General features: G+C 37.3%; 2 protein-coding genes and 1 long non-coding RNA gene across 4 annotated transcripts; all 3 read right to left on the reverse strand.

Moving 5' to 3' along the window:
- Positions 1-13,250: 13,250 nt before the first annotated feature.
- On the reverse strand, positions 13,251-29,907 carry LOC121239714 (coiled-coil domain-containing protein R3HCC1L). The gene is made up of 7 exons (XM_041137010.1): positions 29,613-29,907; positions 29,189-29,292; positions 28,935-29,000; positions 23,909-24,151; positions 22,009-22,170; positions 14,703-14,792; positions 13,251-13,597 (listed from the first exon to the last, which is right to left on the reverse strand). Exons 1-7 carry the CDS (start codon positions 29,882-29,884, stop codon positions 13,401-13,403), a joined length of 1,134 nt encoding a protein of 377 aa, XP_040992944.1. The 5' UTR covers positions 29,885-29,907; the 3' UTR covers positions 13,251-13,400.
- Positions 29,908-31,855: 1,948 nt separating this feature from the next.
- On the reverse strand, positions 31,856-32,641 carry LOC121238169. Its single transcript, XM_041135010.1, has 2 exons — positions 32,543-32,641; positions 31,856-32,425 (listed from the first exon to the last, which is right to left on the reverse strand). The coding sequence occupies exons 1-2, from the start codon at positions 32,639-32,641 to the stop codon at positions 31,856-31,858; spliced, it is 669 nt and encodes a 222-aa protein (XP_040990944.1).
- A 6,448-nt stretch (positions 32,642-39,089) lies between these two features.
- On the reverse strand, positions 39,090-41,855 carry LOC121239557. Of its 2 annotated transcripts, XR_005935321.1 has the most exons (4): positions 41,816-41,855; positions 41,645-41,718; positions 40,398-40,442; positions 39,092-39,211 (listed from the first exon to the last, which is right to left on the reverse strand). It is a non-coding gene; the product is annotated as an uncharacterized LOC121239557 (long non-coding RNA). The 2 variants fall into 2 exon arrangements; XR_005935320.1 differs by lacking the exon at positions 41,816-41,855 and having other exon boundaries at positions 39,090-39,211; positions 41,645-41,798.
- Between the last annotated feature and the right edge of the window lie 30,234 nt (positions 41,856-72,089).

The following is a 72,089-nucleotide window of genomic DNA, read 5'->3' on the forward strand; positions in this document are numbered from 1 at the left end:
GAATTTAACTACACCAAAACACAAGCTAAAATAACTTATTTGGCTTCCAAAATCACATTAAAAATAAATAAGTCAAATTATGATTTTTACCTTAAGCTCTTAGATCCTTTCAAAACACAAGTGGAAGACCAAATAGAGATATAACCGTGTGGATGAAGAGCAACACGATATCACTGTTTTAAACCCCAAAACCGAGACATAAAAAATATCAAAAGAAAACCCACTTGATCAACTATGGCTAAATTCAAAATATACAAAGGAGAAGGATTAAGGGTACTCTTACCTTGCTATTTTCCTCTTGAGAAGAAGGAAAAATAGATGCTTGGCTTGAAGGAGATGAGAGGAGTTTGGTTTCTTGAAGAACAAAAGAGAGGAGAAGAAGAGCGGGTCAACTTTAGCTTGGAGAAGAAGATGAAACTTTTTTTTTCTTGCTTTTCCTAGGTGTAGCCGACGGGTTTGAGGGGAAAATGCCTTAGGATTAGTTTTGTTTTGTTTTCTTTCTCCTTTTGTGTTGCTTTGGATGATGGGTACAAGGAAAAGTCAATTCAATAGCTTCCTTAGGAAGCTTATGGGTCAAAAGCTTAATGGCTTGCCTTAGAAGCCTAGTACGGGTGAAAGAGATTTAGTTGCTTTGGTCAAAACTTATCACATAAGCTTGGAAGATGGATGGTGGAGATCTATCCACCTCAAGGATGCTTTTCACCTACCAATCTAATGGTAGAAAATAATTAGACCATTTCTTAATTAAATAAAATTAAAGGGCTTAAGGGAAAATATTTCAAAGTCTAAAAATAATACCCTTGATTTATTTTAATAAATCATATTTAAAAAAAATAAAGTATACTCATCTTAAAATAAAATAATTAAAAGTAATAAAACATTTATCTCAAAATATTTAACTTAAAGAATTAATAATATGACGCAAGAATCTATATAGTAAGACTCGGGTATTACAACTCTAATGAAGTTAGAGGAGTGTATGGATTGGGTTTGTGATCATAAGGATGGGTTGTGGGGAGTTTGTCAAACATATTGAATTTAAGGTAGGGGATGGGACAAGGATACAGTTTTGGCATGATATATGGTATGAGGATTCAGCCCTCAAGAATGTTTTTCCTTCCATTTTTAGGATTGCTAGGGATCAAGATGTTGCAGTGGTTGATTCTCTTTCTTTATTGAATAATAATCCTAAGTGGAATGGTGAATTTGTGAGAGATTTGCATGATTGGGAAGTAAATGTTGTTTCATATTTTTTTGGGAGATTATATGATTTAAAAATTGTCCAATGAAGGGAGGATAGCTTGTTGTGGGTTCATGCAAGAAATTCCAGATTTTCAATTAGTTCCTTTTGTAAGGTACTAACCTACCATTGTGTTAGTGATTACCCCTGAAAATGCATTTGGAAAGTTAAGGTGCCTAGTAAGGTGGCATTTTTCTTTTGGTTGGTATCTCTTGGAAAAATTTTGACCACGGATAACTTAAGAAAGTGTGGATTTTGTGTAGTAGATTGATGCTTTATGTGTAAAAAAGATGGTAAATCTGTTAATCATCTTTTTCTTCATTTTGAGGTGGCAAGGATTTTGTAGAATGAGATTTTTGGTAGGAAGGAAATTGCATGGGTGATGCCTAAGCAAGTGGTGGATTTTTTGGCATGTTGGAAAGGTTTTGAGGGAAGATATCGTGTTGTTGCCATTTGAAAGATGATTCCATTGTGTTTGATGTGGTGCTTATGGTTGGAGAGGAATGAGAGGTGTTTGACGACAAAGAATGCTCGATGGGAGAACATGGAGAGTTTTTCTTTAATACTATGAGTTTGTAGGCTAAGACTCTTGTATTGAATGGAGATCATTTTTTCAATATGTTTTAGTTTTTTTTTTTTAGTTTCTTGAGTGTATGTAGGTATTTTCTCTTGTATACTTCCTATGTATTTGGGTTATGCCTATTCTTGGTAATAAAATCTCCTATTTATTATAAAAAAAAAGAGGTGGAAGTGAAGCATCCTCCTTGCTCTTGTTAATATCCAGCTCCATAACATCTTTAATAAACTCCTCAAATTTTATTTCTTGTATTTCTATTAAAAAAATAGTAACAATAAAGTTTTATATCAAATAAAATTATTATATTGAAAGCATTATAGTCAATTATTTAATAAAATAAAAATAACGTTACCTTGCTCACCATATAACCAATCTCTTGTGCAAACTAATGCTTCAACAATATCTGGTTTTATCATCAAGATTTGTGAACCATTAACAAATATATTAGACAAAATGAAATGAGGATTTGAAGAGTTTAAAACATCTTTTTCCCACAAATAACAGCTCCAGGCTCTCCTTGGATGACCATGTACTTTATGCCTCCGAGGTGTAACCTAGTTGGGGTAAGAGAGTTGGCTTGATCAAAATCTTTCATGATTGCTAATTTCTCTAATCTTGAACTACATATAAATAGGCAAACTAACCTCACTATCACTGGCCCCCATTACATCTTGCATATAAAATAACGAAAAGAAAGTATATCTCAAAGCTTAATACAGAGATACCCAAGTTCAGACAATCTACTCATTTATCGGAAGAATATGAAAAAATAATAAATGATTTATCATAAAACTCTAACAATTTCTTCTCCATCCTAAGTATTCTCCAAAACCAAACAGAGCTCAAATGAGTTTCACGAAAATATCTGAATCCAAAATTGAAAAGTCAACAAGAAGTTATATAATGGCACTCAAATCATGTGAATATCACATTGAACAATGGATCCTCTAAAAAAAAATCAGTAATTGAACGGATCAAACAGCAATTGAAAGGAAAAGAAGAAGAAAAGGAGGAGAAGAGGAGGAGGAGGAGGAGGAGGAGGAAGAAGAAGAAGAAGAAGAAGAGGAGGAGGAGGAGGAGGAGGAGGAGGAGGAGTTGTATTTAGCTTAGTATAGAACAATTCCATGAAGAGAGTTTTCTAGGGAGCGCCAAATGGACTGATCCACCGCACAAATAAATCAGACATGCTAAAGAAAGTAAAAATAATAAAAACAACAACTAGAAAAGTATCTAGCAGAAGAAAATTGAATAACTAAACAACTAGATCTAAGACGGAGTCACAAAGGAGAGAGAACTTGAGTGAAGTTGGAGCTTTGTGCTTAGACACTGCCATCGATCTCGCACATCAGGTGCTCATCAACGTACGTTTGCCACGACATTTTGATCTTCGCTTATTCTAATAAATTTTTTTTCCTGACCATTCCAAACATTCTTCCCAATTCAGATATAATATCCATTCGTTTGTATGAAAAATTCTAGTTCAAAGTAGAAATGTATATATAGTGGCCGAGAGATAGAGAGAGAGATTGGATGAAGATCATTGGAGATTGAGAAATTGAGGCTCATCGCTTGAGAGATGGGGACGTCGTCCGCTTGAGAGAAAGGGAGACCAAGAGAGACAATGAGACCAACGACAATGACCGTGAGATGCTTGTAGTGGGTGATCGTGACCAACGACGGTGAGACAAAGAGATGAGAGAGAGGGAGACCGAGGGAGGTGGGAGAGCTTGAGAGTGTGAGGTGGTGGTGTGAATGGTGAGTGTGAGAAATTATAATATGAGATTGAGGATGAGAATCTTTAGGGTTTTTTTTTTTAGTTTTTAGGTTTATGGATATGAGGGTAAATTTGACTCCCTAAACAGGTCCAAACGAGTTGACTCGTTATCAACCTGTTAAGCAATCATGTCTTAACGGGTTAACTCATTTTGACCTGAATCCGTTAACATCAACTCCAAACCCTCTAATTTGGTATCGTGTTCGTGTCAAGTTCATAAGTCGTATCACATATTGCCACCCTTAATTTTCTCTAGTTTCCATTGGGTCCTTGAACATACCTAGAAAACCCTGTAGTTTATTCCTCCATTTTCTCTATTCCATTTTCACTTTTTATGAACTCCACATTTATATTTCAAGATAACACCAACCAAAATAAAATAGAACTTCAAGCTTAGAATACTAATGAGTGGTTTGACCCTCACACATTTTTACACCTCAAACGAACATTTCAACCTCTCTTTCATCCTAAGTTTTGAACCGTCATCTTAACAATCTCATTCAATACATGGGCCTTTTTATCACTTTTTAAGATTAGACAATAAGAATATAATTTAACCATATCAAAATCTGATTATTTAGAATACACCTTATCCCTATGGACGAACCATGCATAACAAACAATTTGTGATTTTGAACCACTATTGTATGTAATCACACTTAGTCATGCATATCTATTTTAACAAACCCATTAAATTACCAAAATTCCGATTCATGTGCTTAATTAGGTCTAACCCCTTTTACCAATTAAAACATTAAATTGAAAATATCTCTCACCTCGTCCAGAGTTCAAAACACTGTATAAGCAGCATACATTTTCAACTTAGAACTTAACTTTGAGTCTAGTGTCATCCACATGTATTTCATTTACATTCTGGGAAAAGGAACGCATCCATTTTCATTCTCTTTTTAGTCCTTAAGAACATTTCACCCTTTCAACACGCGCACATGCATATCGATCATACAACAAATCTGTCATACCCCTTAATAATTCTAAATAATTTTCAAATAAGAGCCAATAATCTTTGCAGGACATATTTTGACCTCAATAAAAGCCCTTTGACCTCAAACCTCAAACAAGTCACTATCATCAACATCCAACTTCAAACATGCATAGACTCAAGCTTGTGATCATGATCTAACCTTAAACAAGCTAGCTACCTTCTAGCATACAAACAAGCACAGAAGAGATTTGAGAAGAGGGTTTAACTTACACATATGATCTCCTTGGGCAGCACAACACCTAGCCAAGCTTGAAGTGAGGTCAATGTAGTGAGGTTTGTGTGGTGTTTGGTATGCAAAGAAGTGAAGTGAACTTTGAGAGGGGGTTATGGGGTTTCGGTCAACACACTTGATCAGGGAGTGTTTTGAGAGAAAACTTGAAGCAAAATGCAAAGGATACAGGAGTGATCTTGTTTGAAATGAGAAAGAGGAAGAGGGCTTGGTGTTTTAGTGGCCAACTTGGTCTTCTCTTGCTCTTAATGCAAGACACATGGACGAGAGAGAGAGAGAGAGAGAGACAGAGAGGGAGAGAGGGGTTTTGGTGGCTGATTGGTCAGCTTGGGAGGCTACCTTTCAGAGGCTTTGGGTTTGCATGTAGTGGGGCCATGCGAAGGTGTAAGGGACTTTTTGAGGTTGCAAGTTAGGAGTGGTGATCAACTTGGAGGCAATGGTTTCGACACTTTGTGGAGTGCACATTGAATGGTATGATGTGAACCACTTGGACAAGTGTACTAGTCATGTTCTATGGTTGCCAAGTGGCAATTTGGTGCCTGCCACTTCAATCGCATGCTACATGCTGCCATGTTGCAAGCCACATGGCGCTATTTTATCTTACCCTTTTTTAATTTTTTTTTTTTGTTGAAGCCTAAATATTCTAGGTAGGACTAATATTCCACCTTTCTTTTGTCAAAAAAAATTCCTATTGGAAGATATGAATTTTCCAAGTTTTTCTTTGTCTAGCTAATTGATCTCCTATGCAATTCAACTCTATGTTTGCCTCGTTCTCACATTTCCTATCGTAGAAAACACTGCAGATCCTATTTATCTATTAAGTTGACATACAGACTGAAATTAGTATAGCTTGTTTCATTATGTATATATAATTATTTAATGGATATTGATCCCAATGAAAGACATTGCTAGAGTTAATAAGAGGATTTTACAACAATCTCATCGCGAAGATGAGATCCATGATCCAAGAGAATATGATGAGGATGCTAACGAAATATTTCTGTAGCATTAGCTATGTGACGACTACATCACAATACGATCGATAGTCATTTTGTCTGCTATTGACATGTTTTAATTATTATGTATGTGACAACTTTTATTAGATATATTGTACTCTTATTAAGTAGAAGGATTTATTTTGTGAAGAAATTCATAGGCCTAACTTATCTCATAAAACCGGTTCTATAAGAGAGGATTGTTCATTCCTTATAAACATGCTCAAGTTCACTGGCAATGTGAGATTATTTCTCAACACCCTTCTTCACGTGCAAGCTATTATTTTCCTTGGTCATTGTCACGGAATAAATAGTATGGGCCCCCATTTGTCTTGTGGCAGGCTCTGATACCATAAAGAAATTCATGCACCTAACTGATCATCTCATAAAACCGGTTCTGTAAGAGATGATTGCTCATTCCTTATAAATATGCCCAAGACTTTGTCCACATGCAATGTGAGATTATTCTTCAACATTTTGCAATGCTATAACCATTTGGAATAGTAACAATATTTTTCTGTCTCTTTGATGAATTGATATTAATATTTAGAATAATTTTATTTGTGCTCGCAGTTGTTATTATACGATTCTAGAATGGGCAAAAAAGCGATAAAAGATGGTGGAGATCAATCCAAATGAAGTGCAATGGACCAACTTCGTTCTGGACGATGCTGTGGTTGATGCTCGCATTCATGTTATCTTAAGTGGCCCGCGGACATAGGTGGAAGAGTAAATGGAACTTTATCATTAGGGCACATGATGATGATTGTAGTGAAGGAATTGATTGCAAAATCTAATAAAGTGATCATTAAGAAGGGTAAGGTGGAATATCGAGAGAAGACATTAAAAAAAGTTCGGTGGATTTAATTGGAATGATTTTTTAAGCACGTGGCAAACTGAACTTGAAGTTTGGAAAGCATTTATAGGTGACATATATAACCATACTCTGCTTTTTTCTTTGTGGTGACATTGTTATGGTGATCAGTCATAATGAAGTGATCTATTTGGAAAATTTTTAAAGTTGATGTAAGTGTTTAAGATTCACCCGAGAATGATGCTTCTTGTTCTTGAGCACCTTCACATTAGACAAGGTCTTTAATAAGCATTATTAAAGAAAGCATCAGGAGTCATTGAAAAAGATAATACAAAGTGCTCCTTTATTTGATAATATTGCCATGGCTACTGATTGGCCAACTAATATTATGAGTGTTATGGTCACGTCTTTACCGAGAAGATTATGAAGAGTAGGGGCTGAGTAAAAATTCGAAAATCCAATTCCGAATTCGACTCCCATTTCGAATCTACTCCAACTCGGTTCCTACTTTGATAAAATGGAATCGGAGTTAGATTTTTTTTTTAAAAAAATTTTCAGTTGGAGTCGGAGTTGGAGGTGTCACTGGACAGACTCCGACTCTGATCTGATCCGATTGTGACTCTGAATCCGACCGCGATATTGTACATATGTTATAAAAATATGTATTTATCTATATATTTATTATATATATTTATTATATATACTAGTATAGTTATATAATTAAATTCAATAATATACTAGTATGTTCTAAATTATAAAATACTATATTTATACCATAATATAAATAGTTAGTACATTTAAATATTATAGTATTACTACCATACATAATCAAGTATAGAAATAAGTTAGACTCTAGTATTTAAATAAATCTAGTATAATAAGTTAATAACACATATACTAATTTACTAAAATATAGTAACGATGTAATTAAACACTAGAAAGTCTAGTATATAATTAAATTAGTTAGAAAGAAGTTAGAAATTAGTATAATAACATGTAATACTAATATATACTAACATGTAATTAGACACTATAATATAAGTCTCGTATATAAATAAATTAGATACTAGTATAAAAATAACTAATAAGTCTAGTATAATAAGTTAATAACATATAATACTAATTTACTAAAATATAATAACATGTGACTAGGCACTAAAAATAAATCTAGTGTAGAAATAAATTATAAATAAGTTAGACACTAGTATAATGTAATAACATGTAATACTATAGTATAATAACATGTAATTAGAAACTAATAATAATAGGTAATACTATAGTATGATAACATGTAATTAGATACTATAGTATAAGTCTAGTATAAAAATAAGTTAAATATTAGTATAAAAGTAAATTAGCAGTGAAATATTTTAGTTTTAGTTTTAAATTTTTTGGAAAAACTGAAATTTGAAAGTCCACAAAAAATTCTTTTTTAAAATGAGCTAAATATGAATCTGAAAAAAATGCAAAGCTAAAAGCCCAAATCCGGTTTTGACTTTGAGTCAGAGTCGGATCGAAGCCTACACAAGCTGGAGCCAGAATCGGATGTAGAGGATTCCGACTCCGACTAAGTCAGTGCTCGCCCCTAATGAAGAGTAGTGTTATTTGAAAGCTTTTGCATCACATACTATTCACATGACATAATTTAATTTGTAATATTCAGATTTTAAAACTTATCTTCCAAATTGAACTATGCCACGTGAATGGTGTATGATATAAAGACGCTCAAATAGAATTATTCCACTCCTATATTCATTCTATTTTCTTTTGTCCTTTGGATCGTTATAATGAAAAATGCATTTTTTGGATTTAGTGAAAACTAAATAATGATTTATAAAATGTTGTCATTTTTGGTTGGATTTTCTCCTATCCTTTTTTTATAAAATATAAATTTGTTAACAAAAAATAGGGGCACAATTGTATATATTTATACAAGTATTCCTTTCCATTCCATCTAATTATACTCCCAAACAAGGCTCTTTATTTTCCATTCCTTTCCATCATCTTTTTTAAGACAACAAAACATGCAAGATAGATTCCTTCAATTTCATTCCATTCCATTCAACTCTTTAGTACTTTAGTTATTCATTCCTTTTCATTTCATTCATTTTCATTACCAACTAAACTCCCAAATGAAGCGTAAGGCAAAAAATTCAATTTTGTATAATTATCAAGCCTCCCTTGATATGTCACTACAAGAAAAATGTCTTTTTTCAACGAAGTCACCGGAAAAATCCATAAACTCGCAAAAAATACATATTTTCGGCCATTTTTCAATCATCGGAATGGCGCTGCAATATTTAAATCAAGAAAATGAATTTCTGGCGCTTTTATTGAGTTTACTGAGTTTTTTTTATGATTATCTGTCCTCGCAAAAGGCTATATTGTTCGTTGGAAAAATTCTACCAAAAATGGATCTTCCGGAAATTTTACTATTTTTTCCAACTACAATGCTTGCGAAAAATATGGCAAGTCTTATCGAAAATAACATTATATGGCAAAAAAATTATTTTCGGTGAGCTAGTTAACACCCACCAAATCCATTGCATTGCCACTAGCCGTATCTATAGTTCCTTTTCCTGGATGGGCAGTCGGTCTAACATAGCTATCCCTAGCTAGCAGCTATCGTCTAGGGGTCCGCGTATTAGCAAATATGGATTGAGAGTTTAACCTAACTGGTGGATGTGTTCATTTTACCTCTACCCATACCTTTGCTATTTATGCTCCAACCATGATAGCAATTGGATTATGCTATTGGTGCTTCTTTCGGGCAAACCGGTTCAACCAGCCTGGATAAACCACTTCTAGCTTTGGTTTTGCCCCCGCTTTTTTCGTCCTCACCTCCACCTATATAGGATCAACTAGATTAGCTGCTATCTATTATTGCTGAACAAGGAGAATCGGTTGGCTCAAAGCCTGATGGTTGGAACAATGGCATGTGCCATAGGCTATGGATGAGATCTCGGCTTCCACTCCTCAGATCGTGGGGAGAAAGGAGGATCACTCAGTCTCCGCTTGACTAACAATGGAAATTGGTTCAGTTTAAGCTAAGCCACAATTGATGAAGCAACTGACAATCGGGAATTGGCTTTGGAATATTTGCAGTTAGCTTGAGGAGCTGAGGTTAGTGAGTGAGTATCCCAAGATATGCACGAACAGTTGAGCTAGCCTCACATCTCTAGAGCTGTAGAGTATAAGGCTTTCTTGTCTCCTTAAAAAGCAGAGGGGGAGCCGTAATTTGTATGCAGCTCATACAGAGTGAGAAACCTGTTCCTTCTTGGGGGAGGAAGAGTGCAACGAAGGAGGGGAAGCGTGTTTAAGGGACGAGCGCGCGCGACACCATAATTTGAATGCACGGTATTACTCATATTTTTCCTATGAGAAAGACGATTTCTTGTTTACGAAGTGTATTACAAACCGTCTTTCTCAGCCGTCCTGCCATTTAGTATGAATGGAGTAAGGGACGCCCTCTCCTCAATCCAAACCATAAAGCCAAAATCCAAAACCAAAACAACTGAAAGCCTGTTTGAGAACACATTGATTTTCAAAGCACCTCTCATACGTATCCCAAAGGACTTTTGGGTATGGAGGTAGTGTCGAGTATAGTATAGCTGTGAAGGGGTCTCAGGCTTATAGGGGTCACCACTCCTCGTCCCGATTCCAACACGCCCAAAGTCTACACCTGGAAACAGGTGGATCAACTTAACGTCGTCTCACCCTAGGCCTCATTGGCCCTCATGAATCCTCAAGCATATTTGGACAACCATTGTCATCTCTTCCTCTAAACGCAGTTACATCGGAGTTGATCGCGAGAAACAGGTAGGTCGAACCTACCCCAGGCCTTAGCCTTCTTGAATCCTGAAATATGCGATTAAGCTTCTGGTACAAACATTCCAGCAGTTCAGCTTTTGAAAGCTATAGCCAGAGGGTTCAATGGTCTCTTACGCATATCTCAAAATCAAGGTTTCGAGTTCGAGTTCCTTGAGTTCTTAGTAGAATGTGAAATGATCTTTAGAGGCAGGAATGTAACCAATAGTGTTTTCAACAAAAGCAACTGAAGCTGCAAGTTTTAGTTTTTTGTTGTTCTATCTTCCCTGAGGGGAGACGAGCGTAGCGAAGAGGGGAAGTGATCCTATCTAATTTGTAAGCTATGTAATCTATGAGTTCCTTGAAAGCCTGTAACTCAATGAATCAATGACTTTCTTTAATCAGTATAGGAGTACGCAACTGCATCTTTCCTTCGTTGTTGATTGTAGTATTTGATTCTATCTTTGATTGATTGCTTGAGTATAGGGTTCACTTCTATTGGTGTTCCTATGAGGCCCAACTGATCGGTTGATTGCTCAATGGAAATCCCAATAGTTTAGTTGGGAATAGAATAGGCCACAAAGAATTGAACTGGATTGATCGAAATAGGGTTGGAAAGGCAACCTTTTGCCTGAAGGGGTCAATTCTCACTCAATAGAATAAAGGATGCTCATTGTGGACTCTTATGTATGGAAAAAAAGAAAAGTAATCCATAGCAAAAAGGTAAGAACCTCCAAGGCAAAGTATTGAAATAGTTATAGTGAACTAGGAATCATTGTAAGGCTTCAAAACAAGAGCCTTTCCAACCTTTTGCCTGAAGGGGTCAATTCTCACTCAATAGAATAAAGGATGCTCATTGTGGACTCTTATGTATGGAAAAAAAGAAAAGTAATCCATAGAAAAAAGGTAAGAACCTCCAAGGCAAAGTATTGAAATAGTTATAGTGAACTAGGAATCATTGTAAGGCTTCAAAACAAGAGCAAGGAAGAACTCGCAACAAGCAAATAGTTAAGAGTGAAGTGAGCAAGAAGTTCACATTGTGGTTCAATCATTCCAAAAGCCCCTGGATTTTTAAGTTCAGTCCTACCCTATAGTATAGTCAATTTTCCCTATCTAAGCTATATCAACATAGTCAACTAGAAAACTCATCCGCTTGTCAATTTATTCTTGGTGTAATACTCACTCATAAATGATTGGTGTCAGAATTTTTTACTGATCAGGTGTGATAAGTCTCATCCATGTAAGAACTAGGAATCACTCTTCCAAAGCTACTCGCCCAGGTTTCTACTTACAAGTTGGGAGATTTCATTCACAAATTATTCGATAAAGAGAATGCGAGTGAGAAGAACTTGGACAAGACAACGGATGACGTACTAATTGCACCTCCTGGTACTAAGAACTTGAGTGCTTACTGCTGCAATATGAGTGTTTTGAAAAACAGTTATCGATATTGTAAATTTACGAATTGACGAAATGGTGCTTTGTTCAATAAAAAAAAAATGAACTTCTTGCCAACTAAAGCTTAAAAGGCTTTGAAATTTGCTCCATCTCAAGCTATTTTTCTCTTCTTTATAAGCTACAAACTCGTTCATCCATTTGTGTTCTAGTGAGAACATATTTTGGTGTGGCAATTGTTGTTCACGAGATCATTCATAAATTTCCAAGTCAGGATTTATGGTCCATATGCATACATTTGCACTACAAGATATAGTGTTATACAAAATTAAAAAAGAAAAAAACTTTGTACTTAAACATAATCAATGCTATAAAATAAAATGACAAAAGACAGTAGGTACAAAACTCTTACATTCTTTTGTGCACCAGCATTTAGCTTTTGAAAATGCTCTCAATGATATGAAGCATGTAAGAAAACTCACCTTTAGAAGATCTCCAACATTTTCATGAACCAAGACAAATCATTTTAATTGATTATAGTTGTTGCGTGATAAGGCCAATAGCCATTTAACTGTATTTGTAAATAATTATTACAGACAAAAATTGTAGTTCTATGTAAATTTTGAATGATGGTATATTATAAGTAAACATAATCGATTATATATTTTTTAATTTATATTTTCATCTTCTTGAATTAAATAAAAAAAAAAAAAATGGTACAACTGCACACTCGACTAGATTTCTTTTCGAGCTCGAGACAAATCTGGACAAAAATAAAAAAATATTGACTCAAAAGTAGGGCCAATATATATCTATTTAAGTGTATTTGTAAATACTTAATAAAGACAATTTGTATTTATATGTAAGTTTCGAATGATGCTATATACATTTGGTTATATTGTTTTTATTTATATAAGTAAGATTGACATCCGAGTCAAGTAAAGTCAACACAATTTCTTGTCGAGTTTCGAGTCATCTCTAGACAAAAAGATGTTTTACATTACGTTGTGTTCGAACGATGAAAGGAACTCGACTGGAGCTCTTTGACGGGACACTCGATTACAGCCTAAGAACCAAAAGAAAAATCTCTAAAGAAGTGCTGCTTAGTCCTTCATGCATGTCTGCAAATGACCCCAAATTTTCAACACAGCCAGTACAGGCAAAGAAATATAGACTACGCGAGAAGTTTATATGGTCTGAAGTTTTAGCCCCATATTAGGAATTACAAATACTACTACATATTCTATTTAAAATTATTTGGTCTCTCTCAAGGAAACAAAATCTAGTACTACTGGAATAACCAACATAGGCAAAGAAATATAGACCACGCGAGAAGAGAATGCAGCTTATAAAAAAATGATGCAATTTTTTGAGAATTTCAAGACCTTATAAAGACAATAATCAGCCAGCGATTTGTTTTTCTAGCAACAAAAATCACATGCATTCCATATAAAGACCAAACTGAGGGAGGACATTTATATATATATATATATATATATATATATATATATTATTGATGACATTGAGGAGTTATCATATATATTATGAAAGGGAAAACTTGAGATCTTAATTTAAATCTTCACCCCAAGCATCATTTCTCAATTTTTGCCTCGTGGCTATTCTGTTCCTTCTGGAATCTTCCTGATTTCTGTATTCTTGGGATCCTGAGGATGTGGTAGGCAGTTTCAATCCCATTCCCTGAGCAATCAACCTTTGTGCAGTTCTCGCTGATGTCCGCGGCCTTTGTCGTGGAGGTTCTAGATCTGGAACGAAGGACAACTTTTGAGTGCCGTTTAGAAAGCCAACGAAGATAAATTTTCCCCCGGATTCCTAAGAAGTTGTGATCTCCAAAAATGGAGGCTTCTTAGAAAAAAGGAAAATTATAACAAAATAATAATAGATGAGAATCGATCTAGACACAAACCAATTGATATAATTGACTGTCCAACAGCACCCAAATAGGTTCCCAGTTAAATGATCCCCAGAAATAGAGGGAATCTCAAGGACTGTTCTGATGGCCAATAAGGGGAAGATATGAAAAGAGCAAAATACGGCCCACTTCTGTGAAAGGCTACGCAATACTACCAGAATGTAGTCAAAAACCCATATTGAGTGAGCAGGCGAGAATATTGAACTAATTCAACTTAGATATATAAAGGTATAGAATGACTGAGAAGAGCTAAATATGAAAGAGGGAAAGAAGAGTAAAAAATAAAATTGCTTCAGTCTGATGACAACTTTAATATACCCCTGCATGCCAAATGAGACAGGATACCAGAACATTATTCATTCCATTAGTTATGTAGAACAAGGCACTTTTAACTGACATTAGGGACAGTACCTTTTGTGAGGTGTGCCGTGATGCATGTGAACAAATATATCTATGAAACCTCATAAACGTTTTAGTAAGTTAGCACCATACTGAAAATTAAGGCTGAGTTTGGATGTTGAACTGAGTTGAGTTGAGATGATAAAATATTGTTACAATATTATTTTTTAATATTATTATTATTTTGGGATTTGAAAAAGTTGAATTGTTTATTATATTTTGTATTGGGATTTGAAAAAGTTGTAATGATGAGTTGAGATGAGATAAGGTTCCAAACGAAGCCTAAATCATGAGAATTTTGCAAGATGAAGAAAATCTTTAAAAGACGATGAATGGTTATCAAACATTAATATTTTTCCAATATTCCTTACCTATATTTATTAGAGGTTAAATTAGAGCTTTTCCGCAGGAAACTTACCTGGGCTTTCCATTTCTTTAAGATTCAAAACAAATCTAGAGAATCTGACAAAATGGAATTTCAGAGAAGCCAGCCTATATTCTCTACAATTTTAATACTTCTCACAAAAAACATCATTTACCTCTTGGTGGAATTGAGCTGATAAGACTATCATCCACATCAAGAATACGCACTTTAAAAGGACTTCGAATGTGAGTACTGGCTTCAAGTGCTGCAATAGAGTAGCGAGATTGTCAAATACTGAAACTATAGTTACTTATAAAAAAATAAATAAATATAGTAAGATTGCAGAGATCAAAAGCGAAATGTTACAATCAGTCACAATTAAAAACTACAGATGCAAACATGTAGCAATGGAAAATCAAGGGATGACGTCAAAAGTAGCACTAGAATGGGTAAAATCGGTACTCTGTAAACAATTCATGAAGGAATGTTATTAGAGTACTATGAAACACGACAATTAGGTAATCAACTAATTACTTAATATTCAAACATAGCATCTTATATAATTATCTTGTACTTTACAAAATATACACATTCATGATATATATATATATATATATTTTTCATTAAATTTAATATTTTATTGGTATGAAATAGGCATAGCTTAAGCACACAGGAAGTATACAAGTACACATTCATGATATTTGATAGCCACAATAAAATTTAAGTACATGATTGAACCAAAATGGCCATGACCAAATATGCTAACAAATATCAACCCACCTAGAAAGCCAAATTGGACTACTATATTGAGTTCAGTCATATACATCATATTTCATATATGACATGTGGAGCTGTAGTACGTAAATTACTTCAATATCAACTAAATGCTTAAAGAATATTTGTTTCGACTGGCTTGAATGCATATTCTTTTTTTTTTTTTAACAAACTTTCCTTCGCTTTAAGCTCGCACAAACAGTGCCAAGAAAAGTTCTGTTGGTAAGCAAAGCACTTCAACCATCACACTTTGCACTGAAGCATGCCTTTCCAAACAATGGCCTTAAAAAGAGCGCCCAAAGGGAGACTTGGGTATTTCATAGGCAAAGAGGAAACCTACAATCAAGAATGCTAGCCAAGTCATCAACCTTACCAATATTACCAACAAGGAGCAATTTGGATTTAGCCAAATTAATCTTTAGTTGTAAAACTACTTCTCAACATAGAAATAAGTAACAAATTGGATGGTTTAGACTTTGATACTATTGATCCTCTTAGCGCCCAATGGCTTGAGTGACCTTTTGATGAGAACAAAGTTCTTATTGTGGTAGAAGGGATGGTCAAAGATAAGACTCTTAGTCCAGATGGTTTTACTACGGCTTTCTTTCAGATTGTTGGGACATTGTGAGGGAGGATATGATGGAAGTGCTTCATGAATTATTTTCTTTTGGTAAGTTTAAAAAGAGTCTAAATGCTACTTTTTTGCACTTATCCCAAAAAGGGCAGGAGCTTATGATGTCAAGGATTTTTTTTTTTGATAAGTAAAAAATTATATATATCAAAAGGAGAAACCAAGTACATTGAATGTATACAAGAAAACACCTTATCCAAAATGACCCAAAAAGTCCCTAATGACTCAAAAAGCCCGTGGAAAAACAACCCAAAATACACTAGACCCGATCCCAATCCCTTGTTTCCCATAGAACTAAAACTCTACCTGAACACCCAACCCCAACCCCTTGATTCCTCCCGTCTTCACAATGCCCTCCCTTTAGACTTCCCTCTAGATGAGTTACCACTCTTAGTGTCGTAGTTGATTGCCTAGGAAAGACGCTGTAACTCCCTGCTTTTCTTGAAATTTGATTTGGTTTCAAGCGCGTAGCTTGCCTCAATCGTAGTGATTAGTTCTTTAAATTGATCTTTACATCCTCCATGTGAGATTCCCACAAACTGTTGAATCTCGTTAACTTTAGACAGAATCCAGTCTACTATTGGAGGAAGAGAGACCAGGGGAGCAACGTTATCCCCAGACACAGTATCCAACTACACTCCCGACTCTACACAAGGCACCAATGCCAAACCTATAGGTTCTCCAGCAACTTCATTGGTTCTCTCCATTGGAGATTCTGGGGTGGCAACAAGTCCCTTCACCTCTGGGGTGATAGCGAATCCTACATCTCCTTCAGAACTCGGCAGTACACTCAACTCTGACGAGGGAGCCATAGTTTCTTTGGGGACCAAGGGTGTAATACCAACTATCGGTCTATCCTGTGTTACATGAGGCGAATGACATTCCACTGATGTCTCTACGCCTATACCCGATGTAGACCTCGCTTCAAATAACCTAGATTTCCTTTTGACCCGCCATACTCTCCTTGATCTGGTTATAGGGACAAGGCCGAATCCGATCTTCCGTTTTCCTTTTTCTGAGTTTAAAGGATTCGGGCCTATCTTGTTACTTACAACCCTGTTGCCTCCAACTGAAAGCCGGTCTATTTTTGTAGACAATATAGTTATCATTGCCTTCAACTTGCCAAGTTGGGTTTCCATTTCTTTTAAAGAATTGTGCATCTCGACAAGCTGGTCTTAAGGCATAATTTGTAGACCCTCCTCACTCTGAACCCCGAAGCCTGACCCATCTTTAGAGCTGCTGCATAGGATCGCCTCGCCACATGTCTGCTGCACGGCTCCCTGACAGAGCCATGTCCTACAGCACCTTGTCCTTCCAACCCGTCACTCCCTCTCTTGCCGAAGGAAAAATCACGCAGCACCTCCCCCATCCTTCTCCAACCACTGCTCCCCTCCTCAGGAAATAAAATAAAATTCCTCCTCCCTCCACCTCCATACTCCACCGCCATATAACGTCCTCAAGCATTCGAGCAACGATGCGCTGTGAAATTGCGTGTACCTTCCTAGATAGTAGAGAAAAAATCTTGTTTCTCATCTTTTGTGCACGCTTCCATGGCCTTGGTCAGCCACTATATTGTTGTTAAACCCAGAACCAGCTTAGATATCACCTTTCGACTCCTTTCAGTGATGACCAACATGCTTCCCTCCTTCATCAAAGTAAAGGATTTAGATTCTATGACCAACTCCATAGAAGAACCCATGCTGACCAACTCCCCTCCTTCAACAACCATTCGTCATCTCAGAGGGACGAACTCTGCGACACAGGAACACGGCTGAAGACCACGGCTCTAGACCACGGTTGAAGACCACTGCTTGACGCCAGAGTACTCCGAGAAGACTCGCCGGAAAGCGTCGACTCGTTCTTTGTCGACGGCAAGACCAACGGAGCCGTAGTGGAGGTCGCCGGAGTACTCTAAGAGAGGACACAGAGAAATCTAGGTCACCGGAGGGTGGACCGACGCCGGACAGCCCTCAGCGAAGTCGCCAGGGTCCGTCGGCTTTATTTGTGACTAAACTGTGCGGTATCTCTTGCCGGCAAGGGTGGGTGGCAGCAGATCTAGGGTTTTCTCACTTCGTAAGGATTTCTCTCTCCTCAAGACCGACGCCGGACGGCCCTCAGCGAAGTCGCCTGAGCCCGTTGGCTTTGTCTGTGACGGCGGTGAGGGGTCACTCGCCGGAAATGGTGGATGGCGGCGGTCTCCTTAGGGTTTTCTTGGATGTACGGGGAGAAAGAGTTTATGTCTAGGGTTATGTTTTGAACCATTTACAGTTCTGTCAAGGATTTTCATCCCATTAGTCTAGTTAATGGGGTCTATAAAATTATTTCTCAAGTGTTGGACAATCAATTGAGTAATGTTATTGAGATGATTATTTCGAAATCGCAGAATGCGTTTGTTAGAGGGAGGCAAATTCTGGATTCCATATTAATTGCAAATGAATGTATGGATAGTAGATTGAATCGGTTAAGCCGGGTATTTTATGTAAGGTTAATATGGAGAAGGCTTATGATCATGTCAATGGGAATTTTCTATTTTATCTTCTGGAAATGTGGCTTTGGGGGGAGCTGGTGTAGTTGGATCAAACGCAGTGTTTCGACTGCTCATTTCTCAATTTTAGTGAATGGCTCTCCTGAGGGGTTTATTAATAGTTCATGTGGTTTGAGACAAGGGGACCCATTGTCTCCTTTTCTTTTTATCATCGTAAGGGATACTCTTAATCGCATGTTGGGGGCTGCAGTTGGCAGTGGTTTGTTGTCAAGTTTCATGATGGGAGGACCTCAAGAAGGCTTGGATATGGTTTCTCATATTTTGTTTGTAGATGATACTTTACTGTTTTATGATGTGAATCCAGGCCATGTGGAAACTCTGCGAGCACTTCTGCTTTGTTTTGAGGCTGTGTCCGGCCTTAAGGTAAATCTAGGGAAGTTCGAGATGGTACCGGTGGGCCAGGTGAGAAAAATGAGTAGGTTGGCTATTCTAGATTGTCAGGTTTCCTCTTTGCTGATTAGTTACCTTGGGCTTCCTTCGGGGGCTACGCTCAAGGCCAGTACGGTTTGGGATGGGGTGTTGGAAAAGGTAGAGAGAAGGTTGGCAGTTGCAAGAGGTTGTATTTGTCAAAAGGGGGTAAAATCACCCTTATCAAAAGTACGTTGTCTAATCTTCCTACATATTTTCTATCTTTATTTCCCATTCCAATCAGTGTGGCTAATTGGTTGGAGAAGTTATTTTGAGACCTTTTATGGAGAGGTATAGGGGAGGAAGCTAGGTTTCATTTGGTTAGTTGGGATAAAATTTGTACTCCTTTGTGGTGTGGTGGGTTGGGGTTTCGGAAGTTGAGTATCTTTAATAAAGCATTACTAGGGAAGTGGAAGTGGTTGTGGAGGTATCATGGAGTGATTCTTTGTGGAAAGCTGTGATTGATTCTAAATATGGGGGGGGGGGGGGGGGGGGGGGGGGGGGGGGGGGGGGGGGGGGGGGGGGGTTGGAGGAGTTCTAAGGAGGTAAGAGGTACCTATGGTGTGTGGGTGTGGAAACATATTAGGAGAGGCTGGGATGCTTTTGTAAAACATGTCATCTTTGTGGTTGAGGACGGCTCCAGAACTCGCTTTTGGCATGATCCATGGTGTGGTGGTAGGGCTCTTTGTGCTGTTTTTCCAGATCTTTTTCGTATTTCTTAGAATCTGGATGCTTCTGTGACTGAGTTTTTGGTTTGTTCTAGTGGCTCTTCTCATTGGAATGTTCTATTATCTAGAGCAGTGAATGATAGGGAAATGGGGGCTGTTCCTGAATTGTTTGGTTTATTGTATGCTGCTCAACTTGGGAGGGATATGAGGGATAAGATGGTCTGGATGCATACTGGTAACAAGAAGTGGCCAGTTCGTTCTTGGTATAAGACACTGTCTAGGCCGAATGGGTTCATTCTTTTCCTTGGAAGAGTATTTGGAAGAGTAAAGTGCCTTCAAAGGTTGCGTTCTTTGGCTGGTCTGCTTCTTTAGGGATGCTTTTGACGTTGGATAATCTTAGGAAGTGTGGATTAATTGTTTTGGATTGGTGTTTCTTATGCAAGAAATCTGGTGAATCGATGGATCATCTATTATTACATTGTGAAGTGACTAGGTCGTTATGGTATGAAGTGTTCAATAGGTGTGGTATGGCTTGGGTGATGCCTGGGAGGGTACCTTTTTGCATGCTAGTGAGGTTTAAGAGGTAATGTGCAAATAGCCGCTGTTTGGAATATGATCCCTTTATGCCTTGTTTGGTGTATTTGAGTTGAGAGGAATGGCCGATGCTTTGGAGATAAGGAACACTTGGAGGATGAACTTATATGTTTTTTCTTTAATTCCTTATTTCAGTGGGCTTCGGCTATTGTATTTAATGGAACTAGGGTCTATGATTTTCTTGTTTCTTTTTCTAGTTCCTGACTTATAATAGGTTCAGTTTCTGTATACTTCCTATGTCTTAGCTTTGCCTTGTTACTTGTCTCAATAAAAATTTTTTATCCATAAAAAAAGGCGGAGAATCCTGCATCTTGCAAGGTTTTAAGTCACTTCTTTCCACAGCGCACCCATCTACATGGGCTTTTTCACTTTTTTTACCATGTGCAGTAAGGTAGCTCCCTTATGGGTTACTTCCCCTTCAAGACATGTCATAAGGATGCCTAAGAGGTATATCCATTTTTCATATACAACTTTTCCCATCACTTACAGCAAAGAAATGGCCAGGTTGTCACCCTAACAGAGGAACCACAAGAACACCTCTTCAAATGCAATCAGACAGTTTTGGAACTCCAGGCAATGTTCGTAGAATGCCTCCAAGGGTCCAAGCTACCAACTCCATGGGGCATTTCCTTTGGTAGGAGGATTGTTGTCTTTATCATTTTGATGGGGAGGTTACATGAAGAAATCTCAGATTATTTTGTGGCAGTCGTGCCTAGAGTTATATGTACCATCTGTGATCCTCCCAGTCGATTCCCATTCATATTTCAAGATGCAAAAAATATACTAAATATGTTCATCAACCTAGGGATGCATAATTTAGATCTGTAGTAATAAATGATCGTTAATAGCATACATTCGAAATTATGGGGGTGAAAAAAAAAACTAGAGACTTTTTTTTACAAGCATCTCCTAAAGCTTAAAAGGTATTTTTGGGGAAGAACGGAGTAGGGGAGGCAGAAATCAAGAGAATGGGGGAGACGTGAAGTGAAAGAAAGAAAACTACAGAGACTTAGCAAGGATTAAAGGGGCTCAGGGAGGATGAAGAAAAGTTGCACGTTATGAACATTAGAAAAATATTTTTTCAATTTTCGAAACTTTTTGGACCAAAGTTTGAATTTTAAGAAATATATAGATTTTTTTTAGATTATTCAGTTAAGTAATTTATATTCATATATTTAGGACACAAATTTTTAATCTTCCCAAAAACATGCGTGCATATAAGTTTCAGATTTTCATACCCCCTACCTAGGCCCCTTGCCTCCACCCTTCCTAGTATTGTGAATTAAGAGCATTGTTTTGTAATTGCCTATTACAAATATATTTAACTCATTTTTAGCCTAAATTTTGAAAAAGAAAGATAACAACTTTCAAGCACATTTTGGATACTCCTTGCTGCCAGACCTACCACCAATTGAGTGGGTGAATATTCGAATATATATTGATTATTCAGTGATTAATTATTATTAAAATGGCTTTTTTACCACAATTATTTTTCTCCTATATTGGAATGCACCAAGTAGATGATTTTAAACCTGTAATAATAGCCGAAATAATAGTATCTACTAACATATAGACATGAAGACACCATATCATATTCATACAAATTTTAACTAAAAAAACAAATGAGAAGATCAGAGAGTAAAAACTGCAAACAATCTTAGTTCCAACCAATAAATTTCAATGTATGCCATTCTGCAACCTATTATATGTATGATTACAATACAAATTGAGCACCACTTATAAATGAGAAAACATCATGTCGAGATGTGACACAATACTATGGAATGAAAGATGTTTCCTTGATATTTAATTACTTTATCAAGTCCAATATTGTAAATTTTTTTATTAGAGATATAATTACCTATTGCAGGAGTTCGAAATACTGCGAGTGCAGTTGTATCGTTAACCCAGCGAATAATGAATCCACGATCTGTGAAGTCCTGAAATAGCGTCTCTAGCTCTATTGTCTTAGTACTCGGTGGAAAGTCAGCAAGAACAAGAACATGGTGTGTACCATAGCTTGCTGAATTCATAATAAAAAATCCTTAGATCCCACACGCTATTTGACAGAAAGCTTATGCACATAACATAAGGCAAGATTTATAAGCAATCTATTGGCTAATTCATGGCAAATGCAAATAAGATTAAAAGTCAAACCACCCCCACCCCGAGTGGTAAAAAACAAAACAAAAAGAAAATGATTGCGTAATTCTAATGTAACAGTCATAGTTTCATGGTAAGGCACTAGTATCTCTGTTATAAAATTCTGGCTGATTAGACTTTATTTTCAAACCACAAAGAAAATCCAACTTGGTAAAAACATTTAACAGTACGTCATAGGATTCTCATACTGTTTTGTTTATTCAAGTCTCACTCATTCCCAAAGTATACCTATTAAGAATATAAAAGAGAGTCGCCCTCCAGCATGAAGTGGGAAGAACAGTTCAAATTTTAAAAATGGGAAATCAGCATAGTTATCTGTAAAAATAGTCGAGGATTTATCACTTCCCTGGATATGATAAACTTGACCAGGGGGTTATCTGAATAGGAATCTTTTTCCTCCAGATTCTAACTGTATATGTTTTGTGCATAAAAAATATAATGAAACTCGATACATTTGTGCATATATTCCGTGCATAAAAGTATTCTATAGGACCTCACTAAATACATTCTAACCCATCTACTAGACATTGGTGTCCCACTTGCACCCCAAATTACCTGATAAAAGAAGTAGAAAAGCATCCTAATTTGGTCAACTTTTAAGAGTAAAAACTCCCACCAATTGTTTATATTGCGAGGAAATTGAGCAAAAATGTTAGGGTTAATTACAAAAATCAGTATCCTGGTTTTCACTCATTTGCAAAGAGCTACCTCATTTTTCAACTTTCGCACATGAGATCCCTTGATTTTAAAAAAAACTCTCATTTTGCTACCCCTGTCAATCTCCCATGTTAGGAGGCGAGATTGTTGACATGGCATCTTTTGATTGGCTGAGAAATGGCATCAATATGCCACAAATTGCGGCTATATGGAAAATGGTCCCCATTTGCCTATTGTAGTGTCTTTGGAAGGAGAGGAATAAAAGAACCTTCGAAGATGACAAGCAATCAATGGGTGAGCTTATAGCTTACTTTTTTAACACTTTACTCCATTGGTCAATTATAATAGATTTTGAAGGGTTGAGTATTCACGACTTCCTTGTAATAGCTATTAATCATGCCTAGGTGTTGCTCTTGTATATGTCCCATGTACTTGGGCTATGCCTATCTTTTTCATTAATAAAATTCTTGTTTCTCAATAAGAAAAAAGAAAAGTTTTCTGAAGGGAGATTGATGGAGGTAGCAAAATAAGAGATTTTAAAAATAAGGAGTCTATTGTGTAAAAGTTGAAAATAGGGGTAGCTTTTTGCAAATGAGTGAAAACAAAGGTAATCAACCCAAAATGTTAATTCATTTTTGATAATGCAAAAAACTTAAGATGGGTACCTTAGGAAAGGTGGCAACTGCCAACCGCCTTTAGGCGATGGGCTATCTTTTTGTATTTAAAAGTAAGTGTAGATGATGATACTTAACGTCTGAACTATTACAAGGATTTGACACTTAGACGAATAACACAGCACATTCTTATGTATCGTTTATGTTTTAACATTCAACATAACCTTAAACATTAAATGTTGAGGTACGAAAATAAAAATAGAAACATACAAATTTGACACAAAATATGATTTTGGCAATGCAGACGTGAAGGAAATACATACTTACAATTTATATTGTCTGTCACCCCCTTTGAATTTTGGAACACATCTTCATATTCTGAGTTACTGATAACCGATTCACTAGATAACTGATCACAATACAATTCATGTTTCTTATATGAGAATGTTCCCCTTCCACGCCGCTTAGGAGTTTGAACTTTGGTATCTGTCAATGAAAGTTCTGATACTCTAGGCAAACATTGTGAAGAGAGTAATTCATCAGGTGCACGATCTGCGATAGCTTCCCAATCTGTAAAATTTTTCATACCATTTAGAAGATGGCCAACTTATTTTAAAATGCAATTAATTGAACTTAGCAGTGTATATGGTATGATTGAGCCATATCCCATATGGTGCACAGAACTTTCAATTATGTTTAGATTCTAGAATCCCAATTCCATATGTGGCCTTCAGTTCAAAGGTCATAATGGGTTCATCTATCTTGTTTAGTATGGATTCAAGGAAAGGGAAATCGAAGGGACCCTAGCTTTTCCCACTCTTTAGGTGAAAGGCCCCTCCTTTTGCAGTTGACCGTGGGCAAGGAAGTATTTGAAACCCCACCACCATGTTACATACTCACAAAAGAAGAGATTGAATTGCTATAACTTTGTTGACGTGTAACCCAGAAATGAATAAATGGTACAACCCTTCCTATATATAGATCAAAATCACTAAACGCAAAAAGACATATCATGATATCAGATGATTCAGAAATTCAAAACAGTAATCAAGTCCAAGAAAAAATCACAATGGTACATACACTACATGAAGTGTGCAACCAATCAAATAATGAATTAAGAAGAGGGTTGTAAGTGACTTCTCATCCAGCTCTCTCTTTGCTTGCTTCTCTCACACCACATAATGCAACGAGGGGCAGCTCCCAAAATCTCACCCTTCTCATAATGACTAAATCTCCATTTTCAATAAGCAAACTAGGGGTGAGCAGTTAGAGCAGCTACTACTATCTGGAGTCGGAGTTGGAGGCTCCGACTTTCATTAAATATATTCATGTACTATATATATGGAGGCCTAAGTTAGATGGGCTGGATTTTGACTCCATTGATCCTCCTACTGCAATTTGGTTAGAGAGGCCTTTTGAGGAAGATGAAGTTCTTAATGTAGGTTAGGGGCATGTCCAAGGATAAGGCTCAGGTCCCGATGGTTTTTCTATGGCATTTTTCCAAGCTTGCTGGGATATCGTGAAGGATAATATTATGAAAGTTTTTGATGAATTTCATTCCTTCAGAAAATTCGAAAAAAGTTTTAATACAACTTTCATAACTCTTATTCCTAAAAAGGCGGGTGCTGTTGATAGGAGGGATTTTTGCCCTATTAGCTTGGTTAATGGGGTTTACAAGATCATCTCTAAGGCGCTAGCTAACCGCCTTTGCGTGGTTTTGGAGAAGATTATAACAAAGCCTCAAAATGCATTCGTGAAGGGAAGACAAATCCTTGACTCGGTAGTAATTGCTCATGAGTGTTTGGAAAGTAGGAAAAGGATGGTACAATCTGGAATTTTAGTCAAATTGGACATGGAAAAGGCTTTTGATCATATCAATTGGAATTTCCTTCTCTACTTGCTTGGGAGATTTGGATTTGGGGAGAAATGGTGCTCGTGGATAAGACATTGCATTTCGACTGCAAAGTTCTCTATTTTGGTGAATGGCTCTCTGGCTGGTTTTTTCAATAGCTCCCGTGGATTAAGGCAAGGAGATCCATTATCTCCTTTCCTTTTTATCTTAATCATGGATGCCTTGAGTCGTATGATCGAATTGGCAGTTGTAAGAGGTTTTATGTCGGGCTTCAAGGTGGGAGACGGTCTCTAGGGGATGCATCACGGTTTCTCACCTTCTCTTAGCGAATGATACTCTAATTTTCAGTGATGCTAACAAGGATCATCTTTGTGCTTTAAGAGCTTTATTGTTATGCTTTGAAGCTATCTCTGGACTTGGAATCAATTTAAATAAGTCTGAAATTGTTCCAGTGGGTCAATCAGCAATATTTATGATTTTGCTAATATTCTGGATTGTAAAGTATCTTCACTTCCCATTAAACATCTTGGATTACCTTTGGGGGTTCCTCATTAATCTGTGGCTGTTTGGGATGGAGTGATTGAGAAGATTGAAAGAAGACTAGCGGGTTGGAAAAAGCCATATTTGTCCAAAGGGGGAAGAGTCACATTAATTAAAAGCACCTTGTCTAATTTACCCACTTATTACCTCTCTCTTTTCCCTATTCCAGCGGGGTGGTTAAAAAAATTGAGAGGATTTTTAAAAATTTCTTATGATGGCATTGGGGAGGAACGAAAATTTCATTTGGTGAGTTGGAATAAAGTTTGTACTCCGGTGTCTTGTGGAGGTTTAGGTGTGTGGAATCGAAAGCTTTTTAATAAAGCTCTTCTTGAGAAGTGGCTTTGGAGATACAGCAATGAGAGAAATGCATTGTGGAGACAGATTGTAGATGCTAAATATGGAAGGATGTGGGGGAATTGGTGTTCTAATGATATAAAAGGGGTATTTGGGGTGGGTTTATGGAAGTCCATTCGGTTGGGATGGGGGGATTTTGTTAAAAATATTAATTTCAAAGTGGGGAGCGGGACTAATATTCTCTTTTGGCATGATGTTTGGTGTGGTGATTTACCTCTTAAATTAGCATTTCCTAGTCTTTTCAGGATTGATAAAAACAAAGGGGCTGGAGTGGCTGATTCATATTTATTCTCTAATAACATGCTGAATTGGGATGTGGAATTTACTAGAGATTTACAGGACTAGGAAGTGAGTGAAGCTGCTGATTTCTTTGTAAAAACTTATGATTCGAAGATTGATCTGATCAGGGAGGACAGGATGCAGTGGGTTCATGATAATAAGTCCGGATTCTCGGTGAATTCCTATTGCAAGGGGTTAAATAGACATGATAATAATACATACCCCTGGAAATGCATTTGGAAAGCTAGAGTGCCCAGTAAAGTTGCATTTTTCTGCTGGTTAGTGTCGCTGGAGAAAGTTTTAACAACTGATAATTTGAGGAAAAGGGGTTTTTATGTGTTGGATTGGTGCTTCTTGTGCAAAAAAGATGGTGAATCAGTTAATCACCTGTTTCTTCATTGCAAATTGGTGACTGCTTTATGGAATGAGTTATTTGCAAGGGTAGCCATTGCTTGGGTGATGCCTTTTCAAGTGGTGGATTTCTTGGCTAGTTGGCAAGGCGCTGCGGGATGTGGAGGCAATCAAGCTGAATGGAGGATGATTCCTTTGTGTTTGTTCTGGTGCCTATGGCTGGAGAGAAATGGGAGGTGCTTTGAAGATTGTGAACGCTCAATGGGGGAATTTAGGGATTTTTTCTTTAGCACTTTAAATTTTTGGGTGAACAATCTAGTGAAGGACATGAATATCTTGTAATGCTTTATTTTAATTATATTTTGCTTTAGTTTGTATTTAGGTGTATTCTCATGTATTCTCCTCGTGTACTTGGGCTATGCCTATTTACTTGGAATAAAATCTCTTATTACCTATAAAAAAATGTACTATATATATATATTTAATTTGTAAAACATGAAGGCTACCAATGTTCAAACTGTGGACCTCTAGCTTGCAAGTCTAGCATACAAACTGCAAAATCACAATGAATTATGTTACAATATTGGTATATTATTTATAAAGATTTTTGGTTTGTTGAGATTTTTGGTCTCTTTGGTGGACATTTCTTTCTCAGATTTAGGGCTCTGGCCTTCCCAGGTTTCCAATGTATTGTTTCTCTAATCACTGTATTGTTCTATGTATGTCTTCACTTACAGATTGATGGTGTACAGTAAAGGGCCTGTTCATATTTATCTTCAAAAATTTATATTTAGTGTATATATAGTGTTCTTACGACTATTCTTCCATGGGTTTGAATTTTGTCATGAACAGATTGGTTGGTTGAATTCTTTTGAACATGGAGTGAGATGTTGCATCTGTTTATTCTTCATGTCTTACAGTAGTTCACAAGCAAGAGTTTATATTGTGGAAAGCCTCAAAATAGAACTTCAAGCAAAAATTTTGAAGAGCATCTTCTTACAATATGTTGTCAGGTCAGAATTGATTAGCATTATCATAACAAATGCTTGCTTATCATTTTCGTGGTTAAACGGGTTGCACAAGAGTATTGTGCATGTAAAGACTGTTTGGTGGATACTTACCTGTGCGTTACTCCATCATCATTGTTGGATTTGTAACTTGTTTTAGGTTTTGATAATAAGTTTATAACTTGACTTCTATGTTGGTTTTGTGCTTTTTGTCATTTGTAAACATGTAACACTTGGTGAGTTAAGGGCAGGTCTGGGGAGGATTGAACAAACAAGTTGGCCATAGAAGACAAAATAGTGTGGTTGTTTCAATGGTGGTATATGAGTAGTGTATGTGTATATGGTTGTGTTTTAAACCTCACTTTTTCTATATGTCTATTATTTTGTTTTTTACTTCTCTAGTTTCCCTTTTCATTGTTTGGTGCTATGTGCCTGCTCCTACTTACTTTGTTGGTAAGCCCTTCAAGTTAGAAAAAAGGGCCTTAATAAGCACAAAAAAGTCCCAAAAAACAACCTCCATTGTGTAAAAAATACACAACAGATGGAGCCAAAAAGAAGTAAATATAACTTACAAACCCCAAAAAACTATTGAAGATATGTCAAAGCCTGAAGAAAGGCCTCACCCAACTCTGATACATTGATCTGACATCTACTCTTACTAAGTCAAAGTCAAGAGTCGAGTCAGTGCACACCCCTAATTAAAACTCTTTAAATAAATATGAGTCGTACACTACTCACAAAACAAGTTGTAGTATTGCACTTATAAATTATGCCTAAATGATAATTGATAAGATTTTTCTGAATTATACTAGCAGACTCAATATCCAAGTTGTAATATTGCACATGGAAAAATTTGAAAACCTTATCTATCCTAAATCAATCTGATGATACAAAGCCCTGCAGAGCTAATTAATGTTCCAGAGCTTAACCTCATTTAGGAAAAAGGAAATGTAAGGCAACATAAAACTACCATCATCTGAAGACACATTTCCCGCCTTTTCATCGCAGGAAGATTTTTTCTGTTTCTCAAGATGCCCTACATAAAGAAGCCAACACTTGTTACTTCTCATATATAATCATGGTGGTAAGGTTTTCATAGAGTCCTAATATCGCATTTCAGTTGGGATTGAAAATTATTTAGTGCTCAAGATAACTATAACTATGTGAAGTGAGCAAACATTTTTTTTTTTTGTTTAAAAAGAACCAAGTAAATAAAAAACTCACCATCGCTATAAGAATCATCGTGCAAGGAATCATTGCCGCGCAAAGAAGCATCTGCAGCCAAAACCTGATCCACTTTCTGGTCCCTCTTTACAACCTCCACATCACTGAAACACGAAAGACGGCAATGAATAAAATTCTCGCTGTCCTTTCATGAAATATGCAATCTCTATTCGAGAAAAATGTAGAATTAAGCTTAGCCCACTTACAAACTCTTTTGATTTCAGAGATGAGAATTTCCAAAATATAAAGGTTCCATTTCTCATGTCCTTGATAACACATACAGAACACAAGTGAACGACGTAAAATTTTAAGTTTTCAAATACTCTCTTTCTGGTCCCGCATTTTCGAAGCAACCAACGACAATTTTCTGAACATCAAAACAGAAAGAAAAGAAAAAGGTGGAAAAGAAGAAGAAAGGTGATACCGAGAAAGAACTTGGTGCTTAAGGAGCGAGGCCTGAGAGCGAAGGTCGTCGGCTTTTAGAGAGAAGCCCTTGGAAGAGTAGAGATTAGCCAAATCAGCGAGAGCAGAGGTCAATTGGAGGAGGACGGTAGAATTAAACGAGGCTAGGGTTTGGAGTTTCGAAACATGCGTTTCGAGGAGAGAGATGGCTCCGTCGGTGTCTCCGACGGCGACGAGGTCCTCCACTGCCTCGCTCCAATTTTCTACGTTTTCCTCTTCTCGTTGGTTTTCCATTGCACTGGAAGTCTGGAACTCCCTCTTTTTTATTTCTCATCAAGCTCGCATATTTATAAATAAAAAGACTAACTAATAGAAATTGGAAGGTTTTTGTTACTATCAATAAGTAAAATACTAGGAGGTAAAATAGTTATTGGTACATGATCAATTATTCTATTGATTGCGGCCCATTGTGCCACCAAATACGCAAATCAATTTTAAAAGCGATCTATTTTTTAAAACACTATCTTTTATGAGAGGACATGATAAGAGTTATGTCTTCAGAGATGGTAGAAATTTGCCAGACTGATGATGACCCATGAATTGCTGACACTACAAAAAGAGCATCTCTTTCAATTGTAACATCTGGAAAATTTAAATGTTTAGCCATATTAATTGCAAGTCTTATATGCGAGTAATATATAATTTTTGAAGGGAATAAATGAGCCGAGTTCGAGCTTATCGTGCGAATTGACTCCCTCTTCGCCTCGTCTTGCCAGAAAATCCACCGCTTGGTTAGCTTATCTAAATTGATGAACCACTTGAAATTGAATGCGCTCCAATTCCTAAAGAAGATCATCCCAATAATCCCAAAGATACAAGAAATTACAACGCCGAGTATTCGGCTAGTCCACCACTATCTTTAAATCACACTCCAGAATTACTAGTGTACATGCCATTTCCTTACAAAGTCACACCCCTTGTAGCAGGGCTTGTAGCTCTGCCTCGTTATTAGTCCCAAAACCATACTGTGCCGAGAGACTTGCTATGATATGGCCCCCCTTAATCTCGCAACACTCCACCACCACCACAGCTTCCTGGATTCCCACGACAACTGCCATCCACATTCAGTTTCCACTAGCCACTAGGGGGTTTAAACCAAGTAGCCTACTGAATTTTTTGTACTAATAGGACTTGAGTCAAAATATCCAATGCATTCAAAATTTGGAAATCTGTCCGAGACAGCTTAATATCAACCATTTCATTCACCAGTTTGCCTAACCATAACCAAATGTTCCTCCAAACACCCAGGACAGTGTCATGGACACCTTCCATCTGAGCCTTGCAGCGGCGTCACCATAAGCACTATGGTAGAAGACTAGGCAATAGGCCAATCAACATATCCCTCTTGGTTCTTTTTTTCGCACATCTCATCCAAACCTCCACTCGGTTCCACCACGTCCTAGATTGCACACGTGAAACATCCAGCGTCGAGGATGCTAGGCACCATACTTGGTCAGCAACCTTTCCATGCGCGAGAACATGATCCAGTGTTTCCTAAGTTGGGGACGAACAACAGTTGCATTTGGTGGCCATCTCAATTCCAAGTGACTTCACTCTATCATCAACGGACAGACATTTAAACCAAGCACGCCACATACATACCGAGATCTTCTTAGGCAAATGTTTGTTCTAGATCCAGTCCATCCAAGTAAAATGATCCCCTTTAACTAGGACTAAATTCCAAGCTGATGTCATCGAGAACCGACCATCCTGAGCTAGTTTCCACACAAGCACGTCTTGCCTAGGTTTGCCTACACGGATCTTCCGCATCACTTCCTGTGCCATTTCCTCACCAATTAATTGTTCTAGCCGCTCATAGTTCCAATTGTCACCAACCCAAACATCCTTGACTAGCAGGGAAGGAGTGCCAATCACATCCACCGTATGAGATAAAGGGCCATCTGAAAACCATCTGTCAAACCAGAAGGAAGCCACACCTTCCTTTACTTTAATTTTCGCAGCCTCACAGACCTCAGGAAGAACAAAAACAATGCATTTCCAAAATCTAGAACTGGTTCGGCATGATTCCAAAAGAGACACATGTTGTCCTCTTCCATATTTTTTCGACAAGAAACGAGACCACAAGGAGTCCATCGACAAAAGACGCCAACCCAACTTCATATGCAAAGCTCATTGAATCTCCGAAAAATCCCACCAACCCAAACCTCCCTCATCTGTTGGCTTATTGATCCGAAACCAAGCACATCACTTGATTTTTGCTTTCCCATTATGCTCTCCCCAAAAGAAAGTGGAGAGGATTGAATTAATTTTTTTGAGAACAATCTGCGGAACTTCCAGAACAGCCATTAAATGTGAAGCCATACTAGACAAAACATGGTTTAGAAAAATCAACCTCCCCCCTTGTGAAAACAACTTCGCTTTCCAACCTGCAACATTGGCTCGAATTTTCACTATCAACTGATCAAAATGGCCAGCTTTCAGTTGACCACGCACCAAGGGAACCCCAAGATACATCACCAGAAAATTACCTTTTGCAAACCCAGTCAAGCGCACCAAACTCCTCTTCCGAGCTGAACTAATGGTGGGCGAACCAAAAATAGCAAATTTCTCACGACTAATGCATTGCCACGACCGTCGCTCATAACAGGACAATGTGCTACAAAGTTGACGCAATGAACGGTTCTCACCATTGAGGAACATCAGAATATCATCTGCATATAATAAGTGTAAAATCAACGGGGTCCCCAAAGGATGATAGAACTTTCCAATGCAACCATCTTCAAATTGTTTCCGCAAAAGCCTGGAGAGAATTTCCTGCATCAAAATAAATAAGTAAGGCAATAGAGGAACCCCCTGACGAAGGCCTCACTTAAGCTATAAAAAACCTTTGCAGGATCCATTCATCATCACCGAGTACCAAGGAGAAATTACACATTCCTTCACCAAGTTACAGAACTGATTTGAAAAACCAAACCCTACTAGGACTTGAAATAAAGAATCCCAATGAACCCTGTCATAAGCTTTAGCCATATCGAACTTCACCATAACATTCCTGCCTTGGGGTTTTTTTATTCATCACATGAACTATCTCCTGAGCGAGGGATATGTTTTCAAAGATGCTTCGTCCCTGAATGAAAGCCCCATGTTCCGGTGACACTAATCTAGGCAAAATACCAGTCAAACGAGACACAAGGATCTTTGAGAAAATCTTGTATGCCACTGAACATAGGTTAATTGGCCGAAACTTCTCAAAACTTTTAGGATCCGAAACTTTAGGAATAAGCACAATGTACGAGAGGCATAAAACTTTGGCAATTTAACACCCACAAAAAAATCCCTTGCCGCCTCCACCACATCTTCTTTCACAATATGCCAACAAGAAATATAAAAAGATGAGCCAAAGCCATCCGAACCTGGGCTACTATGCTGTGGAATGGAAAAAACCATTGACTACGCTTCCTCCTCCGAAGGTAGACGGCATAAATCAAAATTATCCTCCATAGAAATTTTCGAACCCAAAAACGGTGATAAGTCTGCAATCTCAGTACTCGGCATCTCACTAAGAAAGTTTTGAAAGAAGTCAGCAGCCCCTAAATGAACCTTCTTAGGAGAATCCAGCATCGTTTCATCCTCTAGACTCATCTTGGAAATAACCAAACCATGCCTACGATGTGAGACAACAGAATGAAAGAATTTGGAGTTCTGATCTCCTTCCTTTAGCCACTTTTTCTTAGCAACTTGGGCTAATCGAGTCTCTTCCCTTTTCTCCCAAACATCAAGTTCCAGTTTAGTAGCCAAGTAATCCGCATCTGTCTCTTCCAAAAACTCTGATTGAAGCTGAAATTCCATTGTTGTAAGCCTCTATTCCAGGTCTTGAATACGTTTTTCCACTCGTCCAAAAACGTTTATATTCCAAACCCGAATCCAAAATAGGTTGCTCCTAAATTTCTTTAACAAAACTTTGAAAAGATTCACGAGCACACCACATTTTTTGGAATAAAAAAAGAGCGGGGCCATACCTGGTGTCAACACGAGAGTCTTACCACCATAGGGCTATGATCAGAAGACTTTCTTGTAATATACTCAAATTCCACCATATTAAAATGAGCCGAAAAAGCCACGTTCAAGAGAGCCCGATCCAGTCTCGCCCATTTTCTTGCAGTTCCTTCCTAACCATTGCACCAAGACAAATGATTCCCATGATAGTTTACTTCCACTAGGCCACAAGCATCAATGCACTCATTAAAGTCATCCATTGCTTGAACAGGTCGGGGACATCCTCCCACTCATTCATGATCCTCCCTAATAATATTGAAATCCCCGATGAGAAGCCACGAGTGACCAGTTGGATGGCAAGCCACCAAACTCTCCCATAGACTCCTTCTATCCACATGGTTACACTTTGCATATATGAAAGAAACAAGAGTCCGTGTGGGCTCTAAAACAAACCATCCAGTAACCATCTGGTTAGAGACACTAACCACCTCAAATTTGCACGAAGCACGCCACAATACCCATATTTTGCCCCTACATCTTCAGTACAAAAATGGCCATCAAAACCCAACAAACTGACTAATTGTTGTAACTTGGCTTCACTTGCAAATGGTTCAAAAGAGCAACAATAACTGCATTGTTTTTCCAAATTAAATTGCGTAAAACACTTCGAGAATTACCCAACCCCTTTATGTTCCATGCAATGATGGAGACTGTCATAAGTTCAATCTAGTAGTGCGGGTAGACACCCGCTGGGATTGACGCACAACCTTGTTTTTCCTTTTGATGCTCGACTAAAAAACATGCAAATTCTTAGAATCATATCCCTTTTGCTTGGCAACCCCAATAATGTTATCCTCCTTCTCTCCCTTAGTACCATACAAAACAAGGTCATTTGGCCCTTCAATTAGTGGACTCACTTCCCGAAGCCCCCCCCTTTTGGAACACGAGCCCTACTATTCTGCACCTTGGAGGTATCATAAACCTCCATCTCAGGGCTAGTACCCTTTGCACTATCTCCCGCAAGTGGCATTCTTTCGAGATCACTGGGTTTTGGAGGACCTCGATTTGGATTGAAGAAAGCTCTTCAACTAGCTTTTTACATAGTATTCCCTCCAACAATTTCATCGACGAACTCTTCGGATCATCTCTTATAACGTGAACATCATCATCCTTAGTATTCGACACATCCTTATCTTCAATTACCATCAATTGCACAACCTTGTCATCCTGAGAATCCTGTTTCGTATCACCCCTGTCTTATTCACCATGCACCTTTGTCTGTTTATGCTTCTCTTGTAATATTTTCCGAACACCCCCTTTTGCCTCCTCCCTTCCCCGATGTGATGGTCCTTCGCTAGCCCTACAAAAAACTGAAGTATGGCCCTGTCGATAGCATTTTTCATAGTAGAACCTGGCCTTTCTTAACGGACCTCCTAACAAAATTTTTTGTTAGCTACCACGATGGGAAAATCCTACACCGGTTCATCGGTCAAATCAATCTCCACACACATACGTGCCCCCGATGCTCTATATCTATGTAGCGTGGCATTGTCGACACCTAGGAACCTTCCAAACCTTGTTGCCAGAATATTGCCAGAATTTGCAGACAGTCTGTTCCATACATATGTAGTGGTAGACTTGGCAAGAAAATCCAATGAGGCGTTAAAGAGGATTCCTTACGTAGATCAAAGTCTTTTGTCCATCTGAAAAGTTGGAAAACAGAATCAGCAATCAAGCATCCCCACGTGCCCAAGAATGCACAAAATCCCGTTCGGATTGTAGATTCACTAAAATATGGTGATCATCCATCACACTAACCATCAGAATCTCCTATAAACCCCATGATTTTATGATGGCCAAGCGTATATCATCAATTGTTGGTCTAATACGTACAAACTTAATCACCAAAGCAAAATGAAAATCCTCAGCCGCTTTCAACATCTCTAGTTTCGTAAAAACAAACCTAGGCTCTCCATCCACATCCACTGGATATCTCATTTGTAACTTGAAAGTGGAAGACGATCCACCTTTCGACACCATCTGCGCGAAAGACAGAGCCCCACCATCACCACCACCAGCCCCCTCCGACGAAGGGGGAACGGTGGGCGCTGCCATGGGCTAACCCTAGGTGAGGAAGGACTAGAATCTCACCAAAAAAGTAGGAGTGTTTTCAAAACTTGCTGGTCTGGCCACAGTGCTTCTCCGTATCTGAGATTCAAAAACTTCTTTCTTCTTTGAGGACTCTGATGTAGTTAGGGGCCGTTTGCATAGTGCGTTAAGATGAAAGTTGAATAAAATATTTTTAAAATATTATTATTTTAAGATTTAAAAAAGTTGAATTGTTTATTATTATGTGAAAATTTAGAAAATTTGTAATAATTAGAGGAAATGAGATGAGATGAAACATTTCTCGTATCCAAATGGGGCCTTAATGTTGTGAGACAAGGTATAAATAAAGTAACTCATTTACTTGCGAGACATGCTCGTCTTGTGGATGATACAGTTTAGTAGTCTCAACATCGAGATTTTATTCTGTCTGACTAGATGCTTATGTGTAATTACATGTTTTCTCATTGCAACTGTTTATGTTACTTTTACGAATGAAATTGTTCTGTTCTAAATAATAATAATAATAATTAAATAAATAAAGTGTTCGTTTACGTTTATCTTTCGGTTCAAGTGCATGCTTACCAAGATCACTGGGGGGTATTGTTCGTTTAGATACTTTGGGTTTTCCCTCTATTAGACAATAGCATGACGTTAGGAGGATTTTATGTTTTTGCATTTTTTTGGATGTATTGTTCCAACATTTTGGTTTTTTTTGTTTATCTGTTTATGTACCACGAGTTTCCCTCCACTTGAGTGAGGCCATCTAATAAATGTAGAGGTTCTGCCCACTTTAAAAAAAAAAAAAAAAAAAATTTCTTGAATCTCAAATATTATATTCTCGAAAAGTTAGTTTTCTTAGAGATAATAGTTTTAATCACAGACAAAGAATCCCATTCCAATAGCAAACTAGAGAAACCCAAATGCAAGATCATCTGTAAACCCTTCAAAGCAGCCAAAGCCTCAATGTCATCCACTTCAAACAACCCAAATTCTTTCTGACACAAAGAAAATAAAGCATCCCATTTATTATTTCTTAAAATAGCCCCCACACCCCAAGATTAGAAGAATGAAACAAAACACTATAAAAATTAAGTTTTACCATACCTTGCAAAGGAGGTTTCCAAGAAAGAATGATATCTGTACGTACAATCGATTGATGCAATTTAATGATAGTGTACCCCTCAACATATGCCAAATAATTATAAACCACATCATTAAGCATACAATTAGAATTCTGAAATAACTTCATATTTCTATATTTCCAAACACCCCAAGAAATAGGAATAAAATGTGAAACCAAAGTTATATCATATTACATCAAAACTCCAACCAAATCAAAATAATTGCCCATGGTCTCCAAAAAAGGTATAACAAAAGGAAAACGTACAACCATCACTTTTTCCATATCTGGACATCCACAAAAAATATGATAGCAATCTTCCATTACCAATGAGCAAAGAGAACAATCCGCATTAGAAATAACACTTCTTTTTAGCAAATTCAGTTTTGTAGAAAGACTATCCTTACAAGCTCTCCACCCAAAGTTCTTAACTTTATTCAGAAGACTTAAATTCCAGAATTGATGCCAAAAGGATGAAGAGCTTTGAAAATTAGAACTACCCACACCAACAGTAGAATCAAATAATGTGACAGCAAGATGATATCTTGACTTTACTGAATACAAGTCATTTTTAGTGCCTATCCATACAAACTTATCATCCCAATTGCTTTGCAATAAAGGAAGCTATACAATAGCATTAGCAACAAAAGAAGGAAATATAGATTGAATCAAATCCACATCCCAATAACCATTAGGCTGATGCATAAGCATATTAACTTTCGAATTATTATAAATGACATAATTAGGTGGAAGAGACTTAGGTAACCAGAAAATTGGGAGCCATTTATCTTGAATTATCCTTACATCAGCACCCTTCCTTACCCTCCAAATACTCCCAGCTAACAAAAGAGATTTAGTAGCACAAATACTCCTTCATACATATGAGGGCTTACTCCCCAAACGTGAATGAAAAAAATCTGTGGAAGGGAAATACTTAGCTTTATAGACCCGAGCGAATCAACCACCAACCTTGTTTTGTTAACAAAGTCAAATTAAGGCGAATTCTAGATTATATGTATTATATTTGATAACTTTATCTGCAAACTTTAATAAACAATTTTTTACTTTTTGCTAAAATCCTTATAGATGTTGATGAAAATCACATATTGATTAGGTGAAACTGTGTAGTGTAAAACTTTTATATAGAATTTCTCTTCTAAGTATACTTGTAGCATGCCAAAACTCAAGGAATTTAGTGCAGGATGACTCATACTTAAGTCGGTGAAAGGCTAGGCTTTCTCAATGATTGATGAATTTATGAATCAATAGTCCGTACCTGGTAGGCTATTTATAAGGGTTGGGGGTATTCTAATATTTGGAAAATCTTTTTAGAGGAACGATTCTCAGTGCCTAGTTTTGTGCGTTACCTTTAGAGCACAATTTGGTAGTTGATAGTGCCATCCTATGTGGATATTATCTTTGTAAATTCATTTCTTGTCGGGAGACGATTAGTTGGATTTCCATATTGGTGACGTCTTTCTATGGTTTATCTTTGTAGATTGATCTCGATATTAGAGGGCTACAAATAGTTGACTTTATCCTCGAGTGCATACTGTGCATTTGCGTGGCTTTACCCTTTCGTTGTCCTCTATCACGTGAATCCCACGTGACCACAATCTTCAGCTGTCAGTTATTTCTTTTTTGCCCACTTGTCGGCATGTTCTCCTATTAGTTGCTTGCGGCTCTTTCCTCACTTATGAATCATATTTATACCCAACAATAGAGTTTATACATACATATATATATATATATACATATTAGTAATTATATTTATAAGCATTCAAGTAATTAATATGCTTAATTTTAGAAATATGATTTCTCAAAATTAAAAATACTCTCATTATTATCATTTTTTATTGGTATTGAATGTTCATAATAAAGTCTCAACTAATCATGGAAGTGCACAAGCTCTCAGTAAGAAGTTTCATGCAAGTGCACCTTAGTAGTTGAAAAGGAAATTCACCCAATCCTATGGCACTAGAAATTGTTTGCGCCAAAAACTCAAACTTTAGACCTAGAGGGAGCATCACACTATATGTCACGACCCCGTCCTAGGAAGGATGGAATCCTGACTTACATGCCTGTTCTTTTCTTTTCTATTTTCTTTCTGTTTCTTTTTTTCACAACATGCGATCGGCATGGACATGAAAACACATGCACTCTAAATTTTTTTTTCTATCCAATAAAGGAACACCTAATGGATATTCTATTCGAACATTCATTCTTAAGAGACTCTCAGAGTCCATCCCAAAATAAAATATCTATATGTAACATAACCCATCATTTGTAACATAACTATCCTCGTTAGGGAAGGTCCTAAGCGTCTACCTCTCCCTCTGTAGTAATGCCTTGCTCCCCAGCCTTTTCATCATTACCTGGACGTTTAAAACATTTAATACAAAATGAGTCGAATACTCAGTAAGTAGTACACCATGCAGTGAACATACTAGGCATCTATTCTTTTCTTTTGAAACATGCATACATAAACATTTTCGCTATTCTTGACAATGCTTTCATGCATAACAGTCTAAAGAATAAGCCATACTTTCATGCATAAACATTCTTGGGAAGTGAACCATACTTTCATGCATAAACATGCTTTTCATCTTTTCACTTTCATAGGCCATTGCACACTGTTACGACCCCGCGTGCTAGGGTTAGCGGCCTTGTGGCCAATGGATTCGCCCGTGGCTACGGATTGGAATCCCATTCCGTTAGGGTGTAGCACTGGGTGCACTACCAGATACTACTACCCGGCATTGCCATATGCCCATTCATTCATTGGGTACCCCTTTTCATTCATTCTTGTGGCCGTTACGTATTTTCATACAATAAAACGTTCATTCATTCAGTCATTTCTTTCATTCATTCATAGCAGTCATTTCAGTACTTTCTTTTCAGTCCTTTTCATTTAACAATTCGTTCATGGGAAAACTTCATTTAAAGTATGAACTTAAACATCATATTTTCATTTAATAGTACATTCATGAAGAAACATTATTTTAAAAGTATAAGCTTAAACATCATTTTTCATAGCATCCATAAAACATCAGTTCATAAGAACATTTAACGTCAGTTCATAGGGACATTTAACGTCAGTTCATCGGGACATTTTAAAGCACTTTCCTCACGTCATTTAAAAGCATAAGTTCATAGGGGCATTTTAAAACTCATTTAAAGCATCACTTGAAGCATACGACATGAGACATTCATTTTCTTTCCTTTGCAATCAAAACATTTTCATCATCTTTCTTACTTCAATGCACATGCATTTTTATGAACAAGATACATTTTCATGCTATACTACATATAGGAATAATCAATAAGTTTATTGAGAGAGCATGTATGGAAACCTCATGACTTAGAACCTACGTGCATGCATTACCTTATACACATACACACAATTATAATCGATAGGGTGCTTAACAGGGGCTATCAAGAAAGGGCTTGTACAGACTATATTCATTTACTCTTTTCTTTAAAAGAACATTTACAATAAGAGAGAGAGACATTCTTTCATAAAGAGAGCTTTGTGTAAAAAGCATAGTCATAGCTACTTACCTGGGAGCTTTACTAGTGAGTTTCTTTGAACTTGAAAATAAACTCCTATTCATGAAATGGAATAAATACATCAATATTCATTTCACTTTAAGCTTACTAACAGACACCCATACGCGCTCACTAAACTTCCCAAGTTGGAATTAAAACGTTTCCTTTAACCCATTTAGCTACATACATGGCACTAAGTCAACTCTTAGTATCCTCCTTCCAATATTTAAATAACCCATGAAAGCATGAAGCTTACTTGTTGTCCCTCTTTAAAGACTACCATTTTCTATACAAGGGATATGTAGGAATCATGAGTTAAAATTTATAGGATGGTAGGGATTTATTTAAGCATAGCAGGGAACAAGGAAGTACCACCCAAATCTGGAAATTTTATCAGAAGGGTACTTTGACAACTTTGTAATATCATGTGGAAGTAAATCTAACAAAAGGCCAATGCCCACAAGAGGGTTGGTTTTTGTCACTTATTCTTCAATGGTTTTTCATGCTAAAGTTTATCTTTGGTTAAACAAAAAGGGGTGAAATTGAGCAAGGGTAAAGTGGACTGGTTTAGGCTTCCAAAATAGAATATATTTTCAAAGTTTCTATGGTACATGGACAGCTAGCAAATCTCAGTGCATTCATGGTCTTAACATCCCTCACTTAACCAAATCTCAACCATACAATTAATTATCTCAAGAGTGATAGAAGATTTAATGAAAAGTCTCATATATTTTTCTGAAATCATAGCATAGATAAAAGATACAAACTCTTAGCAACTTAAAATTCCTAAGTAAACTTACTAGTTTAGATTTAAAACCTTTAGTGGCTTACTTAGGCCATAAACTTGAGGAAATAAATGTTTAAAATTGTAAACCTTAACTTCATTAATTTAACACATAAAAGCATAATTAAAAACATGGCTTAACTCAAGGAAGCACAAGGAAGGACTACATATTTGCTTTGTACAGCACACGGTTGGAACACCAAAACAGAGCTTAAACACACACGGCTGGAACCATAAAACAGAACACACACACACACACATGGCTAGGGCAGAGCACGACACACGGCTGAAACCAAAACAGAGCATAGCACATCACACATAGCACCTTCATTCCTCTATTCGACTACCACCCAACTTAAGCAGCAAATAGAGGGAACAAATGGGAAATAAACCCAGAAATTTCTACTGAACAATCGGTTCACACAGAATTCTGAAAACCCCAAATTGCAAGAAGATCTCATGGAAGGTACACTACCTGTTTGGGTCTCTTTTGAAGCCACGAAAGTACACAGCAACAAGAAGAGAAAGAGAAATCAGAAGGATTTAGGGCTGGAACACAGCATAAATTTTCCTTAAAAACAAATCTTAGGTTAAACCCATAAATCTGAAACTTCAACTAGAGATTAGAGCCATAGTAATCACTTACAAGGTCGATTTTCCTTGAAGAATTTCGGTCGGGATCTTAGGCTTAGGAAGCTGAAGGAATCGTCTTGAGGGAAGAGAGGTATCGGACGGGTTAGAGGAAACCGAGTCTGTCTCGTGTGAATGAAGGGGACTTGAGGAATTTTTCTCTTTTGTTTGCTTTAGGACCGACGTACAAGAGAAGGAAGTATAAGTCCAATAGCTTATTGAGGAAGCCGGCGTGTAGGAGAAGGAAGGAGATTTAATTGACTTGCTTGGGAAGCTACGGTTAAGGGAGAATAAAGTCAATGAGTTTAATCAAACTTATCCCATAAGCTAGGAGATAAAAAAAAAGAGTTTGGACCATTTCTTGAGTAAATAAAATTAAAGGGTTTAAAAGAAATATTGCGAAGTCATAAAAATCACACCCTTGAATTATTTCATAACCCACCTAAAAATAAAAGCATACACATCTTTAAAATAGATTACTAAAATATTAAAATGATAAAATTCTTTATCTCAAAATATTTAGCTTAAAATTATTTTTAATAGATGATGTAAGGACCTACGTAGCAGGACTCGGGTATTACACTATAATCAAGGCTCTTACCATTTGAGTCAATGCCTAAGGATTAAATACTCTCATTATAAATAGAGTGAGACGACTATACAAATAATAAATACAAAGTTATTCGAGTTTATACTAGCTTATATGAATCAATTCGAGTAAAACTTTATCTGTGTTGTATCGTTTAATAATTGACCATAATGGGTTTTAGGGACCTAAAAGTGATCATGAAGTTGGAACAAGTTCTGGCATGTTGCAGGCAGACTCTAGAGTATTGTTGGCAAATTTCAATTCTTGGTCAGTGCAACACACTTGTAGCTCTAATAACAGAGTTGCTCATACCCTTACAAAAAATGATTTGGATGTAATTTCACCTCTCATTGGATGATATTCCGCCATGTATTCTTTTTCTTTTATAGAAGTTTTGAATTAAAGCAAATCTGGTTATAAAAAAAAACAAAAAAGAATTTGACCGAGTCGATATCTTGCACTTCATAATCTTTCCTCTATAGCACTTCTTCTTCTTTCCCTATATCTTATTTACTATAATTAATAATTGAGTAATTTAGCATTTAACAAATTCATAATTATATTGTAAGTAATATTAAAAATAAAATAGTGTTTCTACATCACACGAGTTTGTGAGAAGTTATTCTTAATTCCGTGATGTCATATTGTTAAAAATCATTGCTTATATAAATAAATTAAATGAAATGGTATTTTGTGATATGGTGAAGATATAACTATTCAATCATACTCCAACAATATCTAATAAGAGACGGCTATATACGAATAAGTCATGACACAACATTCAAAATGAGATTTATTATAATAAGAGTAATGCTAAGAACAAGCCACAAATGCATAAGTGCAAACTTGTTGTAAAAATGTAGATCCTACCAAGAAAAAGTGAGTTCTTCATACTTTTTCATAATGTGGTCCACTTTTTTAGAAAATGCATGTGGGATTTGTGAATTTGAAACTTGTATATATATCATTATTCTTATATAACATTGTCACAACCCCACGAATCTCGACTCAGTCAACTACCAAAGGTAGTGAGATAATGAGGTGTCTCCATACTTCGATTCAGGCACATGATCTAAATTTCCTAAGAGGCTAATAAATTGGACATTTTTTTTTATATATCAACTTTTAATAGATAATAATAACAAGAACTTATAGATACAACATGATATTTATGTATATATGTGCATATACAAATTCCATAATGTCATATGCTGATGCAAATATGGAGGTTGTTCCGTAAATGGTGTTCCGTGACCCAAGGTGAATGGAGATCATGCGGGAATGGAGATTACTTCTTGAAGGAAGATTTTATCCAATTTATTTTTGAATTCTTGTTTAATTTGATTCGTTTTGAATTCTTGCTATTTTGATTAATTATTTCCTAATTTATTTCCTAGTTTATCGCACTCATTGTAATCCTATAAACAAAGTCGAAATGAAATGGAAAAGGCAGTTGCCATTTGTATCGAGTTTGAACTTTTGTTTTGGAGAGACTCCAATTTATAGAGTGATTCTGTATTTTTTTTTCTCTTGGTTATCAATGTGACGTTGATCCTTGAGGATTTGGCATCAGAGACAGGTTCCTTCCTCAAGGAATTTTGAGTGCTTCATGCCGGTAACCCCAGTGGGAATTCTTACAACACGACGAACAACCAAGATCCAAACAACTAGAACCCAAACACCAAATGCAAGACTAGATCACTTAGCTCACGAATGTTCTGGAGCAAATTACCCAACGATTGGACTTGATGGAGGAACGTAGAAATCAAGAGGAATTTGGTCCTCCCCATAGAGGCGTAGACAATTTCAGGAGGATGCACCATAAGACATTGAATGGGAAGAAGAGGATGAACAATATAGAGAAAGGGATAGGGGAGTTGGTCATCGTGGAGCTCGTTTTGGGCGTAACGGACGAGATTTTCCCAGGGGTCATGGATGGCGTGATGCTAACCATCAACCTCTTGATGAACTTACTAAGAGAATGAAAGTGGATGTCCTAGGTTTTTTTGGGAAGTTAGAACCCAATGCATTTGAAGATTGGTTAACGGCTATTGAAGATTATTTTGATTGGTTTGCTGTGTTGGAAGATCGAAAAGTTCGCTATATTCGAATGAAATTAAAGAGGCATGCGCGAGTTTGGTGGGGAAGTGTAGAGGAGCAATTGCGTCGTACTCTTCGTGCACCAATCTCTAATTGGGAAGAGATGAATGAACGACTGAAGGAAAAATACTTGCCTATTGATTACAACCAAATGATGTTCGAAGAGATGTTGCAATTGAGACAAGGACCGTTAACTATCGATCAATATACGGATCGTTTTCATGAGCTTACTGTCCGTAGTAAGATTGTGGAAAATGATCAGTAAACTTTAGCCCGATATCACACTGGGTTACATAGTGAAGTGTGTAAAGAAATGTTGACCGCATGACTGATTAATGTCGACGAAGCATACCAACTAGCACTGTGTGTTGAAAAATAATTGGGATCCTCGAGTGGGAGGCGAGTGGCTTCAACGAATTTCAGGCAAGAACGTTTGCAATATCTTCATTTTAGAAGCCCCCATTACCGAGTAGCCAATCCAGGAACTTTGTGGTGGGTGACCAAAAAAGCAAGGTCAAGGTTACGGGTGAGGGGCCCCAGTGTTACAAGTGCAAGGGGTTTGGCCACTTCGCTGTTGTTTGCCACACAAGAGAAACAAAATTGGCTTTTGTCTGTGAGAAAGAATTGAGGGTGATCAACGAGGCTGAAGAAAGTGAAGAAGAGGAGGGTGATGCGGAAGCTGAAATCGAGGAAGAGCATTTGGGTGCCACTGATTTACCCAATTGTGTAATCCATCGAGTTCTAACCAGCACCAAAAAGGAGATTCAAGCCATTGTTGATTGGCGACGCGCGAATGTATTTCATACATGTATGGAGCATGGTAGCCGTGCTCTAAACGTCATCATCGACAATGGAAGCAGTATGAATGTAATTTCCAAAGACGCAATAGAGCGCTTAAAGTTGAAAGTTGAGAAACATCCCACTCCTAATCGAATCAAGAGAAAAAATACATAATTATTCTGTAAATTGGAGTCTCTCCAAAAAAAAGTTCAAACTCGATAAAAATGGCAACTACCTTTTCCATTTCATTTCAACTTTGTTTATAGGATTACAATGAGTGCGATAAACTAGGAAATAAATTAGGAAAGAATTAATCAAAATAGCAATAATTCAAAATGAATTAGATTAAACAAGAATTCAAAAATAAATTGGATAAAATCTTCTTACAAGAAGTAATCTCCATTCCCGCATGATCTCCATTCACCTTGGGTCACGGAAGACCATTTACAGAACAACCTCCGTATTTGCATCATATGCCCACAAGGGTCAATTGTCCAAAATACTACAAACATGGTAGATGCACTAAATACATATCATTTGGCACCCATACTTATGACACGTCTAATCTCAAGAAACTCTAGCATCCCCCGTCATTAGGTCAATTTGTCCATATGGCGGTGGATTGATATCGATTAGTGTGATGGGGTTGATATGGGATTATAGGTCAAAGCATTAAAACTTCATTTAAGAGTTTAAACCAATGAATGTAATGAAGTAGAATGGAATGAATCTTTCTTATTTGGTTGTTTTAAAGAGAGTTAATTGCAAAGTTAGCATATGGATTTGCATGTTTTGGCAAATCAAGAGTTAGGTTTTCAACTTTCACAAAATCCGTACATCTTCTCTAGGGGTGGGTAGCTGGGCCTTGCCAGCCACTGCACCGCCCCGTTCACCCCTCCCCCACCTAAGTGGGGCGGGGGATTCGCGCAGCAAATGTGGGGGGTGGATGGCCCCGCTCGCATCTGCGGCCCCTAGAGGAGGCGGGGGATAGAGGGGGCCCAGCCCACTCCGAGTTTCCCCCGCCCTTCTATATATAGTATATATTAAAAAAACCACATAGACAAAACTATGTTGTTTTGTCTATGTGGTTTTTTCTTAAAAGACCCTAGACGAAACAACACTATTTTGTCATTATAGACAAAATGGTGCCGTTTGGTCTAAGTTAATTAATCCCCCCCTCCCGCGACTCCCCTCCCCTTCTTGAAATCGAATCACTCTCAGTCTCTCTCTGTCGCTCGTCTTTTCACTGTGTCCGGCATCCGCTCATCTCTGTCACTCTCTTTGTCCGTCGCCATCACTCTATGTGTCCATCGCATCATCGTCGCCGAAGGTAAGCCCCAAATTTGAACCTCTTAGTTTTAGTATTTTATGTTTTTTTTTTTTTTGTTGAGTTATGGAGATTGGAGGAAGGTTGGGATTAAATGGGGATGGAGGATGAGATTTGTAAACTGTGTGCTATGGAGAATCTTGATTGTGCATGTGATTCGTGAATGTGAACTGTTGTGATTCGTGAATCTGTGATTCTGTGCATGGGTTTCGGATTGGAACTCTAAACTAAATCTGAAACCCTTAATTAATTTAGAGTCCAATCTAAATTATGAAACCTCTAAATTAATTTAGGATTTCAATCCAAATAAATACAGGCGCCTCTTTTATAAATTTATATGGTATATCTTTTTATTCTAATGTTGCCTATTAATTCATGTTAATCTGGCTTTTTTTCCACCATTAAAGCTAATTAATTATTAAGCGTAAATATTGACAGATTATAGTTGATTTTAGTTACTTAATAAAGAAATCAGCCTTAGAACCATAGATTTGAAGATGCATTTGTTACTAAATTTTTGTTGAACTTATTAATTATGGGTTTTCCTCAGATATTGTAATAGTTTTTATTTTACTTTTTCTCATATGAGGGTTATAATGTCTTTTAACATCTTTGAATTGTGTTTTTGGGCTCGTGTGTGCTACTGTTAGAAATAAATATGTTTACTAATTAATCAGTTAAAAAATGTTTCAAAAATTGGCACTAATTAGAAATGAGGCTAATAATATGGAATTAATCATGTGATTGATTTTGGGTACCATTGTTTTTATATACTACTCCTTACAATATTGGCCGGCCATTATATATTTGAGTTTTGTAGTAAGACTATCCATACAAGGGAAAAAAAAATGAACAATGTTTTACTAGAAGAAATATTGGTTTACTAAAGATATGATTAGAAACTTTTTGTTACATTAAATGATTATATACAAAGTTATATTCTAATTGAGTATTAAAAGTAATGTTATTTTCCACTATTTTCAATCCAAATAAAATTTCAGTGTTATGTTGACTAAAAATATCACAATTTCGAGGTATATTCATCAACCCACGAGGTGCGAGGCAAAGCTAATGGGAATACATTTTTATTCCTTTTTTTATGTTGTAGCCATCACTAGAAACATAAAACGATAAAAACTCAAATAGCTCCTATGAACTAAGAACTAGAAAAATTAAATTAAAATAACATATAAGATATAGTCTGACAACATTTAAATTGATATTGGTCCTCAAATATTCTCTGGTATATCAATGCATCAAGGGTTTGCTTCTAGTTTTGATTCAATAAATCTGGACCTATAGAGAATGTGAAATCCAAGTTGCAAAGAAGAAATGTTAGAGAACTGTGCTCCTTGTGATGCATATAGAAATATAGAAAAAAATTCTTAAAAATTCGGAGTTGATTGTGCATGCTTATAATATGATGTCTATTTTGATTGTGTATGCTTATTTTATAAAATAAAGTACAATGATGAAAATGTTAGTGGCATGTTGAAATTTGATTGTGCATGCTTATTTTATAAAACAAATTATAATAATGAAAAGGTTAGTGGCATGTTATGATTGTTGATACTTGATCCCTATGTGTTGATTGTTGATGTTAGTGGCATGTTTTTGTTTTAATTTCAGATTTGTTGTTTGTTTTGGAGAATGTCTTCCTTTACCCCCTCAGATTTTAGTGATAGCAATCCTACCTCTATCAGGCCTACCCAACCCCTAACCCTACACCCAATACTTACCCTAGTGACAACTATCTTACCTCCAAGCCAACACAAAGTAAGAAACATATTTCCATAGTTTGGTCTCACTTTATCAAACTATAGGGTAGTGACCCCAATAGCGCCTAAGCAAAGTGTAACCATTGTGGTAAACTCTATGGATGTCACTATAGGAAACATAGTACATCATAGTTAAAAGGTTATAACGCCCGTCTTTGTGGTGAGACTTTTTATAAAAATGATTTTAGAAAGGACGACGAGAATTACAGTTCAATTTAAAACTTTTTACTTCCATACCCAAGGTGCAAGACTCTACGTTATAAAAATAAAATGTGCTTTGAAAATAAAAGAGGTTTACAGTGGAAAACATCAATCTTACAATAAAATAAAAAGGTCTCTCATGAAATTAAAACTCTCATGCCTAGACTTCCGTGCTCTTCCCTTTGGGCCGTGTCCGTCCTGATGCGTACTACTCGTTCAGTCCCTGTGGGGGGAGGGCATACATAAAAACTAAAATGAGTCGATGATTCGTAAGCATTACTTCATACAGTTAAAATATAATAACATAGGTTTTCATTCATGCATTCATTATTCCATATATACTATACGTACATGAATACGTGCATTCGTTTGAAAACATCACTGGACGATGTCTTTTCTTTAAAAATGGGCTTTCTTTTAGTAAAACGTTTCTCCCATCAGTGCCTTCATTTCTTAAAGAATGCGATGCATTCATACATTCTTTTTTTATCACTTTCTTTGGCCGGTACACATTGTTACACCCAACACCCGTGTGTTGAGGTTAGCGGTCTTCCTTTGGACCCGGACTCCTCCAGTGATCACGGGTTGGGAATCCCTTTTATGGGGGGTAGTACTTGGTGCACTACCAATACTACTTACCCGGCATTGTAATCTGCCCATTCCTTTAGTACCCTTTTCATTCATTCAGGTGGCTATTACGTATTTTCATACGTTAAACGTTCAGTCTTTTCCTTTTCAATCCTTTTTATTTAACAGTCCATTCATAGAAAAATGTCATTTAAAGATAAGAGCTTAAACATCATCTTCCATGGCATCTGTAAAGCATCAGTTCATAGGGATGTTTTAAAACACTTTCTTCGCGTCATTTAAAGTATCAGTTAAAGCACGAGGTGTAAGCCTCACATTTCTTTTTGTAGAAAATACATACAATAGATACTGCGCATAGTCATCCATTCACATGCATAAAATTAATACTTTAGGTGCGTAAAAAAGGGCTGCTAAGAAGGGTCGTACATATGTATACCTTTGAACACGTATACTTAGCATGTTTTCATAAAACATCTTTCGTACTGTTTCGTAAAGCATCGTAAGGGAAAAACATTTCATTTTCATTTCGTATCGTTTTGAAAAACTCTAGAAGAGTATGAACATAATACTTACCTGGACTCCATGCTATACTCATATCATGCAGTCCGTTCATGTGCATGTCAGATAGCAACCTACATGCATACACATAACTTTAACGTCATTCTTTAACTAATACATAAATAACTAAACTAGAAGTAGAACTACACTTCACTTAGAACACTCTCATTCTATCTCATGCTCTTACGTGCTCTTTACTATACTAAAACCTTTGGGATCCATTTACGGTCGTTACATCTTCCAAACTCAAGGTCTTACCTCAAGTGGCCATCCATTAAGGTGGATAACCTATGATTCACCTTAGGATTAAGACACTGAGACCTTCGTCTTACTCTTCTTACTGACCTCATCCCGATGCATGACTCAGGCCGACTAAGTCATGCATCCCAATTCTAGACAATACACCCATCACTACCTTCATACATCTTAACTCACACTAAATTATCATTCCCATTCATATATGCAATATGGCTCTAAGCCAACTCTGAGGCTTAAGCACCGTGCAACCATGCCTAGGACAGATTACCCATTACATATGGTGAATCCATCCGACACATGTGTCTAACTAGATTACACATGTACCTTACCCCTTATCACCTAAGACCAATATATAATATGTTGATCACCTGCTTGTGTAAACAAGTTCATACTCCGATACCAACCTTTTCTTAACCCGGCTAGCATGACTCTTCATGCTACCCGTCCCTCTTGACAGTTCATCCAAACACTTAACACGACAAGACTCCATTCACAACTACGCCTTACGTCACGTCATATAGCTCGAGACTACTTCCAAGCTACACCGTGACCTTTTCACGCCACTTGCCATCCTGCTACATCATTTCTACGCCAACTCCTAACTCATCATGAGTACGGTCCCTCACGTACTCCTGTCACATCATGACTTCTCGTCACGTCCCTGCTACGCCATCCTTATGCTAACTTTTCACCCATCACAAGCATGACTTCTGGTTTAACCATGTCACTTCGTGACATTCCCCAGTCATGCTTCCGCTGCGTACTTTTACACTTGTTCTGTCACTTCACACATACTCTAGCCATATGTCAAATATGGTGACACCTGTCACCTCAAACTACATGCCACGTCTTAACTACCTTGGGACACAGTTCCACAGTTCCTGACATTACTCATTACGCTCTACGTCTATCAACTACACAACCATCCTGCGACATGCCACACACCATATTACTGCACCTCATGGAGTACACTCTACGTGTACTCTCTTTACACACGCTACGTCACATCACCACTACGGCATACACACCATATGGTGCATCACTCCACTACATGGAGCACACTCCACTCCCATTCTACAACACCACGTCACCCATACAACACAATTCACAACACTACAAAACACACTACACAGATACGCCCAACATTTCACATACACAGCACATCACATTACCACACTACACAGTGAACTCCACAATACTAATAGCACAATCCACAACCTAACCAACCAACTAACATAAATAACGAGGGATAGAGGGTTATACCATCGTCGAGGTTGACCCATGCGTTGATCGCTGACTGTCACGATCAATGAAGTTGGAAGGGTCGTACGTAGTGGCTAAATCGCGTACGGTGGCTATCCACCTTACATGGTGGCTGTCCACCACGTAAAATGGTGGGTTGGGCTTAGGGCTAGGCTAGGGAGGGCTGAGCATGGTCTCATGGTGGTTGGGGTGGCAAAACACGACGAAGCCATGGGTTTCCAAGGGGAATCCGTCTGTCTGAAAGCATGGAAATGGAGGGGGAGCTTGGCTAGTCGTGGTTGGCCATGGAAGGGCTGAGGGAGGTGCGGTGGAGCTTGTGGTGGCGCCACGGTGGCTGGAGGTTGCGGATCTAGGCCAAATGGGTGGAACCCATGTGCTAGAGAGTGAGGGGGCGTGTGGTTGATGGAGGCCAAGGGGCTTCGTGGGGAGTTAGGGGAAGAGAGGAGGGAGGCTGGTGGTGGTGCTTAGTGGTGGCCATGGTAAACGACGATGGCGTTAGGGCCGTTGGTGGTGGTGAAACCCATGTGAAACCCATTTATGGGTTGTGTGCGAGTGTGCGACAGAGAGGGAGATGGAGGTTCGTTGTGGCTGGGTTTGTGAAAGGTGGTTGCCGGTGTGAGGTGGTGGAGGTGCGGTGGCCTAGGTAGCCGCGTACGGCGGCGCTAGTTCACCGTGCGTGGGAGAGGGTGGCTACGAGATGGAGGCTGGGTTCGGTGGTGGGAGCTCACCGGAGTGAGAGGACACCGATGGTGGTGGCGGTGAGGCCGGGTGGCGCACGGCGGCGCCGAGCTGGGCTGAGGGGGAATCAGGTGAGGGGGGAGCTTGCAGCGTACTCATGAGGAAGAGGGAGGAGAGAGAGAGGGAAGGGAAAAGTGAGGGAGAAAGAGAGGAGGCTTGGGTATTTAATCCAGGACCTTCATCTTGGAATCCTCAAAACGATTTAACGATAAGAGATTAAACATCGATTTAACTTAAAAACACTGAGAGGAATTAAGATAGAATATCATTTAAACTAAACTTTAGTTTATAAAATAATATTCTTTCATTATTAATAAAAGAGAAATACTTTAACCACAAAGGGATTACTGAAAAGTAAATCTACAAATTGACGTGGCTTGATATAGTGCGCTAGATTGTAAAATTACTTTTAGTGTAAAGTAGATCTAAATGATCACATGAAACTATGTCAGTTTGTGGGTTTACTTTGGTATAATCTCTTTGTTTCTGTAACAGTTTTCTTAATAAAATGATGAAGTCTTATTTAATATCTTTAAGGGAATAAAACCATTTAATTAATATAGAGTTTTTAACATAATTCAAGTCCCATAATATTTTAAATAACTGAAATCATTTTATTAAAATGATTTCCTACAATTATAATATTTTTGGAGTTCTTAAAAAATATTATAATTGTCTTATTTAAAATCAAACTTGGTTCAATAACACTGAAAATATCCCACATAAATATTTTCAGTGTATTTAAAATATTGAGCGTACTTTAGAAATCACATAATATCTTTTAAAACACGCTATCGAGATTCAGCACGCATAACAAAGCTCACAGTGGAATTTGCTTACGTCAGAAAGAAGGAGTAAGGTGTTACAAAGGTGCCCTTAGAAGAACAATGCAAGAAGAGTTCAATATTGAGATCCTTACGAAAGAAGAGTCAATCTAGACTAAAGATTGAACTAAAAAAAATGGCGGATGGGAGTAGTGTGGGTCTACATTGAAGGGGTATACTAAGTATGACTTTGATGAGTGTAGAAAAAAGTTAGCTCATATAGTTATTATGGACGAGCTACCTTTTCAGTTTGTGGAGGGGAGAGGGTTCCAAAAATATTCCAGTTGCTTGGAACCTAGGTTTAATATTCCTTCTCGCCACACTATAGCAAAGGATATTAAAAAATATTACCAAAAGGAGAAGGACTTGTTAAGGGGCCAATTGGCAGGTCATGTTGTAAGCCTCACTACTGATACTTGGACATCCGTCCAAAATTTTAATTACATGTCTTTGACTGTGCATTTCATTGATTGTGATTGGACATTATAAGAAAATTGTAAGGTTTTGTCTAATTTTCGATTATATGGGTGAGACAATTAGAAAGGCCTTGGAGATCACAATAAAGGAGTGAGGGTTGGCACAGATTTCGATAGTTACAGTTGATAATGCCTCATCTAACGATGTCACATTGTGATACCTTAAGACTTATCTTAGAGAGGCAAATAAGATAATCTTGGATGGTGATTGTTTGCATGTTAGATGTGCTGCACATATTTTGAATTTAATTGTGTCTGATAGCTTTTAAGATGTTGATGACTCTGTTGCACAAGTCAGAATGGCTATGAGATTTGTGAGATCTTCTCTTGCTAGTTCGGAGAAATTTAAAGACACTGCTAGGAATGTAGGCATAACATCCAATAAGGGCTTTTGTACTGATGTTCCTACAAGATGGAACTCAACCTTCTAGATGTTGGAGGCTTCCCAAGAATATAAGGCAGCTTTTGAATTATTGGGTGATGAAAACATCCAATATGTCAGATATTTTGATGAGCACGAGAGATTAAGAAAGCCTATTGATGATGATTGAGAGGTGGTTGCTATCTTTGTAGATTTTTTAAAGTTTTTCTGCAAGGTGACTTTGAAAATATCTGGTTCTTTGTACCCTATATCCAATGAATTCACTCAACAAATATGTAGGTGAAAGAAGAATTGGATGAGATGTGTTTGAGTGATCATACTAGGATGCGAGAGATGACATTGATGATGAGGGGTCAAATATAACAAGTATTGGGTGGATTTGAGTAGGCAAAATATTTTGTTATATTTGACTGTGACCCCCAACTCAAGATTGATTGCATGGTATATGATTTGGGACTTATGCACAGGGCTGCATGGGCTGAGCTTATTGGGGGCATGATTAGAGACACCCTCGGTAGATTGTTTGATGAGTTTACCATGACCAGGGGTGGTAGCACACCTACACCTACCCTAGAGCCTCCTCTAGAAGCCGAGACTGGAAAAAAGCGTAGGTTGGTGTAGGCCCAAAGCCTCTCACATAACCCCCAACTAGTCGGTCAATCTACAGAGGTGAAATCGAATGTAGAACAATATTTGGCAGGGGATCTTCTCCCATATACGGAAGGGTTTGATATACTAGCTTGGTGAAAGATCAATGGCCTGCAGTATTTTGGAGAGATAACTCGCAATATTTTGGCCATCCCTATTAACATCGTAGCCTCAGAGTTGGCCTTTAGTACCAGAGGACGCATATTGGATCCATTTTGGAGTTCTTTGTTCCCTACCATTGTGGAGACATTGATTTACAAGTAGAATTGGATCAAAAAAAGTCAAATTCATGTATCAGATGTTCTTGACTTAATGAGGCTGACGAGGAGGAGGGTGGTGATTAGCTTGGATTTGGTAATTGTTGATTTCAATGTTTCATTTTATTATTTTGATTTATTTTATTTATATTCATTTCATCAGTATTAATTTTAAATTTAATTGTTGTAGTCATACATGATACGAATTCTATCTTCGTTGCAGTATGACTTCACTATATTTAACCCTGACCCACCATTGCCATTTGCCATATGTTTGTATAATTTGTATTGTCTCTTAATTTTTTTTCGTATTTATATAATTTTTGGTATCTAATTGTTTTTATAATCTTACTGTCATATGTGCACCTCAAGCCCCAATCCTAATTCCAAGCCAAAATTCAAATGATATATTTTCAATGTTGCAACTTGATCCCCATCTCAACTTGGTTAGTCAGATTTTAATTTATAATTTTTTCATTTGTTTCTAGCTTATAATTCTAATTTTTCTTCATATTGAATTGTTAATGTTTCAGATTTTATGATCTCACGACTCACAGCAGGTAGCACTAAATTCTATTTCCACCCTTGGCCACTGCCCCAAATGTCAAAGTCAAAATTCAAAGTTCTCCAATGTCACTTTTATCATTTATGTTCAATTGACAATTGTATTTAAATTTTACATATTCAATTCTTTGTAATGTTGATACAATCACAATGCTCCTTTTATGTTTATAATTTTATAATTATTTTATCTTAATTTGTATTATTGTAATAGTTTAGTTATTATAATTCTATTATTGTAAATTGTAATTCTCTTAATTAGGACTTAAGAGTATTAGTAGTACTTCTTTAATTTTTTTTCTCTTAATTTGTATTTTTTTTATTGTAAATTCAATTTATTGCAATTTAAAAAATTATACATCTTTTTTATACAACTTCTTGGTCTAGGGGTCCCCGCCCCCCCCGGGGGGGGGGGGGGGTGGTGGTTATCCACCCTGGTACCCAGTGGTGCGGGGTAGGTGCCGGGGGAAAATCCCACCCTCGTCTCATGCGGGGTGGGGAGCGGTAGGGGGTGCCCCCGCACCATATGGTGCAGGTAGCACCCCTAAACTTCTCTTCTATTAGAAAACTAATATTGCCATTTAAAAGTACATATATTACATTTGTAAAAATCCAAAACCTAGGTCTTGATTTGTAAAAACTTAATACGAATTTTGAAGTTCACCCATTTAAAAAATGATGGAAAGGAATGGAAAACAAATAGCCTTGTTTGAGAGTATAACTAGATGGAATGGAAATGAATACTTGTATAATAATATTACCATTATGCCCCTATATTTTTTTAACAAATTTATATTTTAGAAAACGAAGGAGAAAATCCAATAAAATACATCATTTTATATTAAAGACCTATTCCAATTCCAAGAGGACGTGCTTTGGGTCATAACCATAACTAGGATTTTCAGCAATATTGTATAAGTTGGGTTATTGGTTTTTATCTATAGCCACATAAAGCAAAGGAATTTGCTCTTTTATTTTAAAACAAAATGTAAGGCTGGCAATGAGGGAGGTAAGCCGCCATGGGGGTTGAATACGATCGACCACCATGGTCTCAGTCCCTCCCCTATGGTGGCCCAATGTTTTGGCCACCAACCATGGGGTGGTCCATACTTTTCTGGTGGCCTGTGATGGAAGGGCCTCCCCTCCCTACTTGTCTTCTTTTGAAAAGAAGTTTGTTTTTTCTTCAACTTTTTTTTTTTTCATTTTTTAAGCAAATTGATTTTATCTATAAAATTTTAGTAATTCTTTTAATAAAAACTAAAAATTTCACATGGTAGTTTATAAACAAAACATAAAAGGATGTTTTGTTTTTGTTTTTCAGGAGTGACTCTTCAACTAATGTCAATGAGCTTTTTGGTGTCATAAATGCCGTTAGCATGCTATGATTGTGGCTTAGTTCAGGGAGGGTCATTCTTAGATTGTAGTTAGAGCTGAAGGTGGTTTGGATAGTGAGTTCAGATGAAATGAGTTGAGATAGAAGTTAAAAGTTGAATAAAATATTGTTAGAATATTATTTTTTAATATTATTATTATTTTGAGATTTGAAAAAGTTGAATTGTTTATTATATTTTATGTGAAAATTTGAAAAAATTGTAATGATGAAATGAGATGGGATGAAACACTTTCACTATCTCAACGATGCTGAAGTTAGTTTTCAAATTGTTATTGGTAATTACAAGTGCTAGATCGTTAGGGGCCCATAAACTCTGAAACCATTTTAAGCAATTGCGAATCATGTTGGTTCATTTTTTAAATGGAACCCTATGAGGTGATTGTGGAGCCTAGATCATGGAGGAAACCAACGTGACACTAGGCGACTGTGGAGCTTGAAGGTTTCTTCATGAATGTACCTTGCGCAAGGTAGTTTCGGAGCTAGGTGGCTCATTCCTAGAGGAAGACCAACACGAGGCAATTGCAAATCACGAGAGCTTGTTCTACTAATGGAGAATATGGTGCCCTTGGGTCTCGAGGCCCTCCCATGGGATCATGAGTAGGCTTGCTAGCAACTAGGTTCTCTCTAGACTTGCTTATAGAATTGCAAGGCAGACTCAAGGGTAGATTGTTGGCAAACAAGCCAGAAGATTGTAGAAACTGTTGTTGCAGGGTCTCTTGTGGCCTACTCATGGGATCATGAGGCAAACTTGAGTTTAGACCTTTGACGACTAAGCCAAAAGGATGTGGAGAAACGAGTGTCCTAGGGGATGTTGCAACCAGAAAAGAGAGTTGTGAGTGAAGAGTTGTACTCTTGCAAGTACAAATGAATCTATGGATCAATGGTACGTACCTAGTAGGTTATTTATAAGCTTGAGGTAACCTAATATGCAAGACTTCCTTGTAGATACAATTCTCGACACCTAGTTTGGGATATTACCTTCCAAAGCAGCACGATTCGACCAATGATAATGTCCATCCAACGTAAATATCTCGCTCGAACTTATCTTCATAGATCCGAATCCTATCGCAATATGGTTAGTTAGGTTTCCATATTGGTTACGCCCTTCTAAGGTTTATCCTTGTGGACTGGCACAAATATTATAGAAATACGAGTGGTTGACCCTTGTCCCTGGACCTATACGGTGCATTTGATGTAGTTCTTTTCTTTAACTGCTCTTTATCACATGAACCTCTCATGACCGTGCCTTTGGTTGCCTGTGGCTCATTCTTCGCCTAATAAGCATAATTTTTCTCAATAATTACCCTGCAAATCCTTGCCGCTTGTGTGTTGGTGGGAATTTTATCTTTTCTCTCCAAGTCATCCATTTCAAATCCTATACCTTCCTTTAGAACACATGTCCTTCCCTTGTAGCATAAGTGTGCATTCCACCTGTCACCCCATGATTCATCATCATGCAACTTGAAATCCGTCAGCCCATTTAAGACACATCTCCTTGTGTAGCGTAAAATATAGGATTTGTTCAGCGTGTTCTTTCTACTTCACAAACGTGGTACCTCCCATTTGGCTTCAACCACTGCGCTCTTTGCGTCTCCACCTTCTATTAACCATCACAATTGTGATGCCCCAATCTCCGCTTAGGATGTAATAGAGCATCGAGACATGCAACACATGGTTACATACCTTCGTTCATAACAGTTAATATTAATGCATCCTAGTATGCAACTAGCAGTATGTAATAATTGTAGCAAAAAAAAAAAGGTTAATTGATAAAATTTCATGCTAAAATGAATTAAACATCCCAATAATTCAAGTGAACCATAGATAGATGATGCCTTACTTAAAGGTCCAAACAATAAGGCATAAGTTCAGACATAAAGTGAGAAATTGAATCTCCTTATCACGGACAACTACAACAGGTTCCATAAATAGGTAGATCAAAACATCTCTCTAACACGCTCCATAGTGAGCATAACCATCTCTAAGAACATCATTATTAACTCCATCTTTTGGTTGAGGTCAGACTCGTTCTCAATCATCTGAGGCCAAAGGGTGGAGTTCATTACCACCCTGTTCGTCAAAGGTCGGCCCTGACATAGCTTCTACCATTCCAGAGGCAATGGTAGTGGGACTACCACAGTGAGATTCATATATGGATGATTAATGATAAACATGAGATGCATGCCAGATATGCAAAAAATCCATATTTGTCTCCCATCTTGATTCATCAACATCTTTTAGAAAAACCTTAACGCATATTTTCTTACAGATAACATTTTGTACTTCATCTTTTTTTAAAACGTAATTTTTCTTATTCATTAGAGCCATCATTAATAGAACATAACATATGGTATCATCACAGCTCCTCATTTTGCACTGTGAGTACCTACCGGTGACGGTAGTACAACTCACGTTGAAACTATGTTGTCCGCAGACTCATAACTTAATGCATTGATAACATAACATTTCATCAACATAACATATCATCAAAACATATGCATCCACCAGCATTAGGTGTCATATACGACTTTACTCTGGTATTCTTTAAAAAAAATCCATTCTAAACCCATTGACAGTTCTTTGTTAATCCATGGGTTACCACTCCTTTTTTACTCACCCCAGAGTGGACAGAGAAGTTCCACTAGGATAATTCTCCATCCTAGCAATTGGGGTAGTGACAAAAATTATTTTCATGTTTTGCTCAAAATGTATTTCATGACATGTGCTTATGTATTATGCTTCATGTGAAAATGACATTTTCATGTAACATGCTAAAATGGTGAAAACTTCACATGTCATGTAAGTTGTGGCGCCCCTAGTCTCTGCTTGGGATTTGATGGTGACTGAAACGCCAGGACATGTAACACATGGCTACATACCCCTCATACATGACATATATTATGCTATGCACCTATGTATACTAGCAGTATGCAATAATGTAGCAGCGGAAAAATAGTAAAGGTTGGATAACTTAAGCAATGCGATAAGCAATTGCAAAGCACATGACACCATACTAACATCATATCCCAACATTGTCCAAAACGTAAACATGTATCATAAAAATATAGCATCCCAAAAGCATAGAATATATGATATGAACCCACAATCAATTTGAAAACTCACCCAAGAAAGCCAAAATCAAGTCAATGGAAAATTTAGACTCGTTGAAAGACTCGTTTCAAGAGCCTAGTTTTTAATTTGATTGTGGATTCAAGAGATTCCATTCCCACGGGTTCATATCAGTATAATTTAAATCTCTCAAAACATGGGACCTCCTCAAAACATAGTTCTACAAAAGTTGAGATCTAAACCATAAGTCCCTTATTTTTTTTCCCACAAGAAAACTTAAGTTCCCATTTTCTTCAAGAGGGTTTGGACTTTACACGCTTTTTCAAGGTCTTATCTATGTCCCGATTGTTACGCCGTCTGAATTTCACAATAAACTCAAGTATTCCAGACATCTCCCGGTCGATGACCTCGAGTCTCTCTAGGATGGAGGACTCAAGCCGACTTGCAGCCATCTTAGCCATGATCCTCTCTGGAAGAGGATGTGCCATTCTCTTTCTCTTGGTCATGGGCGTCGTTTACTATACCTGTAACAACTTCTACCATTTCGGTTGGGAAATAGTAGGGGAAAATACCACAATGAGATTTCAAGAAATCTCAGCAAGTAATCACACAATATACCACAGTTAACACAACCATACAAGAGGTACATCATGAAATGCGTGTATGGACATGTACTTGACATATGACTTGACCATTTTCAAAAGACTTGTAATGAAACTTAACTTTTTAGAAAAATTTCTTAACTTTTCTTACTCACGTGATCTTAATTAGAAGTTGCCTTATCAGAACATATCACAAGATTTTCATCGAGTGATCCTTCTTATTCTTGTTCAAAGGGTGGACACTGCACGATTCCCCTTAGCACCGCATGTTCCTACTAGTTACCGCACCATCAAGGTTCATGCACCGTGATGAATATGCCATAAATAGAGATTCATATTAACTTGATCTTATTTCATCGGGTTATATGCCTTATGCACGCACTAGTTTTAGGTGCTTCCTCGCTCCTGCATTCTTTGAAAAAAATCCATTCGAGACTCGTCGACAATACTTTGTCGACACCGGGGTTACCACTCCATTCTTAATCACTCTATAGTGGACAGAGGAGTTCCACTAAGACATTCTCCCGCCCTAGCAATTGGGGTCGTGATAAAACTTTTAAACCCTTTTCTTTGAAAAAAATTTCCTTGAAAACAATTTTCCTCAAATGCATGTGACATGAGACTTATAACATGCGTACTTACACTTGACGTATGGCTTATGAAATGCCGTGCATGAAATAACCAAGCATGACATGTTCAATTCATAGCATAATAACATAAACCATATGAGATATCAAAACACATACATGGAACCATGAAAAAGGGCCTTGGCCAAAACATATAGAAGCCAAAACATGAAGAATCATCACTTGAACATGCTTCAAACTTCACACACATTGCTTGATAATCAAAGCTTAATGAAACAAAACTTAAAATCATGGTATTTGAGTAAGATTCAAAACTTCCAAAACATGGTATAGCCAAATCATTAAGTAACACAAATCAACCACAATGTTTTCCTTAAAAACTGAAACATGCATAGAACATTCTTACCATTTTCATCTTAAACCAAACATAACAATTACATGTAATATTCATATTCCAAGATCACATAAGCATATTCAAACAAACAAACAAGAGATAGCAAACAAAGCAAACATATCAATGAAATGATTTACACAATCATATGCAAATATTAACCAAGAGTAAGTTGAGTGTAAATCTGAAGGTGCTTCACTAGAAAGTGTCTAAAATCCTATTCCGTGTTCTTGAGTGTGTGAGGGTTTTTAGGGCATCACTTGATCTTAAATCATTCGGCCTCTAGGGTTTTTTGGTAAAAAACCGCTTCATTTCACTCATGAAGTAAAACAAGGCTTGAACCAAGATGAATACACATGATTCGGCTTCAAGGGTTCCTTGAAAACCCTAAAACCCATAAGAATGGGTAGAAAGTGTGTGTATTTCACCATTCTCGAAATCCTATGAGATTTGAATCTCAATTTGAGTTGAGAAAGTGACTTTTGCATGTAAGACTAAGAGAAAAACCGATTCTTACCTTATCTATTCTTGATGGTGGTGAAATCCTCTCTTGAAAAGGAATCTCCTTGTTTGGTTGGAAAGAAAGTGAGAGAAAGTCTAAGAATCTTCAAGTGAACATGTGAGAGTTGTGGGAGAGAGTGAGAGTTCATGCAAATTCTAAAAAATGGCAAGGGAAAAGCCCATAAGCGTGTACTCCCTCCTTTTTATAGTATTCTCCTCACTTCTCTCTTTGGTTGCTTCTAAAATCCTTGCATAGATGCCAAGTGGTAAGTGTTTTCTCCTTCCCCTTTCTCTTTTGCCGAAAAGACTCTTAGAATCCCCACTTGGATTTGCACTGGGAAGGGATGACTTGGGGGTGGCGTGTAGGGTTTCCTCTCCCTAGGCCAAAATCCCTTCTTTCCCCTTTATGCCATTCATTTTCTTAAACAAGTGAATATCTCTTCAAGGGTATCTTTGTAAAACCTCTTATGCCTCTCCCTTTTCCCCACAAACAACATTTGGCATGGATGACAAGTGGCATGGGCTTCTGCCATGCCCTAGCCGTCCACTCTCTCTTCCACTTCCCAAGTTGATTCTTCACCTTCTATTGCTCCTTCCCTAGATGACTCCTCATATGCCATTGGTCTAAAAATAACCTAAGTGACATGTGGCAAGTGAAGAGGTGCATTGGAAATGTGGTAGCTAAAATCTAAGGGCATATTTATCCTTTGATACCAGAGTCCCTTCATCTAATCCTCTAGAAGCTTAATGCATGCTTGACACTTGGCAAATTCTGACAAAAATCTAAAATCCCATGTGCCTCTCTTCGGTTTCCCATGCATCCTTTCCAGAGAAACTTCCATCCTCTTCCCTAGGCTTCCATTTCCAAGAAATCTATATTGGAACTCGAAATAAGGCTAAAACAAGGTTCTAGGTGTGTGAGAAAATGGGTTGGCCAAAATTCCTTTAGTCTTCCTAGGTTCCTTTTGTCCCTTGATTATTCTAGAAGGTTTCTAGCATGTTTACAAGTGGCAAATCCTCTAGGGTAGGTGTGCAAGCCACCTTTTAGAGTTTCCCTACACTTCTCTCTCCCACTATCAAAACCAGATTCATAGTGTAATACATGCATGACACATGGCACTAGTGACTAAGGTTTGGGCCATGGACCTAAAGCCATTGGGCCTGGGTTTTTAAATAGGGCCAAAAAGGGTCACTCTCATCTTGGGCTCAAATCACTAAATCAAAGATTCTAAAGCCTTCCAAAGTAACTAAGGCTTTTAAAAATGCCATGGCAACTAAGAATGAATTCTATAGACCATGTTTAGACAAATTTGGGCCATCACATAAGCAAGTAATCAAATGCTTAATAATGTATCATATGATATTTATATGCTCAAAATGACATTTATAATATGAATGTGGTGTTTGTATAAGAATTATAAATAACTTATCAAAGAGTAGGTTAGAAACTAACTTACAAACTTCTCAGGTTATTAGGAAATAGTGCGGTTGAAATAAAAGATATTTCTAAGTTAGGAATCATATAACTAAGGGAAATTTTCATATTCAAGAGGGTTCAAAATAATATTTACAAAACTGCCCCTATACTTCTCGAAATTGCCACTTAGGCCCTAGATTTTTACTATTTGCATTTTGACCCCAAATGTCACCAAATTGCACAAAATCCATATTTGTCATGTTCTAAATCCATATATGATCTTAGAATTGCAAGAATCAAATAGCTACTATGCTAACTCCATCCAATCCGTGGCCTGTATTGTGACCATTTTGTGATTTAAGTTTATAACTTCTATGGATGCATGTATGACTGAATTTCATCATGTATTAAACAATAAATCTGGCCCTAAGGACAACTTAACAACTTAGATTCAGGTCACATGAGTTCCTATCAACATTCATGCATTGATTAACACGAAAATACTACAAAACTTTCAAACTGGGTATAGACATGATGTATCTAGGTTCTCTTTGACAAGTGATCCTTTAAAGCCTAAATAAATCATGTATTTTAACTCTTAACATGATAATAATAGGTTTCTAAAGTTTTATAACACAAACTTTGGGAAAAACAATCATGATATCACATGATAACCTTCATGCAAGTGGAAACTGAATATGCTAGATGATCAACACAAGATATTGATTTATAGACCTATCATGCCATGCCGTTTTCCTCAAATATAAACCTTCAATAAATTAATCAAGATGTTAGCTAAGCTTAGGATATTATATCAAGACATGTCATGGCTAAAATTTTATACCAAAACAATTTACACATGCAAGACTCTAAATCTGAACCGTATGTGCATTCCCAAGTACATTCTTATATAACTTAATAAAATCTTCTTTCTCATGCCATAATTTAAAGCCTAACGTGTCAATCAATCATCCAACAAAAAGATAGGGTAGGATTACTCACCAAATCTTGGCTTATGATGATCTCAAAATCAACTCACTCCAAGGATTTCACTCTCACCACTAAGTTTCACTCTTTTCTCACACTAGAGTATTTTGCTTTCAAGAATACTAAGGAAAAGCTTGAGGAAGGTGTGTGAGAAAGTAAGGGATGAAGGGGGTATTTATAGGACTCAATGGAAGGAGTGATGGGTGAGGAGTGCACAGCTTGGGTTGAAGGGTTGAAGGTTATTGGTGTGTGGGGGTGGTGGAGTGTTTGATTGCATTTCTTGTTTGCATAGCTAAATAGTTGCATAAATCACTTGATTATCCCATGGACAAGGACTAGTTGAAGGTCATTGGTGTAGGGCTTGAATTACTCCAGAAGTTAGAAACAAAATCAAATAATTTCCATGAGAAACCAAGTTGGAAGCCGAAGATTTTGGCGAGGGGATTCTCTTTTATGGCTACTTACGAAATAGTTGTTAATTCATGCTAGAGGGGGCGAGAGAGGATGATTTTGGCAATTTATGACTTTTGAATTGTTGACGGTTTTTGGATATTCCGAGATTTATTGAATTTCCAATTTTAGCAAACTTTCGTTGGTTTGCTAGGGTTTGGCCATGAAGGCCGCCCTTCCCCCTCTGTTGGATACCTCTACAATGGGGGCTGTTTTGGTGGTTTAGGGAATGAAATCATTTGCTCAAGTAGTTTCATCTTCAGCATTGCAGTCTTCTTTTAGGTTTTTGGTGAGATACCCTGTGGAGGTTGATGGTGAGCAAGGCTTTGTTTTTTCTGAGGTTTAAATGTGCAAAGCTGCGAATGATCTCAAGTTTGCATTATTTCTTAAGTTCTCTCGTACGAGGCCTTCCATTGATGAAGTACGTTCTCATGTTACTAAATCATGGGGGCTAAAAAAGGTTCCTATTGTCAGCTCTATGGATGATCTGCATGTGCTTGTTCAGATGAGAAGAGAACGTGATTTCTTGCATTTTTGGGCTCGTGAAGGACATACTATGGGTGGTTTTTCTTTTCGGTTATTCAGATGGACAAAGGATTTCAATTTATAGCAGGAATCTCCCTAGCGCCTTAGTGGAATTTTTTGCCTGTGTTACCACTTCATTTGTATCGTACGGACTGCTTGCAAACTTTGGCGACTAGGTTTGGCCATTATTTGGGAACTGATAATGCCACAATTCATAAAACCATGGTGTCTAGGGCTAGGGTGTGTGTAGAGGTCGATTTATCAGATGAACCAGTGAAGGGGCTTCCTACAGTTTTATCGACTACGAAAAAGATTTGGCAGCCGGTGAAGTACGATTTGGTTGTTTATAGGGTTGGTGTGAGGAAATCAGAGGGGGATAAGGTGGATAAGAAGTCTGTTTCAAAGCGTGTTTGGTAGAAAAAAATAAAAAAGTGAAAAATGTTTTGCCGGAAGGGGAGAATGGCCGAGTTGTTTTGGAATTAGAATGGGTAGGGGTGGCTTCTCTGCCTATGCAAGGTGTTGGTTCTTCTTCTATTGTTGTAGGGAAGGATGGGTTCAAGTAATGATGGGCTCGTTAATGATAGATAGTTGACTGGACAGGATTTGGAGGAAGATGAGATTTGTGAGGAGATTGAATGTGAAGTTGACCCATCAGTTTGCGCGAGTGATGCTTCGATGTTGAAGGATGCTGCAACAATATCCGGAAACCCTTCAATTCTTGAGTTTAAGTTGTTAGCTAATAGAAATTCTGTCGTTGGGGCTGTTGATGATAAGTAGTGTGATGTTGTGTCTGCAGTTTTGAAAATGGAGAGTTGTGGTGGGAATCCTGATAATGGTCTTGCACATACAGGATGTCTAGAGTTTTCCAATTTTTTTTGGGGTTTTCCAAGTTTTGTTGTAATGAATGTTTAGGAGGTAAAGTATGGATTTTTGGGAAGGATGAATATGATTTTGATGTGCTTCATATGACTGATCAATCTCTTTCGGGTTGGTTTTGCTTAGGCTCTAATAGAATTTTGGTGACCTTTGTTTATGCCAAATGTACTCAGCTGGAACGATGAGGCTTATGGGGTGAACTTGAAAATATTCATATTGAGGAGTCTCCCTGGTTGGTGGTAGGGGATTTAAATGCTATACAATCTGATTTAGAACGTATTGGGGGGCACCCACATCCGCTGTCGGCAATGTCTGATTTTAATGTTAGCTTGGATAATTATGGCCTTGTAGAGATGAGATTTCAGGGAAGAAGTATGTCTTGGTGTAATGGACATGGGGGTCGGTCTAGAAGCTGGGCACGCTTGGATATAGCAGTGGTGAATATTTCTTTCTCTAATTTTTTTAGGACGGCTTATATGGAGTATCTTATGAGAAAGTTGTCTGATCACTACCCTATGGTGGTGCATTTGTGTTTGTCGAGATCTTCGTATGATCCATCTCCTTTTCATTTTCAAAATATGTGGTATTCACATGAATCCTTTTGGAAGTGTGTGGAGGACGTATGGACTCAACCGGAAGTTTGTAGTGGTTTGTACAAACTAGAAGCAAAACTTAAGAAATTGAAGGCTGCTTTGAAAATTTGGAACAAAAATATTTTTGGTTGTGTTGATTTCTCTATTAAGGTGCTAGAGGTGACGTTAGAGTTCCTTGATTTCCAACTACAGTAGCGATAGGATCCAGACGTTGAAGCGGAAGTTTTGCTTACTAAGATGGAGCTGGCAGAATGGGAGGCAAGGGAAGAAATTTGGTTGGCACAAAAAGCAAAGAGGAAATGGTTACAAGAGGGGGATCAAAACTCTAGGTTTTTTATGCTTTTGTTAATCAACATTGGATGGGACTGCGTTTTCAACACCTAAGGAAATTCACCAAGGGGCCACGATAAATTTTCAAAATTTCCTATCCATGATACTGCCTGTGCATCCTATGAACCTTTCAGAATTGGTGAGTCTTGTGATTTCTTCTTATGAAAACCCTATGCTTTGTGAGATTCCTTCAGATGATGAAGTTAAAGCAGCGATGTAACACCCTGTCCCCGAAGGTCCGAAGAGTTAATTCATGTCACCTAAAAATAATTTTCCATCCATATAGCACATACTCTAAATTTTCTTTATCGTATAAAATACTCATTAATTCACATCAAATACTCCAGTATAATTATTCTAAGACAATACAAAGTCTTAATATAAACATCAACCTCCCAACAAATCACATCATCAGAGCATAACAAGCTTACTGAATGAAAATCCTCAATACCCATATAAACCTTCTATGCTTAAACCATCATTGTTAATTCATCTCACCAATGCTCCATATTCTTGATCTTCAGCTGGGCTATTCAACTCATCTTAAAAATATTATGGAGATAAGGGGTGAGTTATCAACAACTTAGTAAGCAAAGAACATATATTAGTATGTAAACATGAGCCATTTCAGAAAGTTCAGTATGCAAAAACAAAACATTTCATTTTTATATGCAGATCTCAGAAACGTGTTATCAAAAAATCAGAGCGACTTTTCAAACTTTTCATACTAAAATTTACTGTTCATATTTAAGGACACTTTTCATATTCAAAGACCATTTTCATATTCAAAAACCATTTTCATATTCAAAAACCATTTTCATATTCAAAAATCAACTGTTCATATTTAAATATCCGTTTCATATTTAAAAACACTTTGGCATAATATAACTGAATATCTTCATCTTATCATATTATGTCATATCGTATCGTATTATATTATATACCATGTTTAACCCCCGTGGTAGGGTTGTGCTATCCCCAGTGGCCAATCCAGGCAGTATCATATGGTGAAACTTCTATTTTTTTTAATTTTGGAGCCTCAAGTGTGCACACAGGAAAGAACACGTAAAAGATCACTTTGTTTCCAAAGTGGGTACACTCATATCATATCATGTTGGTACCAACCATATCATGTGAACCAGTATCATCATATCAGAACCATATTCAGAATCAGATTCAGAACAGATAAGTATGCTAAAGTTTTATCATATCTATATCATATCAAAACACGTGCGAAACATTTTCATATCATTTCCATTTGATAAAAAAACAGATCCAAATCATTTCATATTACATGCATAAAAATCTCAAGGATATCATATTCGCTCTTTTGCATATTTCAGAAACATGTCAAATATTGCTCATGTCTACACTAATCATGTCATAATCATTTCTTTTCTCTTTCATACCTATCTCATGAGTGAATGCAAAACATATACTGAGGTTGTTTTTCACCTTTTCTTTTTAAAACAACTTGGACATTTTTTTTTACAAACCAACCTCAGTTCATTTCTTTTTATGCAAATCTAGCATAGGAACCCCGTTTACCTGGGTCTCTTAGCTTATTCAGAAAATTCTCCACAACCGTATTGAACAATTGTCAATCATCACCTATAAAAAAAATTCATATCACTTAAATAAATCTCCAGTGAACAGATAAATTTCATATTACACCTGAAGTACCTATTTTAATTCCTAAAAAAAAACTTAAAATTCTCTCAACTCTAAATATCATCCCTTTCTAAATTCATCAATATCCACCATAACCAACGTCAAATTCCAAAACACTAATATTTAAATCCGAAATAGCCAACAAATCCCAGCATAAACCAATCACACAAACAACTCAATCAACCAATCCAACCGACCCCTTACTCCTCGGACTCAGTCCGGCATAACCAACCAGATCACAATAAAAATGAGTTAGCGCAAAAATACATTTAAATCACGAAAGTTTCTTGAGAAAATACTTACGATGCTATAATAAAGTTTTTGAAAGGTCACGGAGGTGCTAGAAGTGGCGACACAGCAACAGAACAGTGCAAAATGCACTAGTGGGTCTCAAAAATTCACTTTTGAACGAGGACAAATGAAGACTTGAGATTACTAAGGAATGACTTAGAGGTGTCGATGAAACTAGTGGTGGTGGTCGTTGGCCGTGGGTGGCGGCATGCGGTGGAGATCAGCCAACTTGAGTAAAATAGGTAGTGGGAGAGTGAGGGAAGGTGGAGCCACCATTGGGGGTGGGGAGGCCAGGGGAGGCTCGCCGGGGAGGGGGGAAGCTACTGGTGGTGGTGCGGTGGCCAGTTGACGGCGGCGCGGCGGCGAAAATGGGAGAAAACCGTGGGGCTTGGTGAGTTTCGTGGGAGGAAATGACAGTGAGTTAGGGGCCGAGCTTGGTGAGGGATGATGGTCGGCGGGAGGGGAAGTTGTGGTGGTGGCGCCATTGGGTGGCGCAGAAGTTACACAACCCGAATGGGTTCTACACGGCCAAGAGAGAGAAAGAGGGAGCGTGGGGGGGGGGGGGTGGCTGGGGTCGGTGTGGACATCGGAGTGTGGGGAAGGATGTGGGCTGGGCGGTGTCACTGGACGGTGGCGCACGACTGCGGGCTGGGGGAAAGAGATGCACGAAAAGAAAGGAGAGGAGAAGAAAATAAAAAGAGGAAAAGAAAAAGGAAAAAAAAAAGAAAAAGTGAGGGGAAAAAAATGAAGTCCAGTCCTCACAACTTGGATCACAAAATTGATCCAACGAAAATGATGTCAAAACAATAAATTTAAATAAAATAACTTAAACGCAATGATTAAGTAAAATAAAATAATAAAATCTAACAATGAACTAATTTAAATTAAAGAGCGATTTAAATGCAAAACAATAATTAATATTAAGAAAGTATATGAAAATAAATTACACAACTTAAAAAATCATAAAAATAAACCAACGAGAAAACCCGATAAATTTAAGATAAAAGAACCAATATTTAAATTAATTAAAATACCCATTCAATTAAAATACACTAAAATACGGGGTGTCACAAGCGATTTTCTCCATTCCAAAGCATAATTCTCCTGGTCTGGATGGTTTTGGTTTTGATTTTTATATTTCTTGTTGGGAGATAATGAAGAATGATGTGGTGGAAGTGGCAAGAGGTTTTTTTAATGGTATGGCTTTACCGAGGTTTTATTCATCTTCTTATATTGTTTTAATTCCAAAAGTGTCGGATCCAGAAAGTTTTGACAAATTTAGATCAATAAGCCTTTGTTCTGTGGCTTATAAATTTTTTTCGAAGATTTTGGTTCAAAGGATGACAAAATTGTTGCCTAAGCTGATTTTGCAGGGGCAAGGAGCATTCATTCCTAGGCGTAGTATTTTTGAAAATATTACACTTGCTCAAGAGGTGATTCAGTCGTTACACATAAAGAATCAAGGTGGAAATATTATGATGAAGATCGATCTAGCCAAGGCGTATGACAGAGTCCACTGGGCGTTTTGGAGGTCCTTAGTGGTTTTGGTTTCAATGATAAATTTCGCAGGTTAATTGCGGAGTGTGTTCAATGTCCTTTGTTTTCTATTATGTTAAATGGAACCTATAAAAGATTTTTTCAACCTTGTAGAGGCTTGCGGCAAGGCGACCCTCTCTCGTCTTATCTTTTTTATTGTTATGGAATGAATTCTATCTTGGCTTTTATCTCGCAAATTTGTGGAAAGGAGTATTGGTAAGTTTTACCATCCGATAGGAGTACCTTTGATATCACATTTACTCCATGCATATGATTTGTTGGTTTTTGCTAATGGATCTGTAAGGTCTTTTCAGATGTTGTTGAGGACTTTGGAACAATATGAAAATTGGTCGGGCCAATTAATAGCAAGGAAAAATCAGCTCTTTATTTTTCTAAGCATATGAATTAGAGCTGATTTTTCCTTGCTTATTAATTTGGCGCGAAGGCGTGACTTGTCGAGAAACTCGGGCTTTGTGGAAGAGTTCTTTCCGGCGACTTATCTTGGGGTTTCACTAGAGTCTAGTAGACTCACGGCTAGATCACTTGAGCCACTTGTTAGTCGCGAGTTGGAAAGTTAAGTTGTTATCTCAAGGGGGTCGCTTGATCCTTTTGAAGCATGTGCTTTCTTGTCACAACCCTGCCCCGGGAAGGGCGGGATTGCGGCGTACATACCTGTCATTTTCTTTCATTTTCTTTTTTTGTTCTAATAATATGCGATTGGCATGGATATGACACACATGTACTATAAATTTCTAATTTAATAAAGGGAACACTTAATAGACATCCTATTCAAACATTCACCCATAAGGGACTCTCAGAGTCCATCCTAACATAAAATGCCTATACATAAACATAACCCATCATCCATATAAAGTTGAATAGAATGTTTGATCATAAACATAACCTATCATCCATAAACATATCTGTTCTACTTAGGGAAGGTCCTAAGCGTCTGCCTCTCCCTCTGCAGTAGTCCCTTACTCCCCAGCCTTTTTGTCATTACCTGGACGTTTAAAACATTTAAAATAAAAGTGAGTCGAATACTCAATAAGCAGTACACCATGTTGTTAACTTATTAATCACATAATCTTTTCTTTTGAAAACATGCATACATAAACATTTGTTAATCTTGACAATGCTTTTATGCATAAAAATTTAAGGAATATGCCATGCTTGCATGCATAAACATTTTAAGAAATAACTATGCCTTCATGTATAATAGTTTAAGAAATAACTGTACTTTCATATTTCACTTTTTTTGGCCAGTACACACTATTACGCTCTGTGTGTTGGGGTTAGCGGTCTTCTTTTGGACTTGGATTCTGCCTGTGGCCACAGGTTGAGAATCCCTTTTAGTCAGGGGCAGCATTGGATGCACTACCAATACTACTTACCCGACATTGCAATCTGCCCATTCCTTTGGTACACTTTTCATTCATATGGCCATTACATATTTTCATACATTAAAGTATTCATTCATTCAGTCATTTCTTTTATTCATTCATTTCAATCCTTTCGGTCCTTTTCATTTAACAATTCATTCATGGAAAACGTCATTTAAAAGCATGAACTTAAACATCATCTTTTCATTTAACAGTGCATTCATGAAAAACATCATTTTAAAAGCATGAGCTTGAACATCATTCTTTTATGGCATCCATAAAGTGTCAGTTCGTAGGGACAATTTAACATCAGTTCATAGGGACATTTTAAAACACTTTTTTCACATCATTGAAAGCATCG

The sequence above is a fragment of the Juglans microcarpa x Juglans regia genome, chromosome 7D, assembly GCF_004785595.1.
Source record: "Juglans microcarpa x Juglans regia isolate MS1-56 chromosome 7D, Jm3101_v1.0, whole genome shotgun sequence".
NCBI lineage: Eukaryota > Viridiplantae > Streptophyta > Magnoliopsida > Fagales > Juglandaceae > Juglans > Juglans microcarpa x Juglans regia.

What these genes read in the sequence shown, in the direction of transcription:
- LOC121238169 (XM_041135010.1), bottom strand. Translation starts at nt 32,641, where the DNA reads ATGGCTAAAGCTTATGACAGGGTTCATTGGGATTCTTTATTTCAAGTC. An exon ending in GTAACTTGGTGAAGGAATGT is followed by an intron (nt 32,426 to 32,542) that starts GTAATTTCTCCT and finishes ATTTTGATGCAG; the next exon opens with GAAATTCTCTCCAGGCTTTT.
- LOC121239714 (XM_041137010.1), bottom strand. Translation starts at nt 29,884, where the DNA reads ATGGAAAACCAACGAGAAGAGGAAAACGTAGAAAATTGGAGCGAGGCA. An exon ending in ATTTCGAACTCCTGCAATAG is followed by an intron (nt 14,793 to 22,008) that starts GTAATTATATCT and finishes ACTCTATTGCAG; the next exon opens with CACTTGAAGCCAGTACTCAC. An exon ending in CAGCTCAATTCCACCAAGAG is followed by an intron (nt 13,598 to 14,702) that starts GTAAATGATGTT and finishes CCTTCGTTCCAG; the next exon opens with ATCTAGAACCTCCACGACAA.